Consider the following 72089-nt stretch of genomic DNA (forward strand, 5'->3'; position numbering starts at 1 on the left):
GATTTTCTTCTACTTAGTTGTAAGTTCGAGTTTTTTCTTTTCAGATACTTACAAATTATTTTAATTTATTTTATTTAAAGTAGGTCGTTAAGTTCTTTTAAATCTATAAATTTTTGGAAAATTTTAATGTTCTGCTTAGAAATTATTTCGTTCGGTAAAACTCATTAATAAAAGTACATGTGTGTTTCTTTTATAAATAAAATATTTTCAAAATTTTAAAATTGTGTAGTAGAAAATCGTATATTTTTTAAAACACTTGTTTTAAAATAATTTTCTTTTAATTCAACACTTGTTTATCATTAATCCTCTTCTGATTTATGAATTTTTAAAGTCCTTAATATATTGCAATTTTTCTCCTTTTGTTTTGTGAAAATATCGGACACCATGTTAGGGTGCAAACCAAGTCCCACACAAGTCCCACGTTGGAAGTTCCACATTGAAAGTGGTGAAGAAAATTACACACTTTATAAGTCCCAAATAAACTCCACTAGTATGAAGCCTTTTGCAGGATATCAAAAAACAAATCCGTGCGGACTCAGCCCTGATAAGTAAGATGTCCAAATAATATGTTATTTATGTAACTATAATACAAGTATATTGTAAGAACTAAGAACACTTAATATACTACATGCTCTTATTTTAGAACATATGCTATTTGAAATATTGATAGTTGCTTTTGAAGTATTGACCGTAACCGCCGCCAAGGGCGGAGGTAGACCCGGTCCGTCACCCCTCCAACAAAAAATATATGATTTTTCTTCCCTAAAATTATATCCCAGCGATAGTTTGCTTCGTCCTCCAATACTTCCTTCTTGGCATTTCTATTTTTATTTTCTTTTCTTGGCCATTTGGATTGGAAAATCGGCGTGAAGAAAATAACTGAAGTTTAAAGGCTTTACATTTGTATTTGTATCAGAATAGTTTTTTTTATTTAGGTAAAAAAATTTAATTTAATTTTTTTTATTTTAACCTAAATACACTATTTTATTTTTTAACTCTAACTTTTAGTTTTGCGGTTTGTCTTGTGCTACAATCTCTAGCTTTTGTCTCAGCAACCGGCGGAATTAGATAAAGAGAATGATATTATTGATGATTCTGGTATTCGAAAACCAATTGAAAGTTATCATGATGAAATCAAAGATGAATTGAGGCGATGATCTTTGGCCAATGGACCTTGTCATCCATTAAGACATGATTTTCCGCTAAGTCAATATAGTGATGGTTAAAGAAAGTTTCAAGATGCATGGTTCAAGAGTTTGTCTGGTTAGAATATAGTGTGTCTAAAATGCCGTCTTTTGTCTTTGGTACTATTTGTTTGGTGAAGGCCACAAACACAGAGATGATGAATTTACTAAAATTGGATTTATAAATTGGTAAAGGCTATTCTAAAATTCAAGGAGCACGAGGGTAATGGAAATAGTTCACATAATTATGCTAGAGCTAAATGTTTTGGATATAAAGATCAAAAGTATAATGTGGATTATGTATTTGCGCAAAAAAGTAGTGAAATGGAGATTGTTTATCGCACCCGACTGACTGCTATTGATGATATAATTAGATATCTTCTGGGACAAAGCTTAGCTTTTCATGGACATGACGAGTCATCACAATTCGTGCATTAAGGTACTTTTTTAAACTTATCAGTTGGTATTGTGAGCGAAATTAAGAAGTAAATAGTATTATAAATTCAAATGCTCCTACCAACAATCAACTTGACTTCTCGGGATATGCAAGAGCAAATTATCAATGCATGCGCTATATAGGTGAGAAATGTAATTTTGAATAAAATTGGAGATAAATATTTATCTCTTTTAATTGCTAAACCACGAGATAGTTCAATAAATGAGCAAATGTCGATAATTTTGATATTTGTGAATGATGATGGAGAAGTGATTGAATGATTTCTTGGTGTGGTACATGTTAGTGATACTTGTTTGCAATTTTTGAAAAATGTCGTTGATGAATTTTTTGCAAAGAATGGGTTGACATTATCAAGACTAAGAGATCAAGGCTACGATGGTGCATCTAATATGCGATATGAGTTCAATGGACTTAAAACACTTATTTTAAAGAAAAATGGGGATGCACACTATATTCATTGTTTTTTTCACCAACTTCAATTAGTTGTTGTTGCTAGCGTGAGCAAAAATGAGTATGTCTTAAAAAAAATTTAGTACCTTTTTATGATTGTTAATGGTGCCAGAGCTTCATGTAAAATAAGAAATAATTTAAGACAACAACAACATGATACTCGTGTCAAACGTATAGAGGAAGTGGTGTTTTAACAAGAAAATGAATGAATCAAGAAATGGCCTCAGCTCGAGCCGGTAATACTCGTTGTGGTGAAAGAAGTGATTCAGACAGTATTTGAGGACGATGATGATTCAAATAGTCGATTTGTTGCGGTTAATTTGATTGATAAGATAAGAGTTTTGAATTTATATTCATTGGTCATTTGATGATGCGTTTATTAAAAATGAGTTTACTTGTGAGGTTTTGATTTTGGGTTTTGATTGTGAATAGTAAAATTTTGAATTGAAATAGTTGTTTGATGTGATATAAATATGTAATGATGTGATGTTTTGAATGTAAAATTAGATTTTAGTGTAATGAAATAAATAATAATTGAATGTTTGATCTGATGTTTTTAGAGGAAAAAGAAAATTTGAGTAGTAAAACCAGACTTAAAATCTTAAAAGTAAACAGACCAAAAATGTTTTGTCACAAACTTTACAACAGAAGAATCAAAACATATCTGTTATCGTGTGCTTGATACAATCATTGAAAGATGAATTGGTATATAAATATTTTTACAGGCCACATAGCTGAGTTGTACTAAGATAACTTTACCGGAGAGAATCTAGATCATACTTTCATTATGTGCGAAGAGAATCGGATTTCTCAAATCTTTCTGATATTGAAGATCTTTCCAAAGAAGATGGTTGAGTTCAAAGCTAATACTGCTTTTCATTTGATATATCGACTTATAGTATTAACATTTGTCTTGTCCGTCACAACTGCAACAGTCAATAAATCTTTTTTTCTCTTGATCCGTATAACACAATAAGAGATAATTTTCTTGCTAATTGTCTAATATGTTATATTGAAAAAAATATTTTTGTAAAATGTAAAATCGAAAAGATTTTACAGAGATACTATAATATGGCAACCCGACGATTATAGTTGTCGCATCGAATGTAAAAATTATTTCCAATATTTTCAATATTTTACTTTTTATTACTAAGAGAAGCCCTCCGACTTCAATGCTCTGGCTCCGCCACTGACCGCCAAAAAAATATATTTTGATTAACCAAAATGACAAAATGACAAAATGTAATCTTTTTGTAGACAGAAGAGATTTTATTCTCTTAGACAGAAGAGATTTTATTTTCTCTAAACAAAATAATTTCTTTTTTATAAATAACTATCACCATAAAACAACTTTTAATTTTTTATTATTATTATACAAATGTCACTTATTATTATTATTTTTTTTTAAGAAATACACTCATAATCTTTTACTACCTATTTTATACTCACTTCTTTAAATTCCGTATCGAGCCCAAATCAGACTATTGTTCTGAGACGAAAGAAATATTATTTTAAAATTAATATATAAACCAAAATCAAAATGGAAAAAGAAAAAAAAAACAAAATAATAATAGTAAATCACCAACTAATCAATTAATTAGTAAGCAAACCCCAATAAAGGCAAGTAAACATGAATAGTTTATACATAAACAAATTATAGTCACGATCATGACTAGATTTCACTGAAATTAAAATGTTACCTTCCCATAACATATTGATTTCAAATCAGAAATCATTTAGAAGATTGAGTGAGTGAGTGAGTTGCAGGTTGCTGTTGAGTGATGCAGTGTATGTTTCCTCCTCCAAGTGCAATCTCTCGAGCACCTTCAATCCCAACAATCTAACCAAACACACCATCATATAAATTTAGCTTCGTATGCTAAAGTAAATATTCCATCGATATATTTCACAAAAACATACACACAAGACTACGTTTAGATAGAAGTTTTTAAAATTGCGGGGTTTTGAAAAATTTTTAACAATAGCAGAAAGTTTGAGCAGTTGATGTGATGTTTTACTATAAATGCAAAAATGGTAATTGATACTATGGTTTTTGTAAAATATTACTGCCGATAAATAAAACTCCCTTCATCACTCTCTAGAAGTCACATTTACCTTTTGCGTCATTGTACTTCACATTAAAAATATCGTTATATTTGTATAATTTTTGGTACAAATGTCTTTCTATTTATAAGATAAGTATTTGTGCAATTTTTTCTTAATTTATACTACGTTTTGATACCACCTCCGTCCAGTTCTAAGGGTCTCATTTATTTTTTACATGTTTGATATTTGAATATTAATTATTATATCAAAACGTAGTACAAATTAAGAAAAAATTATAAAAATACTTACATTAATGTAATATAATACTAATAAAAGAATATTTGTACAAAAAAAATATACAAATATAAAGATATTTTTAATGTTAAGTATAATGATGATAAATGTGACCCTTAGAGGCTTACGGATGAAGTATAATAATTAATATTCGAAGATCAATACGCAAAAAATAAATGGGACCCTTAGAGCCGAACGGAGGTAATATTAAAAATTTCTAAAATATATACGTTTAGCAAAGCCATTGTTTCGCTCACCTGGTATCCTGGGAATGCCAAAGAAAGAGTGTGAAGAGCTTCTTCATCCCATTTCTTGTCGCCGAATTGGGGAGCAATTATAGCTCCATTGGCGATGTAGAAGTTTACGTATGAAGCAGCAATCCGACCACCGGGAATCCTCACTTTAGCTTCGCCGACCTGTTCATTCACCAAGGAGATGAGATGAGCTTTCTAATAAAACATTATCGCAGTAGATTATCGAAAACATGGATGCTACGTTAGGATTGATGTAACTCATATCTCCAAGAAAAAAATAAAAATAGAAGTAATTCAAAAGATCATCATTTACTTGTGCTTTTGATACTTTTTCACACTATAGAGCCTACGGCAACAATAGATTTTACCGCAAAAACATTGTGTTTGTTCAGTGTTAACACCCTAAACAATTGCCCAAAAATATTACCCCAAAAAATATAATATATAATACATACATATAACAACAAAAGTCAACAAAGATATACAAAAATAGACCAAAACACACAAATCATTCACTTCAAAAAATTCAAATGCAAAACAATGTCTATACGTTTATGTAACTTCTTAAATCTGCGAAGCATAACTTCCAGTATTACCGCAAATATAAGAAATTCTACCGTTCAATAATTATTGATTTGTTACTGCACACCTTCAAACTTAATTTAATTTAAAACAAAGTTCTGGGAATAGTAAATCCAAACGGCACCATTTACTTCAAAGCAGCTTATTGATTTAACAAATGAAAGAGTATATAGCTATCAGATAATCAGGTGGTGTTTACCGGAAAGTTTTCGTCAATTTTCACTGATGGTTTGCAACCAAAATGTTAGTTTTGAAATTATGATATGGTAAGAATAAGGTGTTCACCTGTTTCAATCCATCGGCCTCCTTGTCCGTCAGATGAAGTGGCCCGGGAACATGTAGTTTGATAATTTCGAGCTTTCTACCTTTGGCATCTACAGTGTTTTTAAGAACTGAAAGGGCTTCCATGTATCGTTCATAATGAGGATCAGATTCATCATCTGTACATGACAGCAGAACAACACCCGGCCTTGCGAAACAGCACATATTGTCAATATGACCATCAGTGTCGTCATCACCTGGAAAGGAAAGAACCACAAAAATTGAGAGAGAGAGAGAGGTGTTCAACAACATGGATAGAAAAATTTATGATGTTTATGCATTTCTTTTGAGTCTCCGCACAGTCTTTTACTATTTAAACTTCACATTCCGAGAAAAAAAAATTATCACGAACTATCATATCAAATATTATTTAAATAAAATATTCAAACATCCAATTTCAATCTTGACTGCAGAAACGCATTGAAGACAAAACATGAGCCTGGCTTGTTATTTAAGATGATCAAGTTTCATGCATTTGCAGAGAAGATTTTCATCATTGAAAATGAAACAGAAGAATACCAAACAATCCGCGAGGTAGCCAGATGACCTTCTCGACACCGAGATATGCTTTGAGCTCATCTTCAATCTGAAGTTTCGTTAAACCAGGGTTCCGGTTTTTGTTCAGGAGGCACTCTTCCGTGGTAAGGCAAGTCCCTGAAAGACAATACGAATTCCAAATATTATGCGGCTATAGATTACGTAAAATTGCAGCATCGTATGGCACGGAAATAGCTTTCAGATAATATCTTTTATGATCGTACTTAAAAGATAGAATTGTGCTAACCTTCACCATCAACGTGAATGCTTCCACCTTCAAGAACCATCGAATGGGGAAACCTCGGAATCTTTTCTATTTCCAAAATCTACAAGTAGAAATTGTTTAGAAACATATTGAAAAGGTTGCGATCATACGCTTACAAGAACACAAAACTTCCTTTCCAATCTAAGACAGAACTCATCCAACCTTTTTAGCAATAAGCATGTCGTCGCTCCAATCGTTATAACAACCTCCATCTATGCCTGCGAAAGTTACACATACTCCTGTTAAAGTTCCCTTTTTTTGTGCACCATGTTAAGCGCCAGAAACAAAGAAAAACACAAAGGATAGAGCACAAGGAAATCAAAATTCTACTAGACTTAAGAGAAGATGTAACTATACATATGAAAATCAACTCAACCACTGGTTTGCTCGTGGCTTCTGAAATTCATTATAAGTGATAAGTGAAACGCACTTCAGGAAGGCCCTAATAGCTGTGGCCGTCCCGAAAAAGGGGCATCAATGTTCTAACAAATGAAAGACGAACTAATAAATTTCATGATGAAACAAGGTGTTTTCCCATACGACTGCAGTCCCAAGTCCCAATACACCAGGTTTTAGAATGACTTTTCTATGGCCTACCATTCTAGTATCCAGGTGTGTATTGCAACCATGAATAATTCATATCCGACCACCAGCCAAGTCTTGAATTAAACTAAACAATAAAAGTCGGTGAGACTTTATGTGGCAGTGACTTCTCCTTACATTAGCAGTTCACACTTCACAAATCATATTTTGAAATGGTAAAAATATTGGCCAAGGATGCAGTGAGCAGCCTTACCGCCATAGCTGTTGAAGGTCCAATCTATCCCGGCAATCTCGCTCCCCAAATTATCCTTGTTCGATGAACTACTCCTGATGACAAACTGCCACAAACAGTTGTGTTAGAATTATAACTTTTGATGGCACCGGATAATGATATTGTTTACATGAGAAAAACTCACTGTCGGAGCAGTGTCCCGGAACCAAGAATCGTTCATGTTCATCTTGATGACCCTAATATGCTCTGGCAGCTGACTGCGGGCATTGTTCCACTGGTGCAGGAAACCTTATGCTTCAGAAGAGATATAGTTTTCAGAAATAATGGCAGCAAATAGTTAGGGCTTCGTCAGTTCAACCTGTGCAGCAGAAGCACAGACAGTGACAGGTTCGAATTTAGAAATTGCAGAGGCAACTCTCGCAAATGCACGCTGACCAGGCACTGCATGGTCTCGCCAATTGTCGGGCCTCTCCTGCAACACACATCGCTTGAAAATCAATCAAACTAGATGGTGCACAAAATCTATGGCTTGTTCTCTTTGCCTTTTTTTTTTTTTTTCTTCATTTTTTTGGCATCACTTAATTTCTTTTCAAAACCATCACGTCAAATGCTTAACAGCTATTTCACCTCAAAGTTACTAAAAGAAAAAGCCCTCTAGAATGGCATATAATCACAGAGAACAAAAACTGTTAACGACGTTCGATGTTATGAATCATTGAAAGGTTGCAAGAATTCCCAAACATTAGGAATGAATTTACGCAGATCTATTTCCAGTCAGATCTTGATTTGTCACAACTCTAAAGCTCTGTTTGTTCGTGGGTTTCTTACCCTGACCATTACCATATATATATATATATATATATGCTTTTATATATTTTTATAGTACATAAAATATCAATTTTGTGTTCTAAACATCCACACTAATTTATATAATATCCAACAACTATTCTAATTCAAAAGATCTTTTGAATTAAGCCTGATCTTAAACCAAGAGTTAAGGAAGAACATTCTATCATTTGGCTGTATACCATCAAATGCAAATACACACGAATTTGTTCTCAATTTCATCTAAGGAAAATAAAACAGAGCAAATTCCTCACAAATCATCAAACTCAACCACACTTGAATGTTTTCTCAATTTGGTTACATCATACCAATACAATAAAATCTAAAATGCCCTAATTTTCAAAATTCTTCAGCAAAGATGTCGTTATCAGATGCTCCACAGATTTAAACCATCAAAATCAATCTCAGATTCCAAAATCAACCAAAAAACCTCTTCTATAGCTCCAATCCGCGAATTCGAAACAGGTTTCCAAGTGAACTTAAAAACAAATCAAAGCAATAATCAAAACTGAAATCACTCAAAGTGTCGAAAACCTCACCGGCCATCCAATCCAGCACTGGGCGTGGGGTTCCCACTCGGCAGGCATGTAGAAGCCGCAGTCGATAGGCTTCCCCTGCAGCTCCATGCTCACCGTGCGCCTTGGAATCAATCGATTCTGCGGGTTTAAATCGAAGCCGAGATAGGAGGAGGAACACGGATGGCACACAAGATTCCGAATCCACGGAGAAGATTCATTGTCAGTTTCAAAGAAGGCTGCCGAATCCCGCAGCGAATCGGTGCTCGAAAACTATGAATCCAGCCAAAAAAAGTAGCGATCATCGCGATCGCGTGCTACCCACGCCCGGTGCGGGGAGAATCTTGGGAGGTTCGTGGTCCCCGGCACCACATGGTCATTGCCATTATTCATTGCCATTTTGCCCGTGGTCGCACCATATTTGTTAAAAATAGTAGTAGTCTGCTGGGAATGTTTTTGTTTTTTTTTTTTTTTAATAATAATAATAAAAAAAATACAAAATATTTTATTGACTAAAGAATGAAAGAAAATATTAAAAAAATAATTTTATTTAAAAAAATTATAAATTATAAATTTTAAAATATAATTAACATATTTTAAAAGAAAATTGATAAAATTATATTGAATAGAATGAAATAAAAAAAAAATAAACATTTTGTTTGAGGGTTTGGATTTTGAGTTTTTTGAATTTGAATAATATAAATAGGTGTTGAAGTAATGTTTTGAATGTAAAATTAATTTTCAGTATAATATAAAAAATAAAAAATATGTGTTTGATTTGAGGTTTTTAAGAGTAAAAAAAATGGATGAATAGTGTATTTAGGAGAAAATCCCCAAACAAACACACCCTAAGGATAATTTTATAAATAAAATTCTACAGAACACTTCCTTTGTTTTATATATTGCTTGAACTGTTAAATTCAAATTTGCACAAAATATTATTTTTGTCAAAATTGATATTTGGTTGTAAATGCGAATTAAATTATGTAAGTTTTATAGTTTTTGTAAAAAATTAGATTACAGTTAGTCTCTAGAAAAATTATAAATTATTTATTTATTATATTAAAGAAAATATTTAATATATTCATCTTTTTTATTTCTATATGAAGAAGGTGCTTTTTGTAACTTTAGTTTAACAATTTTACGCAATAAATAAAATAATATATATATATATATATTTTTTGTACATTTTAATTAAAACCACAAATGAATGTTATATAGTTTACCTTGAATTAAAATAGATATTTGAATTGATATTTTATCAAAAAAATAAAATGGAATAATAAAACTCAATCGAGAACTCCACAAACAATTTTTTTTTTCAAAAATATTATATTTAATATATTTTTCTCACAAAATATTATACTCTCCCGTCACTGTAAATATATATTATTTGGCTCGGCTTGTTTACGTTTGTAAATAATTTTTTAAAACAAGTCTAATCGAGTCAAGTTCACTAATGACTTAATTCGTTTAACAACTATGGATATCATATGCCAAAGAAAAAAATTATTGGAAAATAGTCTCTCCGTACCACTTAATTTGTCTATTCTTTCTATTTTTGTCGGTCCCACATAATTTGTCATTTTTTTTAAAAATATAATTACACATTTTAATCATATTTTAAAATTCATATACTCTCTCTGTCGTACTGAAAATGTGACGTTTACTTTTTGCACGTAAATTTTTTAATATTAATATTAATATTGGATTGTAGTAAAAATGACAAAAATACCCCTATTATTATGGTCTAATATAAAAGTAATGATATTTGTGTAATATATTGTAAGTTGGAAGAGTATTTATTATGTTAGGTAGGTAGTACAATTACTAAATTAGAAATTGTAACCTTGTTTAAGGACGAACGAAAATAGAAAACGACAACTTTTCAATGAGACGGAGGGAGTATAATTTTTTTTATTTTAATTAAATTATTTAGTCATCTAAATCTTAATTTATAATTATTTTCACTAATACATTTTTTAATTACTTACTAATTACATAAGACCTAAAATTTCGTAACAATATGATAACAAAGCTAGACAATATGGTCAAGTTTGTATAATCGGGTTTGGCTTGTTGTAAAATTTGTAGAACAATTTTTATAACATTTAGATATTACTCCCTCCGTCCAATTTCTATTGTCCTAAAGTATATTTGCATGGTTTTTTTAGGTAATTGTCTTTTTGTTATGAATTGACAAATTTGCCATTAATTGTATGGTAGAAATTAAAAGTAATAAATGAATAAAGGGTAAAAATGTAAAATTTGTGTTTAAAAAAGGAAATAGGACAATAGTTGTTGGACATCCCAAATAGAAAAGTAGGACATTAGTTTGTGGACGGAGGGAGTATATTGTATTTTATGTTGGATCTAAATATATTTAGAAAATAAGTTTAAAATAGAATTTTTCTTGATATTGATTAATGATCAAATACACTAAATATGTGCATAAGACTAGATTTATTTATTTATTTTTAACACATTCCTAAATTTGAATTCGGAATATAAGCCTTCCAAAAAAGAATGCTACCGATTGACTATAATCAAGTTGGCGAGTTCAGTTACCTTATCTCTAATGTATTGTGTCCCTCCTATATCGACCAATCACCATCTGTCATGTGTATTTTTAAAAAAATAAAATAAAAATAAATAAATTTAAATACACATGACGGCCGATGATTAGTCGGTATAGAAGGGGTACAATACATTGGGGGTTAAATGAATTGAGAATATCTTTTCCATTCTAGATAAATATATTTCTCTTATTCCATATGTACAAATTCTTTTGGAGAATCGTTCACTCATTCCATATACAGAGTTTTTCACGTTTTTCTCTCGTCACGATGCTTTTATAACTCACTTTCTTCATGTCTGAGTGCCGTTTAGGATCTTAAGATTGTGTTTGTTTGTGAATTTTAGTTTTTTTTGTTTGGATTTTTGAATGGTAAAAAGTTGAATTTGAATAGTTGTTTGATTCGATATAAATAGAAGTTGATGTGATTTTTGGAATGTAAAATAATTTGTAGTATAATATAAAAAAAAAATAATTATTTGATTTGATATTTTTGGAAGGAAAAAAACAATATGAATAGTAAAACCCACAAAAAAAAACACAACGTAAATGATTTTTTTATCTTATTTTGTCTCGTTGGTATTTTGATAGTTGTCTTTGTTTTACTTGTCTAGGTGGTAAAAACTTCTTCGAGTATTTAGGTTGTTGGCTCTTACATGATTTTAACTTCTTATTTTATTTTTAAAATTTTAATTTTTTAGTTGCGTATTTAGATCGCTAGCTTTTGATTGTAATTCTCTTTTATGATATATATATATATATATATATATAATTACTTGAAAATCTCTTGTTGCAAAAATAATAATAAAAACAATAATAATAATAAATAAACAAGTAAATAAAATCATGAAAATTGATAGAGAGCAACATACAAAGTAATGTTTGTTTGGGAGATTCGATTGAATTTATACTATTCATTCAATTTTTTTCCCCAAAAATATCAAATCAAACATCTATTATTCATTTTTTATATTATACTAAAAATTAATTTTAAATTCAAAACATCACATGAACACCTATTTATATCACGTCATATAATTATTCAAATTCAAAATTTTTACTATTCAAATCCAAACCCCCAAACAAACACACCCTAAGAGAACTTAATGTCAACTATTTATAGTTGTATTTACACATATTTTTTAGTTTCTTTATGCTATCCATCAATAGTAATTTTTTTATATTAAAAAAAAAAAAAACATTTCATTATATAATACTTTTACGTTTAAAAATATTATATCAAATGCTAATATTTTAGTATTTTTTTATAATTTTAAAATCCTTTATCTAAACAAAGCTTACATCTACATTACTCAGAAATTTATTAATTCTAAACTCTACAATAAAATTTTTATAGCATATATATATAGAGAGAAAGAAAAAAATATAAAATTATACGTTACTTTTATATCAAAAAAAGGCCATTGTTTATTAGGTTGCGTTTGTTTGAAGAATTTCGATAAATTTTTACTATTCATACAAAAGATTCCCTCTAAAAGTATCGTATTAATTCTTATTTATATCACATCGTATATAATCTATTTTTATTTTCTATTTTCGTAATTAAACTATTTAATTATCTTAATTTATAATTATTTTTTCAATATATTTTTTAATTACTTACTAATTATATTTTACTTCAATTCTCGTATCTATAGTAATACGCCCGAATTATCTAGAATAGAAGGAGTATTAATTTTTTTTTTTTTTTTTGTTATTTTTAGAACTTCAATTTTTATTATTATTATTTTAATCTAAACAACCATAGTTCTTGATTTGGGTCCCATAGAATATTGTTGACCACTTTTGACAAGAACTTGTCCTAACCATTGTTGCATTGGCCACCACACATAAGTGATGGATGAGGGTTAGCAACATTTCTTTATCACTACATTATTTGCCAAGACATCGTTTATATGTTGTAATATTTATACTTGCAATTATTGTTACAATGAACAATCGAATTCAATTATTATAAAATAAAACTACCTCACGTACGACTTCCAGGATCTCATTTACTTTTTGTGCATTGATATTTGAACATTAATTATTATATGAAAACATAATACAAATTAAGAAAAAAATGGCAAAAAATACTTCTATTAATATCTTATAATACTAGTACAATGACATTTATGTAAAAAATTATACAAATATAATGATCTTTTTAATATTAAGTACAATTACGCAAAAAGTAGATAAGACACTTAGAGCTGGACGGAGAGAGTATATAAATTCCACATTCCGGCGCCATCTCTTACTCAACATCAAATTTATTAGTATTGTTTAGTAACACAATGGATTTAAATCTTCGAATTTATTGTGGATTGCAAATCCTATCAATTTCAACACTTTTTGTATTGTGTTATTTCAAATTCCTTGTACAACCGTCGATGAACTTTAGTATCGAATCATTTTAAATTTGAATAACTCAAATTTATTTATTTAAAATTCACCTCAAAACCAATACTTCCAAGTGTGTTTACTTGTTAGGTTTTACACCTGATTTTACTATTCCAACTTTTTTTCTCTTAAAAAACATCAAATCAAACACTCATTTTTTTTTACTACACTAAAATTTAATTTTACATTCAAAACATTACATCAACACATATTTATATCATATCAAACAACTATTTCAATTCAAAATTTTACTATTCAAAAATCAAAACCCAAAACTAAAACCTCACAAGTAAACAGATTTATTTGCCCATGATTTTCTCTTTCACACAATTTTTAATATATATTTTTTTATTTTTTCACAAAAACCAATATGCAACATAAAATAATATTTTTTTTATATTATCAACATCGTTTTCTATACCTAACATATAAAAATTCTTCAAATCAAAATACTAAATTCATACAAAAATATAGTAGCACATATGCTCTATCAACTCACTCGAAAATAAATAAATAGTAATAAAAAAATAAAATTCAACAATGCAATAAAAAATTATTTTTTTATATTACATACTTACACAATTTGTTATAGCTAATATAAAAATACAAAACAAACACACATTGTATTGTATTAGTGTTCTTTTGTTGTTGTGTGTTTTTTGGATGTTCTTTTATGTTTGTAAAATAAACTAATTGTTAAATATAATACTGTCTCCGTCCATCGCCAATCTATCTATTTACTTTTTGCATGTTAATCTTTGAATATTAATTATTATATCAAAACATAGTACAAATTAAGGAAAAACGACAAAAATACTTTTATTGGTGTCTTATAATACTAATGTAATGATTTTTGTACAAAAAATTATACAAATATAAAGATATTTTTAATGTTAAAAATAATGACGTCAAATACAAATGGATAGATTGCCTGTGGACGGAGGTAGTATTATGTTTGCAAAAAATAGTTTTGGATGCAATTTTGTAGAGAAAATTTTTATAGCATTTTCTTTTTTTTCTTTCTAAAGAGAACAAATTCTAGAGATTTTATGTGCATGCATATAGATAATATTCTCTCCGTCACAACTAACTACTATACTCTTTAAAAAATATTTATTTTCTAGTAAAAATAATGATAAACTAATACTAAAATACTTTTAATTTTTATGTGCAATTATACATACATATAACAAGAATATCAAAATCATCTTATACATTTTCATTAATTGATGAATAATACTCCTCCCGTCCCATAAGAAAGATACTATTTGTTTGTCTCAAAATAATGATATCATTTTCTAATTTAGTAATTTACTATCTACCTAACATAATTAATACCCTTACAATTTCCAAAATATTACACAAATGTCATTACTTTTTTATCACACAATCTAATAGGGGCATTTTTATCCTTTATACTTTAAACCAATATAATACTAATATTAAAATATATACGTGTAAAAAACAAATGTTACTCTTTTTTGCGGGACGGAGATAATATTATTTTTTAATTAATTACAAAAACTCAAAGGGTACATTGATGGAAAAAAATATCTAATAGAATAAATTATGCAATAGAGTTTGAAGCAACGTAACTTAATAAATTAAAAATATTTGTATTAGAAACGTAACTTATTTCTAATTCCGTAGCTGAATTGCCCACTTTTAACATTTAATAAATTAAATGTGATACTTTAAAATTTAATGCTAGCATTAGAATCTGATAGTTAACATGTTAATATATTTTGAAGCAATAAAAAGTAATTTATTTAAAAATGCGATTACATAATTAACTTCGGTGTAAGAATATATATATATATATATATAACAAATTTTATATAAAATAAGTTTCAACTTAAATAACTTTCAACCGGGGTTTACACATAGCGCTATCCGAATGACTGCATTTTCACGTTATAAAAAAATATAAATAAAAAAAAATTTAGTTCCAACTAAAATGACTAATAAAATGTAGATTAGTTGAATATATGGCCATGACTTATGTTATTTTGAAATTTGTTTTGGTTTTACTTATTCATTTCAATAATGATTTAGATATAATATTTTGTTTACTAAAATATTTTTCTTTAATAAAAAAAATCAAATTATTCCAAGGTAAAAAAAAAATAAAAATTGAAAATAAACCCCAAAAGAATAGTATTCCATCCCGCCGGGACCTTTTTCATTTTTTTGTCAGTCCCATAAATAGGACTCAATTCTAAATTTAATAAATTTATTAATTTTAAACATATTTAATAAATATAAATTATTTAATCAAATTTTTAATATTTTACACGTAAAACACACTCAAAACCTCTTTATTTATATATCTTTGATAAACAAATATTTTTATCGATATTCAAAATTTTTCATTTGTTTGTATTAAATTAGGTTTAAATTAATTACATATATATTTATTTGTAGTATATAAAATTTTATTATCTACAAAATAATATCAATATTGTATATATTTTATTGAGACATAATAGTAAAAATATTTAAAATATATACAACATTACTCGTATAAAAAATAATAAAATAATATTATAATTTATTATTAATAACTTACTAATATACACTTATTAAAATATCGTATCTCTAACAAAAGGGTCGGAGGGATTTTAACATTACAATGCATTACTTAATTTGGATAGAATCCTTGTTCGACTTGACTTGATCGGTTTGTGGGTTTGTTTATTTTCATAAATACTAAACACCATTCTCAATAAAAATAAATTATTATTATTTTTTATTTTTTTCTAAAATAATAAAAATAAATATTCAAATAATAGTTCACAAATTTAAATATTTATTTGCGTGTTTAAAATTTTTATTTAAATTTTAATATCAATAATATTTTAATAAAATATAATATATTTTTATTAATACTTTTGCAAGTTTATTATAAAAAAGACTTGTCTAAATTACAAACCAAACGAACATTTTTTTTGGGTTCTGGTATGGGTCTTACTATTGTGTACAATGTTGGACCAGAACTTAATAAAAATCCATAAAAATATCCACTTAAATTTAAAAAAAAAAAGAATTATGTACACAAATTTATAATCTTAAGTCTAATTAACCAATATTTCTATGATTTATGTATATACATATATTTAAATTTAAGGTAACATTGTTCATAACTATCATGTGGTTTCAAAATTCGGCGTAAAATATTCCTATAATTTAAAAATTGTATGACACCCCCTGTACTTTATAAAACGTTGCATGAAACCTCGTAAATATGAAAACTTCCTTGTATGAGGAGAAAAAGATTTCCTATGTATGTTTTGCATAGCGAGGGGATTTCATACAATATTTTTGAAAGTATAAGAGGACATCATGCAATTTTTTAAAGTAAAATGGAGATTTATGTTGAGTTTTAAAACCACACGTTCATGCAATATTTTTTAAAGTATAAGAGGGCGCTATGCAATTTTTAAAGTAAAGAGGAGATTTAAGCCGAGTTTCGAAACCACAAGGGAGTTATGGACAATTTTGCCTTAAATTTATTTATTTATGTTTCAACAAGTAAATGCAGGGTTTAAGTCTATAACCGAGTCTGCGGGGCCCAATTAGAGGGTTTTGGATGGATTTCCTTATATATTTCTCATTGTGTTTTAGTAAAAATGCACAAAATACCCTATGTTTAATTTATTGCGTGAAACCCCTTTGTGTTAATGTAAAATTTGCACGAAACATTCTTCTTGTTCAAAACTGATATTTGATTCTAAATAAAAATCTAAATTACACAAATTTTATATAAATAAAAAATGCAAAATATCTTAAATAAATTTTTTGAATGAAATAAATAAATAAATATTTGATTAATCATTCGTTTCATAGTTTTTAGAGACAAATTGTTATCTGATTTTTTATAAAAATTATAAAAATAAATGTTTGATCAATTATTTATTTATTTATTTATTCTATTTAAAAAAATTATTTAAAATATTTTACGTTTTTTATTTGTATAAAACTTACGCAATTTAGGTCTTTATTTATAATCAAACATCAGTTTTGGACAAGAAGGTGTTACATGCGAACTTTACATTAACAAATGGAATTTCACGCAATAAATAAAACACATGTATGTTGTTCATTTATACTAAAATACAATGGGATGTTTATAAATATAATTCCGTAATCGATGGATACCATAAAAAATAGTAAATATAACTGTACATTTGAAATAGTAGAATCTATATAATATTAAAGTTTAAAATACTCAGTACAAAAATCAAGAAAGATTGGTGCACCAAAATCACCACTCGGGTGGAGACGGTCCGGTAGAGCATTCATCCTTTCGAGCTGCTGCATAATCGTCAGAGCATAACTCTAGATGATAAACAACCAAATGTTCCCATTTGGTCGAAGAGATGTAGTTCAAGCGGACATTTTTTAACATCCTTAAGGTTAAAATTTTAATTCCGTCGGAGTAACTGAGGATTTCCGTGTGTGGGTAAAAGAAAAAAAATTGTTCTCTTAAAGTAACCGGCAGCGGTGACATACTCCTTTGGCATTGAAGGTACGGTCATTTGAACTTTGATGGTTTAACCATGTTATCAAAAAGGAACAAGAGGACATGGGAAATGAGACCCTTGAGATTAATGTCTCTCACATGGACGATGAGCTCTTTCCATGGGAGGTGATCGATGATTTAATGTCACTATAAAGGGAAGAAGATGTGTATAAAGATTCGCAGGTAAGTACTCCCTCCGTCCCAAACATCGTGCAACATTTGTGTTTGGCACGGGAGTTTAGGTGGAGAGTATTAACTATGGTAATTTGAGATAATTTGGATATTAAGTGATGTGATTGGAGAGAGAAATGATTATTTTTTTTTTATTTGAGTGAAGTGATGGGATAAAATGAAGTGTATATTAATATATGTATAAAACTATTATTAATTATTTCTAAATTTGGAAATGTTGCAGTGAGTTTGGACAAACAAAAAAAGAAATATTGCACAGTGTTTGGGACGGAGGGAGTACTTTATAGGAACTGTTCTCAATTTTTATATGATGATGATATTCTAAGTTTAAATATTTTATTTTTTATAACAATGATTTTAGTATTTTTAATTGTTTTAGAAGTAGTGACTATTTTTTGCATAATATTGGTTTTGAATATCATGGTTTAATTAAGTGTAAAACATTGGATGTGTTCTTTTTCGGGGTTTATCTTTTTAGTAATGTTTTTGAAGTGAATACTTGTAATTAATGGATATGGTGTTTTATACCAAAACTAAGGGGGTGTATTCAAGATAGAGTTTATTGAATTTCATTTGAATCTTAAAATCTGTGTTTATTCAATTCAGATTTTTGAAAATTTTATAAAATTTGGTGCATTCAATTCAAATTTTTAAGAAATCTTTAAAATTTTTAGTGTATTCAAACAATCTATGGACTTTAAAAATCCATAAATTTTGTTGGATTCTTTAATAAATTTGTTAACAAATTCTTTATAAACTCTAATGAAATCCAGGTAAAACAATAAATAATCCAATCAAATTTATCAAAACTCATATGAATCAATAAGGAAAATCAATTAAATCCTGCATAGATTTTATAGAATTTTTAAATCCACTTAAGTCTATAAACTTTTTAAAATTCAAACAAATCCATTATAATTCTAATTGAATATGTGATGTTTTGTCGGTTGGGATCTTAGTTGAAAGTTTAGTTACGATGTAATATATATTACATATAAATAAAAAATATATTTATAGTTAATTAGTATCAATCATTTTTTATATAAATAGAAAGTTTTAAATATATACATACATATATATATATATAAGAGAATGATAAAAATAAAATATTATAGGCAGGTTCTAATTGAAGATTTTCGAGGTGAAAAAAAAAAAAAAAATAAAGTCATACCTATTTATAAGTCTCTATCTTTATTATAAATACAATATTATGTTTTAGTGGTCTACAAAATATCTTCTCACATCAATGTCACTCCTAGTTCAGGAATAGTTGATATATCTAAAAGAGTTCCAAAGCATTTGAGGCTAGAGCACGATACTCAACTTCAGTCGAAGAACATGGGATGATTAGAACCAATGAGAATTATATCATCCAGCCTGGGATTGACAAAACCCAAAGCTAATGAGAACCAAACTAAGGTATCATGCCAAGCTCGGGGCCCTGTCGTAATCCATATAATAATTTTTTAGGTAACACAAATTATGGGGATAGTATGAATGAACCAGTCTATGTTCCATGCAAGAAGACATTATTGACATCCAATTGGCAAACACTACAAAAAAAAATAGTATATTTGTAATGGAATTCCGTCACTAAAGATCACGTAGCTAACGTAATTCCATCATTAATTCCGTCTATAATATCATTAGTAACGGAAAAAGTGAATTTAAAGACGGAAAAATCTCGTTACAAAAATGATATTTTCTTGTAGTGAAATATCCCACTCGCAAAAGTAGAGCCAATGAACCTACTCGCAAAAGTAGAGCCAATGAAAACTCCGCAAGGCATGGCTTGTATTTGTCTATCAAACCATCTAAGTTTTTGTTTTATTGTAAAAACCCACACCCATCCCACAATATTACAGTCTCAAGAAGGTGTGAGAAGATCCCATCTGCCATGGGAAGAGAGTGGTAGAGACGAGGGCAATAGCTGCAGATGTGATGAAGGGTGGTAATTTGAAGGCGTTTGATACAGATAATAGAATTGCAGAAAGAAATAATAATTCAGTAGAGAATAAAAATAGATTTTCTTATTTGATAAAACAGACAATTAAGTTGATAAATGTAAAAACAATGCTGCTATTTTAATGAATCGATCAAGAATAAATAATTAATTAGACAAAAATTTTTTTTTTCACGAATGAAAATTCATGAAAAAATATTTTTAGTTATTTTTTGTTTAAATAAAAAATTAAATACGATATTTTGCAAAATCAAATTTTAGTATAATTTTTTTTAAAATAAAGGAAAATAAAAATTTGAATAATAAATAAAATGTGATGTTTTATAAAATTGAAATAATATAATTTTTAAAATATAAAAATTAAATAATAAAAATAAATAAATATTCCATACAATCACTGTATTTCTCTATATGTGATAGAGAATGAGAAATAGTTTATTTTTATTACTCAATTTTCTCGCTGAACCAAACTAGAGAAATGAGATAATTTCTCTGACCCTATTTCTCTATACCAAACACACCCTTAGTTCAAAATTCCAGCAGCTGACATGAAAACATCCGAGGACGAGTAGAGCAGCGTGGGGGTGGAATATTGTCCAGGACACCAGATTATGGATCATCCATGAACGTTAATTGTGTTTTTTAATGGATTAGGGTTCGGGATTTTTATAAGGCCTCAATGAAGTCATTCGCCAAAATTTAACAACTCTCCACCTAATTTTGGGTCGTAGTTCCATGGCGTGATTTTGGGTCATTATTGCCAAAATATAGCTACAAAAATAAAAACAATTAGAAAGCTCAATGATTTGACAGTATCATAAATGTTGTCATTTTTTTACACAAGAAGTCTTTTGTTTCGACTCTGTAATAGAATTTGACCGCTATGAAAAATTGAGTAACAAAAAATCTTTGTAACGGCACATTTCGTAACAAAAATTTGATGGTTAACGCCTCTAAAATGCACGTGAAAAATTTAATTGTAACAGTTCAAATCATTTTGTAACAAAAATATCCGTTATAAAAGAACTAGTATAATTGTCATTTGTAATAATAACTTTTTTTTACGAATTTTTTTTGTAACAAAAGGGACATTATAAATACTTCAAACTCGTTAAAGAAAATACTCCCTCTATTATCCAGATCTATGCTTACTTTTTATTTTTGTATTGTCATAACAAAATATTTTTGTTTCCTTCTTTTAGCCAAAAAATATACTTGTTTGTACTTTCTTAATATAAAATATTTTTCACTCTTATTAAAAAACATGTCCAAATATTTGAGCACAAATTTTTATGACAGATGGGAGTAAATTTTTTTAACATATTTCGTTACAAAAACAACTTAGTGTTCCAGATCTATTATTACGGATCAGATTTCCGCTATAAATAGCTCATTTTCTAGTAGTGTGATGATGATTGAACCAAGAAATATTGTGAATTTTGGTATCATGGACAATGTCCTGTTGTTTGATTGATTAGAAACTCCCCTATGTTGTACACCCTTCAAGTCAAAATAATTAAGGAAATATTTTTGTTTTAGCGCCAAAACATCATTTATTGAATGTATATAGGACTTTAGCTTTTGATTGTCAATTTGGAGTACCAATTTATAATTCGTCCACTATCACTTTTTATTACATTTTCGTTGTATTTTTCAGACAAATATATAAAAAATTACGAGCACATAATCCAAATTATAAGCCCTGTGACTAACTTGTCGCCAATATTTGAGTATCAGCCAAACCCGGCTAAAATCACTCAGGACGCATCACCTTAGACGCTTTGTGATGTTGATTTTGTTAATATCTTCAAGAAAAACAAGAACAATACTGAAGAAAAACTTGTTCATGGAGATATTTGGGAGACTTTACAAAGTTGAGTCAATGGAAGGATTTTGATATGTCCGAACCCTCGTTGATGATTTCTCACGTGATGTGTGGGTTTTCATGCTAGTTAATAAATCAAAGGTCTTTCAGTGCATAGAAAAGTTCACTGCTTTGAATAAAAAAAAAGAAAAAAACAGTTTGGAAGTGTATTAACATAATTCATAGGGTTTATTCTTTTACTCTTTCAAATCAAAATCATGATTATTCATTTTGTACAATTTTTAATAAAAATATATTACATCATAATACTAGTCAAATAAAAAAATTCAAATCAAGGCCTTATCTCAAATCAATTTCAAATCACAAGCAGACAGATCCTATAGTCCTCTCTTAAAGTGTTAAGAAGGGATCCGAGCATCCAACGTAAAATCAATTGGTGATAGGTGGAGTAACACTTCACCCTTATATACTAGGGGAGATCCCACACATTTAGCAATGTGGGACAATATTCAACACTCCCCGCTCGAGATAATAATCTCAAAAATCCATACAGGATCCAAACCCAATACGGGCACCACGGCTCTGATACTATGTCGGATGCTGAATGACCGTTTCATCTAAAAACTCGAACTATTAGAAAAACTTAAGTCATTATTCATATATCCGCAAACGGGAGTCCCAACATAAAGGCAAGAATCCCTTTGAACTTGTGCATAGGTCTAAACAAGAGTTCCAACGACTTACAGTCTTTGGATGTATGTGTTTTGCCTCTTGTTACCAACTGATCTGGTAAGTTTCATCCCCACGCCATTAAGTGTTGTTTCTTCGGTTACACTATAGAAAAAAACGCCTATAAAGTTTTTGATCTCACAACTGAAAAGAGTTATTCTGTTGTGATGTAAAAATTTATGAAACTGTATTCCCCTTTAAGGATGATTTCAACTGACCTCCTGTGGAAACTTCTAATCAAAGGGATCAAACCTCAATATATGCCTGTCATAATATTTTCCATGGCTGTAAATATAGGATCGATATCAAGGAACCCCAAGCAGACTTTCATTTTCAGATTTCCAAGAGCGGCAAACCATAAAATGAATGAGTGCATCCAGAGAGTCGGGGAGTCCCAAATAGGTTTCAAGAAGATCCATTTGCTGCCCCGGTAGCTGAACATAAGCAGTGAGGATGGCATTTTTGCCATGTCCGATGCAAGATCAGCAGGCCCAAATATCAAAATAAGCTTGTCTCGGATAGAAATCAGAGTTTTCAAGGAGTCTTGGGGCAATGACACGTTGCCAAATATTGTAAGACTTAAAATAGAGATGGTGCATCCATTTAACCAAATGGATTTGTCCAATTGGAGAGTCCAAAGGAATTTGACAAGAAGCGCAAAATTCCATTCCGGGAGAGAGCGGAATCCCAAACCCCCTTCATCTTTGGGCTTGCAAAGCAATTACAAAGCAACCGGGGCAAATTTATTTTGCCAAAGGAAAGTTCGGCAAAGTTTTGAGACGTGGTAGATTACCCTGGGAGGCATAGAGAAAATAGAGAGCTAAAAACAATTACCTTGGGTGACCGAGCAAATCAACTTTAAGTGTCCCGTACAGGAGAGATTACACTACAAGAAAATAGGATTTTTGTAATAGAATTGTTTCATCCTCAAAGTCAATTTTTCTGTTTCTACTGATATTATGGATAGAATTAGGGATAGAATTTATTAAATTTCATCTCTAAAGTACACGTAGCTAACGCCATCCGTCTTGATTTTTGTTAGAAATATGTTATTTATTATTATTATTAGTTTTGTAGTGTTACATCCACTCCATCTCCGAATGTGCTCCGAGATCGAAATAATTAAGCCATCATATTGAGAGACTTTTCATAGGCACGGCACCACAGATGAAATCCCGTAAGCGAGATAATAGCTTCTGAATCTTCAGCTGCTGCACCAGCGGCAAAGACACTGGATTTGGGTACATTTAGCTTCAGCCCCAAGACATTGCCAAAGTGATTAATACGAAGCAAAAGAATGCCAACCGAGTGCGAGTCCCCGCAAGAGAGGTGTATAACATCATACGCGGAAGTTAGATGGGTGATTTTGAATTCCAAGCAGCCCGGATTATAATTTAGCTCCCAATCATGGCTTCTTTTCTTCAAGAGCCGAGAGAAATACTCCATACAAATGATAAAGAGATGTTGATACAGGGGATCACCATGCCGTAGACCATTCTTTCCATTGACTTGCTGAAGACGCATAGGTAGTTTTTTGGGAAGATCTATATCATGTGCTTATTTGATGTGTGTTAGGCTGACTGTATTGAATTAATGAGTAGATCTTTAAAGGATTGCATTATCACTGCAAGAAATTATTATTTTTATAACGAAATTTTTTCTGTTACTAATAACATTAGGGATCGAATTAAGATTAAATTTTGTTCTTATAGTTCACGCTAGCTAAAGTTATCCATCCCTAATTTCCGTTACCTTTTTTTTGTAGTGTATAATTTGTAGTATTATTTCAATAGATTATATAACATTATATTAATTAATATGATGTTGATTTTATTTGATTAAATATAAGATAATATAAACTTTACTATAAATATTATTTGATAAATTAATTATACTCAGCTGGATATGATTAGCATATTCGTGTAGCTAGTTTTAATCATTTCGGAGTTTTAATTCATTACAGTAAATATGTGATTAGATTGTATAAAATAATATTATCGAGTCTAACGATAAAGATAACACACCTCTAGTGTACAAATATGCTTATTCATGTTTTTGTAAATAATTACAGTCATTGCATTGTTTATAGTCTTATTTGGTGTGCTCTTCCTATATATTTTTAAATTTCAATAAAAATTGATTAACGACCATGGTCATCATATCGAATATCTTGGAAAAAACAAAACATAAAAAAAAATAAAAGAAAAAGAATTAGCATAAGACTCTGATGTCAATTGAAATAGCCGAACAAAGAGTATTTGTAAAAGAAAATTAAAAATAATTTATTAATAAAAACAAAAATGGAATATAGGTTTAGAAATCCTAGAGACAACAAAAAGAAATCCAAAATAAAAACATAATAATTTGAAAAAAGACATAAAGAAGAAAAACATGGTTTTAAAACCCTAAAAAATCTTGAATGGCTCAAAAGGTTGGACTGTTTCAGATATTAGGATGTGTAAATTTCGTTCGATTTTGAATAAGAAAACAGAAAGACAAAAATTTAGACAAATTAAATGAAGAATATTTTGAAATTGAAACTTAATATGGTATTAATTAGTCCTAAATATATTATGATCTTTGATTGTCCTGTCCTAGTGAGGAATGTGTCACGGGTGATGCACAATCCACAGAATAATACAAAATGTTGTAGAATTGATTACTTTATTAACACTTGCTTGGTTGGGTGAATACAATAAGAGTACATACATTTATCTGTGATTATTTTAATGTCCAACATTATAATAATGCCTTCGTGACCTAAATTAATATTATTTCAGGCACAAGAAAGTTTGTTGGTAAAATATGATGAATTTAAATTCATCAAACAATTTGAGACTTCAAAATCAAGAAAGAAAAAAATTATACAGGTAAATGTATATATAAAGATTTTGCTAAAAAATCTATTCCTACAAAAATTGGAGACTAAAGATTTTGCTAAAAAATCTATGCCTACAAAAATTGGAGACTAAGATGAATTGAGATATTTTAGATAATTTAGTATATCTAGATTTCATCTTAAATTACTTAGATTTGAGTTCGAGTCTGTGTTGTATTTTTTTATATACTCCTTATTTTGATGATTAAATAAGACAATTTTATTATTTTTCTCCAAAATTTCTAACAAAATAAGTGGAGCTGAATTTAATGAATTTCAGTAAGAATTCTCAATTTTATCTAATCAGAAATCTTAATTTTAAAATTATTAGTACAAGATTAGTAGTGAAAATTTAATCAAGCAATTACTGAGTTAAATTACAAGTCAGCACATGATCCGCACTCCACAGGCATCACAAAAATAGAGAACAATTAGGAACCTCTTTTCCCATAAACACAAATGCAGTTGGATGTGTTTGGATGTGAAAAGTAAATTTTTTAAGTAATATTTGAATAATAATAAAAAAATACTATGTCCTTCTCGCAACAAACCACAATTTTTTTTTTAGGTAGATTTTTTAATATTAATATTATATTGATTTGTAAATAAAAATAAAAATATCGTATTAGTATGATATAATATAAAAACAGTACAATTATTAAATTATAAAAACTTTTGAAACGAACAAAAATAGAAAATGGTGTCCTTCTTCTTACGTTGGAGGGAGAGTATATATGTTTTACTTGATTACTTTGAAAGAAAATGATAGAAACAACCACTTGTAAATGTGAGGACTTATTATAATCGAATACCATAAGATGCTGAGTCACTCACAGCAATTTCTCTTATTTTCTTAATGCATTGACACTTCATCCGACCAGATTCTAAATTCCTTCATCAGTTTTCAAATTTCTGGACGTTTGGGAGATGGCTGTTGCTGCTTATGCATCTTTGGTTTCTCTAACTCATGTCCTTGACGACGTTCGTTACCGTGCTGAGCTTCGCCGCCTTCATGTGGACATTAAAATAATTGAAACTTACCAGGGAAGTATCGATTTCTTGCTGGAATTTGTTGATGTTCATTCAAGAAAAGAAAGTCAAAGAATCGATGGTTTGTGGAGGCAAATATCTAAAGTTGCATTCGAAGCCGAAGAAATATTTGATTTACATGTTGTGAATCAAATTCAGCTCCGATCCGAGGGAGTAAAAGCTGATCTGGGATTTTCAGCTTTGAACAAAGACATCGAAAGAGTGATCCAAAAGATTAACTCCATTAAAGAAGAGCTGTTGGTGGAGGAAGCCTTATTGCAGGTTGTCGAATCTGGGAAAAAACCAAAAGCTTTTTACCATGGTGGTACTTCATTAGCTACTCCATCTGTCGGGAAGAATAAAATTGTGGGATTAGATGAACATGTCGAAGCGATAGTGGATTTGCTGACACGAGATGAACCTGCGCTCCAAATCATCCCTATTGTAGGGATGGGCGGTATTGGTAAAACTACTCTGGCTAAAGCTGTTTTCGATAATCAATATATTGTCAATCACTTTGACAGGCGTATTTGGCTTACAATATCACAAGATTATATCGTGGAGAACATTCTAGAAGGTCTTTTAAATGATGGGAAAGTAAGAACACCTGATGGAGCTGGAGATGGTTTAAGGGAGGCTTTGTACAAAGAATTATTCGACAGACGTTATTTGATTGTTTTGGATGATGTGTGGAGCGAGCAGACTTGGAATGATTTTAGAATGTGCTTTCCAAGGAACAATAATAGAAGCCGGGTTGTGATCACTACTCGGCTTGAAAATGTGGCTGGCTGTTTGAGCCCTCACAGCTCTTACTCGATGACTTTTTTAGATGAGAATAAAAGTTGGAGTTTATTTTGTCAGATAATATTTGCCAAAGAAGATTTCCCAAACCCCGAATTAGAAGAATTTGCAAGAAAGATTGTCAAAAGTTGTAAGGGACTTCCTTTAGAAATTATTGTTATTGGAGGACTACTTGCAAAGTCCGACATGTCTAGAGAATATTGGAAGTCTGTCGCGGACAATGTCAGCTCCTACGCCAATTTTGAAGATGACGAACATTGCTTGAAGATATTGTCTTTAAGCTATAACAACTTGCCAATCCACCTCAAGCCATGTTTCCTCTTTATGAGCTCTTATCCCGAAGATTGTAAAATTGATGTCAACGAACTAATTTGGAAGTGGATCGCAAGCGGATTCATAAGAGTTGTGAAAGAGAAAAGTTTGGAAGACATTGCGATGGACAACATAAAAAATCTCAGTTCTAGAAACCTTATTTTCGTCTACTCACTCCGGAATAGCGGCGAGATAGAAAGGTGCAGTATTCATGATTTGGTACGAGATATGTGCCGAAAAGAATTCGACAAGGAGCAGTTTATTACATCCCCAAAAATGCAAGAAGTGAAATATTCAAGAGGTTTTAGACGACAAGGTGAGGCAGCATGCTTTATTTGTGGTTGTTACACAATGTACAATCAAGATTCGACATATTTTTCAGAATCTGTTCTTTGTAGCAGTTGTCGAGCGATGTATTCACATGTTAGAAGAGCAAGATTGGTGGGGATAATGAGTGATAGCTATGATCGATTTGAATTTGTTCATCCTGCTCGACTGCGACATACTTTTGTTTCAACTCAAGTCCGGTATGCTCTTGTTTCGAATTCTGAGCAGGATATCGATGTTATAGCCAATGCACGGTGGAAACCTGTATTGTCGGAATTACACTTACTTTGGAATCTTCAGATCTTAAAACTACACTTATATTCCTTACAAAGTCGAGTTATTTTCCCGGATGAAATCTGGGAGATGACGCAACTCAGGCATATTGAGGTCTACGGCAATGGAGCTATTTTGCCGGATCCTCATGTTTGCGACGAAGGCTTCATAATTCTCAAAACGCTCCAATGCCTTTACGAAATATGGAATTTTAAGTGCACAAAGAACGTCTTGGAAAGAATTCCGGATTTAAAGACACTGAAAATCAGTTATGATTCTGACTACGAACCAAGTGTGGGATCCTCAGACGACCATTCTCTTTGTAATCTTATCCGACACCATAATCTCAGCTCATTGAAAATATATGGCCTTCCGGAAAACATTGCCTTTCCGAGCTCTCTAAAAGAGCTGTATCTTTACGGAAGCATTTGCAAAATTCCTTGGAGTGGTATGTCGATCATTGGCTTATTACCAAAACTCGAGAAACTTGACTTGGTTAATGCCACGGAAGGGTCGGAATGGAATCCGGGCGAGGGTGAATTTCTTCGATTGAAAATCCTGTACATTGTGTGCAATAATTTAGTGCAATGGGAAGCTGATATGGGCAACTTCCCCGTTCTTGAGCGGCTTAAACTTTTTCATGTTTCTTCATTGAAAGAAATCCCTTCGGGCATTGGAGATATTCCGACATTACGTAGAATTGAATTGATAGGATGCAATATAGCTGCGATGAATTCGGCATACGAAATATGGAAGGAACAACAGGACGTGGAAAATGAGATTCTTGAGATTTTAGTCTGTCATGCATCGGAGTGGATCTCAATCAATGATTTCATAACGAGAAGAAGATGAATGTAAGGATTTACAGGTAAGTTGTAATATAGAGGAACCATTCTCAATTTTTAAATGATGATATTCTTTTTGTTTTTCTTCAGAGAGATTGAATTTCATGTTCTAAATCATAAAATATTTGATGTGTTTTTTGTTGGTATTATATATATATATATTTCTGAAGTAAATACATGTTAGATTTTGTTAAAATATATTTAGCAGCAATATATTATATTTATGGTAGTTATCTTATTTAAGAAATTAGTAGGATTCTTTCTGTATAAATATGTACGTATTCTTATAATTGAAATAGATAATTTCAGTTTCATATTCTAACGTGGTATCAGAGCAAAATTCTCTCCGGATACATCCAGGACCGTTATATCCCATATATATTTTTATATTTTATTGATGTATCTGCTGCTATTCACAATAATATTGTTATTTTCATGTCATCTCTATCTCTACTACTCCACTGACAAAATTTACTTTCGACTCTAACGCTGTTGAGAGTCATGTTTTCGATTCTAACTCTATTGAGAGCGAGAGTCATGTTTCTGACTCTAGCTATGTTGTGAGCGAGCGAGTCCTGTTTCTGACTCTAGCTCTGCAGAGTGAGCGAGTCCTATTTTTTACTCTAGTTACGTTGTGAGGAGCAAGTCTTGTTTCTAACTCTAACGATGTTGAGAGTTTTGCTTCTGATTCTGATCCAGTTGACAACTGAATCACTTTCAGTCAATCTTGGTGAATTCAAATCGGTACGTAGAAGTTCTGACAAACTCAAATTTGTTCGATCATATTTTGAGTTTGAGGAGGGGTGTTAAAATATATTTAGAGCAATATATTATATTTATGGTAGTTATCTTATTTAAGAAATTCGTATGATTCTTTCCTTATTTAGATGATTTGTATATCGTAAATATGTACGTATTCTTATAATTGAAATAGATAATTTCAGTTTTATATTCTAACAGATTTAATACTTCATAAGGAAAAATAGATGTTAGATGCAGTGTTATTTCTTTGGGCTGCAATAAGAAAGTTGATAACATACCAAATTTCTTGAAATGTAGATTTGATGTTTTTCATTCATTCCGTAAGAAATAATTCTCAAATCAAATATGTTATAGGTTGATGCATTGCATTCATAGATAACATACCAAATTTCATACCATATTCATTCATTCTGTCATGGAAGATGTTAATGTTATCTACGAATGCAATGCATCAACCTACCAAGCTTGTTCTGTAAGAAATAATTCTCAAATCAAATATGTTAGCGGAAGCGAACAACGTAGTTTAAACAAACCTTTGGCCATTGCTAAAATTGAATATGTGCCTCAGATCTTCTTCTTAAAATAATTAGTAGGTCTGAATTCTGGGAAGATAGTTGTCAAGCCTGAAACTCTAGGAAGATGCTGCCAAACTTTTGCTCTCAAATAGCGATAGTGTATTCTAATTTTCTGAGAGTATGTTTAGTAACTCATATGTGGAGTATTCACATTTGATAATGTGAAGAAACCTAAAAACTCTAAAAGCCGTCTATGTGAAGCTAGATTACAGAATAAGTATAAAAAATATGATAACAAGATCATCGACACTACTTGCGAATGCGCAGTAATATGTTGAGAGTACCGGCATTTCTCGTCGACATCTAGAATAAGCTTTCCGGTGCATCCACAGGGTTTTGAGAGATCAAACGATTCATTTTATTTGTATTTGGAAAAAATATCAAAAAAAATTATACACACTTCCTCCAACTACTTATTATTTATTAATGATCTAGTATTAAAAAGAAAACAGAAAAATGACTAAGTTGAGACCGGTAATAATAATTTTACTATTTGTTATGAAATAACAGGTGTGATAAATGTATTTAGGACGATGTTTAATCATATAGCTAGTTGTATTAGTTACAAATAAATTTCTGTAATAAATAAAATACAAAGTTTGACCCAACGAATTTGTCACAAAAAATTTTGTAACTAAGAACACATTTGTTACGAATTTATTGTCGTGGTCGCCAATTTTGTGACAAAAGCCCCATTATTTGATAGTAAATATCAAATTTTCAATTCACTTTTACAAATTTTTACACTTCTTCATCTAACTATGAAATCTGATTTTAAAATTGTTTGATGAATTCAAATCCGACAAAAATTCTAATGCCCGAAATAATATTAATTCAGCACTGCATTATTATATGATCGTCCCGTAAAAAATGGTCTGATGGTATAGAGATGAACTCGTGATTGTGAGGTTATAGGTTTAGGAATTCAGTCCAAGACGTTCTTTGTGCACTTAAAATTCCATATTTCAGAAATAATCTATAGCCTTTTAAGAAACACGAAGCCTTTCCCCTAAACATGAAGATGTAGCAAAATAGCCCCATTGTTATAGAACTCAATATGCCTGAGTTGTGTCATCTACCAAATGTTTAAATGGGATAAAGAATATGACAAGAGAGCCTATTTCTAAAATTTAGACATTAGGGGTGATGAATTCATACTACATTTGAGTGGTCTTATGTTTTTTTTAGTATGAATTTGATTTTTTTTAGGTCATTTTTAATTATTTATTGCAATAGCAAAATATGAGGGTTGAGCCAAATATGTAATTTAATTATTTTGGGCTATTTATTTGCATTGGCAAGTTTCATTAATCTCAATTTCTTTATGTAATCTTTATTTTTCTAATTTTCAAAATTTTGACTTGTATACTATACCTACTTAGGCCCACTTCTTAATGGATTAAAAGTTATAACCCTTGTCCCGTAAGTAAGGGATGGTCTGGTGGTGGTGTAGGGGTTGAATTTATGACCCCCGACGCATCTATTCTATTCTTCTTCCACATTTTCTTTAGAGCCTATTTGACTGATTGAATTCCAATTTGAAAACTAAGTTTTATATAAATAAATTTGAATTACCCCAAATTTAAATTATTTTATAATTTAAATCAATTGTTTGGGTTCAGAAAGTATTGCAAATGTGATGATAATACAAGATTATTTAAAATGATTATAAAGATGATGTATTTTGAAATTTATAACTGATTTTGTTTATTTCAAATTCATTGCATTAGCAAAAAAATAAATTTAATTTAATAAAGTCATTTGAAAATTCTTTAACTAAAATTTTATGTAACCATACTGATTTTTGTGAATTGATAGTAGAGTCAATGTTGAAGTACATTTCATGTAGGACACAATGTTGGTATATCACCTATACTCGAAGGGATCACGAATGAACTAATTTAGATGATTCAAGCCACTCGAGTTTTGGAATATATCAAGATTGAACGAATTAATTCGAATTGAATCGAATTTTGAATACCTTATCGTATTATCGCTAATCTAGGAAATATAACATTATATGCTTCAATGATAACAAATTAAAAGTCACTTATATTCTGAATTGTAATGCACTTGATATGCTTTCTATTTGTCGTCGCTCCAAACATTTTAAACACCAACCATAATAAAAACATCTCTAAAATAGCAAAATAATTCACCATATAATTGTTTTTTCCAACGATGTTAAATTTAATACTCCATCCGTCCCATAACAAAGTATCTATTTTTCCATTTTAGTCCGTCTCATAATAAAGTATTCATTTTTCCATTTTAATCCGTCTCATAACAAAATATCCATTTCCTTTTTTAGTAACTGTACTATCTACTTAACATTACAAATACCCTTACAACTTACAATATATTACACAAATGTCATTACATTTATATCACACATACTAGTAAGGTTATTTTAGTCATTTCTACTTTATTCCTACTATATCTCAATATAATACTAATATTTCTAAAACTACGTTAAAAAAACAAATGAATACTTACTTATGGGACAGAGGGAGTATATAGTTTCTAAAGATCTTTAAACCTTTATCTTTAACCTTCATTACAAAAAAATAATATATTTGTAACTAAAATTTTGTTCCTAAAATTCACATAGGTAACGCAATTCATCTCTAATTCCATCCATAATGACATTAATAACGGAAAAATATAAATTTAAGAACAAAAAAAGAAATGAACATATTACAATCACATAAACATGTTACAATAAAAAAGAAACTATCTGGAAAAGAAAAACAAATAACCACTTTACGAGAACATAGTTATAATCACATAAACATGTTAGAATATGTAAACTAAATACATATAATCAACTCCCGGTTTCGTTATGTTTTCAACTTTATCATCGTATCATTTTATAGAACTTTTCTCTAAAAATACTATTAAAACTAAAATTAATATTTCATTTAAAATATTAAATAAAAAATTATATATTTGAAACATCACATCCAGCAGCTATATATATCACGTCAAATACTTCTTTTCATCCAACATCGTACAATCTAAAACATTACATAATCAAAATGATTTTTTTATCCCAACACCTTGTTATTATTCCCGAACAATTCTATCCACATTATACTCAAATTAGTAGCTACATTTTTATAACGAAAGCCGGAATAACCAAAATAGATTCCGCTAGACATTTCATCAAACACCTTCCAACCATTACAACATTCACCAATTGCAAATAAGCTTATGTTGAAATGAACATCCCATTTCCAAAGATCTACAACTCCTCGTTCCATAATTGAAGTGTCTACCTGAAATTTGTACAAGAACGAGCTTGGCCAGGTAGATACATTGCTTACACACATAGCATTAATATGAAAAGTATGTTTATAATTCCAACAACTATTCATCAAAATACTTTGTGACAGGAAAAAGTAATTTTCTTGTTTCAAAAACTCTATATACGTCGTTCGTATAGTATACAATGTCACAGTTATTATGGACACGATAATTTAGAAAGAGTGTGATTAGTAAATAGTGAAAAATGAATTAGTAAAAATAATTATAATATAATATAAATAATTATAAATTAAAATTAAGATAATTAATTAGTATAATTAAAATTAAAAAAAATTAAAAATTAAAATGTGAATCTTAAAAAGAAAAGAAAAAAGTGACCTAAGATAAGATGTGTGACGCATCAAAAAAAAAAACTGTGAAGTGATATGATACGTGAGATTGAGGAAGTAGTAAAATTTTAAAAATAAATCCGGGCATCATATTCAATCCGTATATTCTCTTCAAATATTTATTACTTCTATAACAATCTAAAATACCGAAACAATATGAAAAAAAAAAAAAAAAAGTCACATGTAAATTGTGCGTTTGAGATTATACCCAAAATCTACTATTCATTCAATTTTTTTCCTTAAAAAATATCAAATCAAATACCTATATATTATACTAAAAATCAATTTTACATTCAAAACATCAAATCAATACGTATCGCTTCATACAACTATTTCAATTCAAAATCCAAACCCCCAAACAAACACACCCTTAAGGGTTCCTCTAAACTACTTACCTGTAAATCATTGCCCTCATCTTCTTCCCTCAGTCGGGACATTAAATCACTGATTGAGATGAACTCAGAGCCAACATCGACAACAATCTCAAGGATCTCATTTTCCATGTCCTGTTGTTCCTTCCATATTTCGAATGCCGAATCAACAGCTGATTTACTACATCCATCCAATTCAATTCTACGTAATGTCGGAATATCTCCAATGCCCGAAGGGATTTCTTCTAACGAACGGAGACACACAAGTTGAAGCAGCTCAAGAACAGGGAAGTTGTCATTATCAGCTCGCCATTGAGCTAAATGCCCACATAAAATATACAAAATTTTCAGTCGAAGAAATTCACCCTTGCATGGAATCCATTCGGACCCTTCAGTGGCACGATCCAATTTAAGTATCTCGAGATTGGGTAATGAGCCAATGATCGACATACCACTCCAAGGAATTTTGCATCTGCTTCTGTTCAGATACAACTCTTTTAAAGAACTTGGAAAGGAAATGTTCTCCGGAAGCTGATATATTTCCAATTTCCGAAGATTTTGGAGTCGGATAAGATTACAAAGAGATTTCCCCGAACATCCAATACTTGCTTCATACTTAAACTTATAATTGATCTTCAGTATCTTTAAATCCGGAATTCTGTCGTAGACATTCTTTGTACACTGAAAATTCCATATGTCAGAAAGGCTTTGGAGCCTTTTGAGAATAGTGAATCCTTGAGGATCTGGCAAAATTGCCCCTTCTCTATTGACTTCGATATGCCTGAGTTGTGTCATCTCCCATATTTCATTCGGAAAAACGACTGGACTATACATGGAATATAGGTGTAGTTTTAAGATCTGAAGATTCCAAAGAAAGTGTAATTCGGACAACATAGGTTGCCAATGTGCATTGGACGAGATATCCCACCTTGGACTCAAAACAGAAGCATATCGGGCTTGAGTTGAAACAAAAACATGCGGCAGGCGAGTAGGATGCAAGAAATTTTTAGAGGTTTCACTCATTATCGCCACCAATCTTGCTCTAGTAACATATGAATACATCACTCGACAACTGTCACAAAGAATAGATTTTGAAAAATCTATCAAATATTCGTTGCATGTTCTATAACGACAACCACAAATAATGCAAGCCGGCTTGTCGAGTATATCTAAAAAACTAGATAACCCCATTGTTTGCACCTTTGGGGATGGTATAAACTGCTCCTTGTCAAACTCTTTCCGGCACATGTCTCGTAACAAATCATGAATCCCACACTTTAATTTTATCATACCGAACTTCTGGATTGAGTGGACAACAATTAGATTCCTAGAACTGAGATCATTGATGTAATCCATAGCAATGTCCTCCAAACTTTTCTCATTCACGGCTCTTATGTATCCGCTAGCAATCCATTTCAAAATTAGTTCGTTGACATGAATCACAGAGTCTTCGCGATAAGAGCTCATAAAGAGGAAACACGGCTTGAGGTGGATCGGCAAGTTGTTATAACTTAAAGACAATATCTTGAAGCAATGTTCACCATCTTCAAAATTAGCGTAGGAGCTCACATTACGCGCAACAGACATCCAATATTCTCTCGACATGTCGGACTTTGCAAGTAGCCCTCCAATTACAATAATTTCTAAAGGAAGTCCCTTACAACTTTTGACAATCTTTCTTGCAAATTCTTCTAATTCTTGGTTTGGGAAATCTTCTTTCCCAAAGATTGTCCGACAAAATAAATTCCAGCTTTCATTCTCATCTAAAAAAGTCATCGAATAAAAGTTGTGATGGCTCAAACAGCCAGCCACATTTTGAAGCCGAGTAGTCATCATAACCCGGCTTCTATTATTGTTATTCGGAAAGCACATTCTTAAATCATTCCAAGCCTGATCACTCCACACGTCATCCAAAACAATCAGATAACGTCTATCAAATAATTCTTTGTACAAAGCCTCCCTTAACCCATCACGAGATGCGTAACGTTTTTTAATTTTCCCATCATTTAAAAGACCTTCTAGAATGTTCTCCACGGTATACTCTTGTGATATCGTAAGCCAAATACATCTATCAAAGTGATCGACAGTACATTGGCTATCAAAAACAGCTTTAGCTAGAGTAGTTTTACCAATACCACCCATCCCTACAATAGGGATGATTTGGAGTGCAGGTTCATCTCTTGTCAGCAAATCCACAATCGCTTCGACATGTTTATCTAATCCCACAATTGTATTCTTGCTGAGGGCTGGAGTAGCTAACGAAGCTTCCCTGCTTAATGAATTGATGGGCTGTCTTCCAGTGAGCATATCTTCTGAGGTAGCCATCGAAGTACCACCATGCTCAGAAACTTTTGGTTGTTTCCCAGATTGGACTTCCTGCATTAAGGGTTCCTCCACCAACAGCTCTTCTTTGATGGAGACAATCTTTTGGATCAATCGCTCGATATCTTCATTGAAAGCTGAAGATCCCAGATCAGATTTTACTCCTTCAGATCGGAGCTGAATTTGATTCACTACATGTAAATCAAATATTTCTTCTGCTTCAAAGGCAACCATAGATATTTGCTTCCACAAACCATCGATCCTTTTACTTTCTTTTCTTGAATGAACTTCTACAAATTCCAGCAAGAAATTGACACTTCCCTGGAAACTTTCAATTATATTTATGTTGACATGAAGGTGACGAAGCTCAGCACGGTAATGAACGTTGTCAAGGACATGCGTAAGAGAAACCAGCGAAGCATAAGCAGCAACAGCCATCCCCCAAACTTTCAGAAATCTGAAACTGATGCACGAAATTAAAATGGAATTTGGCCAGATCAAGAACCAGGAGAAGTATGATTAAAGAGTAAATGACTAGCCTTAATCGTCACAATAATTGACATGTAACAAAAAGTGAATGTCATACAGTGCAGTGTGTATGCATCATAATAATTCCAAGACTAAGAAAAAGTGAACATCGTAAAGTCTGAATGTACTAACAAAAGAAGAGAAAAGTTTGCAATGTGTGTGGCTCAAAGATGGAATCCAATGTATTAAAGACCCCACAAATTGGAATTGTTGCTACTTCTATTTATTTCACTTAATTCCAAACAGATATCTAAAATATATCTATGTAATATACATATATATTATTCTATATTCTAGTGTGGAAGTGATCTTGTACTTAATACATAAGCAGGTATGGGTAAGTAGTTTGGTTATAACCATCAACTAAAGTAAGAAAGTAATATTCTCCCAAATGTGATGCAGTGTAATATAAATCTCAAATATCACAATGTAATAAATCAAATATGACCCTTTTTCCATTTTCAATGAACACAATCTAAATTGTTCAACTACCTAGAAACTATGATATTCTTCAATATAAAGTAACCTTGAAGTATCATTAGCATTAGGCGATCGAAGATATTCAGCTGAAAAAATCTCAACGATGGCATGACAAAATCTCTTAATACGTTTGATTCGCGTTGATTCACCAATTTTAATGTACTAATTAATTATGCCATATGTTAACACCCGGAATAGTTATCTTTGTAAGGTTAACAGCCCAAGTCTACCAAGACTATCTCTTCATTGTTGAAAATGCATGATCTTTAACTACATCAACAATAAGAAGAAACAGACTTTGAGACATTCGAAATAGTCAACAAACTATTTGCTAATTATATAGATGATTATTTAAAAAATAATCATTATATAAATTTCGATCTAAACTTTCATGATTACAATTAATTACTAAATCACATGGGATAGAGCTTCAATGGGTTGATTGAGAGATGTTGAGTAGATGTTCGAGATAAGAATTATTTTGCATCCGTATGAATATTACTACTTCGTCTTATTAAATGAATTGCATGAAAATTATTATGAAGAGTAACTCATACCGAAGAAATTATTTGTTTTCATAGGTGAAATATGTGTTTGATGAATAATCTTTGGCCAAATGAACACTAATTTATAGAATGAAAAGCTTAAATGAAATTTCAATCTACGGTAATCATTTGGATAATATAGATACATATTATGTGTGGATGAAATAAGGATGAAATTCAAACCATCGGCTTGCTCAAATGTGGATAACCAACTTTTATAAAATATAATAATTGTTTGGATAATAGAGATATGCCTCCAACGTATGAAATGAAGATGGAATCCAAACCAACCGTTCAAATTATTCAAAGTTGGATGATTACATTTATGATAAATATGATTGATGAAATTTTTTTAATATTTACATAGTCAAATATAAAATAAGTGGTTGACATTGGTCAAAAACTGTTGATAATGTTTGATTTTTATCGGCAGCTAGGGATTGTGAAATCTATACATACGAACTATTTGGATTAATCCTTTCCATAGATAAGATTTGATATTCATTAATATTTTTGGTCTATAAATATAACTTCTCATTTTTATTTAATTACACCACAACATCTTACTTCTCATTCTAATATCATAAAAGAATATTAAAAACTTTTCTCGAAATGTTAATCCGAGGCTGTGGTATAGCCGTGATGAAGATGTATTATTATGCCAACAATATTTGGATATATCAAAATATACAATTACTGGCAGGCAACAACAAGGGATCAATTTTGGAATGAAGTCACGGATGCATCTAACCAAAATAAAAATACCGATTGTGAGATGCATAACGTTAGATCTGTACAAAATCGGTTCTAGGCCATAGAGAAAACTGTTCAAAAATTACTTACTTGCATTAGAAATGGACATTGTAAGTTTATCCCTAAAATTTGTTGTTGACTATTTTTTATGTAAGAAAATTATGTTATAACTTCAAAATCTTATTTACCTTTAAATCAAACAAATGAGATACTAATGAAAAGATATGCAAGCTTCAAAAAAAAGTTTTAAATTTGAGCACATTTTGAACTTCTTAAAAGAGTTTGAAAAATGTAATGATCACAATAAAGCTAGAAATTCATATGAAATATCTCCAAAAAATTATTCCACTCATATATCATAATCGGATAATATTATTTTTTAATCTCTTAAAAATTCATCATTTGTATTAACTAGGACTTCTGGATCTTTATATGAACGACATATGGAGGGTGAAAAAAATATTTTAAATATTTTCTTTTGAAAAAAAATAGATAAATAAATAGTTGATCAATAATTTATTTTATAGTTTTTATAAAAATCAGATAATAATTTGTCTCCAAACACTATAAAATGAAGGAGTAAATAATTATTGATTTACTTATTTTATTCAAAAAAATTTATTTAAGATATTTTGCGTTTTTCTCTTTATAAAACTTGCCCTAATTTAGATCTTTATTTAGAACCAAATATTGGACAAGGAGGGTGTTTCGCGGGTGTTTTGTGCATTTTGATTAAAACACAGGAGAGTGTTATATAATTTATCCTAAAAATAAAATCTACATTCTTCTTCAAATGTAGTTTTTAAATATTTTATTGATATTGGTGAGGTGCAAATTATGATATTAAGCCTTATTAAATTAGAGTATTTTAATGTTTTATGTAATTTTTATTTGATCTATACATAATTTATATTTCAAGTAATAAATATTTCAGTATTTTAATTTATTAGTTACATAATTTTATAGAATATAGTAATGCATTTTGTTGCCAATTTTTTATAAATTCAAATTTAGATACAAAAAGTAAATATGTAAAATAAATATGTTTTTAATAACTATTGAACATATATACCTAAATTATATATATATATATATAAATCTTAATGAAAAAATACAAAATAATTATTTTCAAAGCAACAAAATTACAAAATCATTTTTCAAAAAATAAAATTACACATCACATCCCAAAAATTAATAAAATTGCACATCACATCACATAATTATTTTATTAGTGTCTTTCATTTGTTGTCGAATAGCTTCTGCTGCTGTCAAATGGCTCCTGAACTACAATTCACACTTTACCGTTGATGCTCACAAACTAGAGCTGAGCAATAGGTTGATTCGTATCGGATTGAATACTTTAAACAGGTTAAATTATTCAATCATAACCCAATTCGTTTATTATCATATCGGGTTCGTGTTGACCCATTTATTATCGTGTCGGGTTCGGGTTAACTCGTGCTGACCCGTCTATATATTCTTGATTCAAATTAAATAATTTTTAGTTGTGTTGTCGTGTTATGTTAGTTTTTATTGGTTCGAGCGTAAATTAAATTAAGTTGAATTATTTAAAATTGAACTTAGTTTAAATTAATTTATGAGAAAATTAATAAATTATTATTATTTTACGTATATAATAAATATATTAATCAATATTAATATATTATAATCGGGTTGTCTTGTCGGGTTCGAGTTTAGAGTCTCAACCCTAACCCGACCTGTTTATTATTGTGTCGGGTTCGTGTCAATCCGTATACATAATCGGGTTGAATATTTGACCCAAACCCAATTATTTTGTGTCGGGTCGTGTTGGGTCAGTTTCTGTCAGCTCTATCTCAAACACATGCCTACTCTTCCAATTTTGTGTTAATTTTGTGTTAATTTTTTTTTTTTTTAAATCTCGACTCTTGGACCTTAAAAAGATCAGCTGCGGTCGAAATTGTTAGGCTCTAATCATATTTTCATTAATTATTCGGGTTTTCCATCAATGTTTTCAAAAAAAAAAAATCTTAACTTGAAAATATGTCAAATATGCATAAATTCAATAGAATTTATACCAAGTCAGTTCAAATACTTCTAAGAATATCAACAAATAAGATGCATAAAATGCAAGGTGTCAAGTGACTTAGGGGTGGAAATAGGCCAGACTTTTGGCTAAACATAGACCAGATGTATTTTAAAAAACTAAGGATTGAGTCTGGCCTAATAAAAAAATTATACTGTCTGAGCCTAGCTATTTTTAAGTCTAGGAGCCTATTTAAAAGTCTATATAATAATTAATTTTTTATTTTTTAAAATTTAATATTAGTAAAAAAATATAAATGCAATTATTATTTTATGTATATATAATTATAGTTACAACTAATCAATTTTATATTTGATTATTATCACTAAATTAATTTTTTTAATTTAAATATATAATAATTTTATATATTAAATTAAAATTATATATATAAATAAACCGGCCTAATAAACCTAAGAAACTTTATGTAAAGCGTCTATTCTAATTAATTAAATAGGCTTTAAAATAAGTTTATATCAAATTATTTGAATAAATAGACCAGGCTGAGCAAGGCCAGGCTCCTGGTAGGCAGAGTGGCCTATTTCCACCTTAGTGTCAAGCAACATAACCTTAGGGATCTCTAATGGGCCCATCTAATATGAGGTTCTTGTCACTCTACTAGTCTTTCCGTTGTCTTTATGTCCGGCTTCATGCATACGATAAAATTGAGCAACACGCTTGTAGGCCTACTACAATAAATTGATATCCAACACAAGTAATGTTTTTTGAATCCTATGCCGCAACATGTCCACATAATGGTCAATTCGGCCTCTCTCACATTACGGGTGTGTTTGTTTTGGGATTTGGATTTTGAGTTAGAATTTGAACAGTAAAAATTTTGAATTTGAATAGTTGTTGATATAAATAGGTGTTGACGTGATATTTTCAATGTAAAATTAATTTTTTTGTACAATATAAAAAATGAAAAATAAATGTTTGATTTTATATTTTTTGGGGGAAAAAATAGGATGAATAGTATATTTAAAATCCAACCCACAGACAAACACACCCGAAAAGTAGTTATAATATACGCCTAAAGCTCATTGAACTTCACAAAAAACACACCATAAAACAAAAAACACACAAAATATTTTATATTTAAAACATGATATGCAATACTGATATTCTACTCCAATATTTAGTATATGTTTCTTTTGATATAGTTCGGAAAATTTGAGTTTGAATTTGGTATTAAAATAATATATGATGGGATGTTTTGTGAGAGAAAAAAAAAATATTTTTAAATAGTAAAAACCCGGGATTTGAGGTTAAAGAAACAAACCTTAAAGTTCTTCTAAAACAATCCAAAATACTGAGATGATTTATATTTTTTCTGAAACACTTGGAATATCATCATATATAAGAATTAAGCAATGGTTCCTCTAAAGCACTACCTTATTACCTGTCTCATCACACATACTGAAGTTTAAGCCACTTAGAGTACCCTGCATGTAAATCACTGACTAGGAGGTGATCGACAAAAATCTCAAGGGTCTCATTTCCCATGTCCTGTTGTTCCTTCCAAATTTCGAATGCCGAATTATTAGCAGATTTACTGCATTCTCTCAATTCAACACTACGTAATGTCGAAATATCTCCAATGCATAAAGGGATTTCTTTCAATGAAGGAACAAAGTGAAGTTTAAGCAACTCAAGAGCAGGGAAGTTGTCCTCAGCAGCTTGCCATTGCACTAAATTCTTGCATCGAATGTACAAGTTTTTCAATCGAAGAAATTCACCCTCTCCTGGATGCCATTCGGACCCTTCTGTGGCATAAACCAATTTAAGTTTCTCAAGATTGGGTAATGAGCCAATGATCGACATACCACTCCAAGGAATATTGCATATGCTTTCTGTCAGATGCAACACTTTAAGAGAGCTTGGAAAGGCAATGTTCTCCGGAAGACGATCTATTTTCAATGACCGAAGATTCTGGAGTTGGATAAGATTACAAAGAGAATGGTTGTCTGAGCTTCCAATACTTGCTTCATAGTCAGAATCATAACTGATTTTCAGTGACTTTAAATCCGGAATTCTGTCCAAGACATTCTTTGTGCACTTAAAATTCCATATTCCGGAAAGGCTCTGGAGCCTTTTGAGAATAATGAAGCCTTCTCCCTCAACATGAGGATCGGGGAGAATAGCTCGATTGTAATAGACCTCAATATGTCTGAGTTGTGTCATCTCCCAGATTTCATCGGGGAAAACTACTCGACTTTGCAAGGGATATGAGTGTAGTTTTAACATCTGAAGATGCCAAAGTAAGTGTAATTCAGACAATACAGGTTTCGACCATGAATTGGTCCAAACACCCCACTCTCGACTCGAACCAATTGCATACCTGACTTGAGTGGAAACAAAAACATTCACCAAATGTAATTGATCATAGCCACTACTCAATATACTCACCAGTCTTGCCCTTGAGACGTGCATATACAACATTCGACAATCACCACAGAGAGCAACATTTGAAAAATCTATCATATGTTCGTCGCAGGTTGTATAATGACAACCACAAATAAAGCACGTCGGTCCCTCGCCTTGTCTTTCAAAATAATTAGAATATTTCACTTCTTGCACCTTTGGAGATGAAATAAACTTCTCCTTGTCGAATTCTTTCCGGCATAGGTCTCGTACCAAATCATGAATACTGCAACTTTTTATCTCACCACTCCACAGGACTGAGCAGACAAGAATTAGGTTCCTAGAACGGAGTTCTTTGATATTATCCATAGCAATGTCATCCAAGCTTTTCTCATTCACAGCTCTTATGAATCCACTAGCAATCCACTTCCCAATGAGTTCGTCGACATCAATTTCACAATCTTCAGGATAAGAGCTCATAAAGAGGAAACACGGCTTGAGCTGGATTGACAAATTGTTGTAACTTAAAGCCAACACATTCAAGCAATGTTCCCCATCTTCTAAATTAGCGTGGGAGCTGACATTGTCCGCGACAGACTTCCAATATTCTCTAGACATGTCGGACTTTGCAAGAAGTCCTCCAATAACAATAATTTCTAAAGGAAGTCCCTTACAACTTTTGACAATCTTTCTTGCAATTTCCTCTAATTCTGGGTTTGGGAAATCTTCTTTCCCAAAGATTGTCCTACAAAATAAATTCCAGCTTTTATTCTCATCTAAGAATGTCATCGAATAAGAGTAGTGAGGGCTCAAACAGCCAGCCAAATTCTCGAGCCTTGTAGTCATCAAAACCCGGCTTCTATTATTGTTATTAGGAAAGCACATTCTGAAATCATTCCAAGTCTGCTCACTCCACACATCATCCAAAACAATCAAATACCGTCTGTCAAATAATTCTTTGTACAAATCCTCCCTTAACTCATCACAGGCTCCTTGACGTGTTCTAGCTTTCCCATCATTTAAGAGACCTTCTAGAATATTCTCGACAGTATACTCTTGCGATATTGTAAGCCAAACAAGTCTATCAAAGTGATCGACAATACATTGGCTATCAAAAACAGCTTTAGCTAGAGTAGTTTTACCAATACCACCCATCCCTACAATAGGGATGATTTGGAGTGCAGGTTCATCTCTTGTCAGCAAATCCACAATCACTTCGACATGTTTATCTAATCCCACAATTGTATTCTTGCTGATGGCTGGAGTAGCAAACGAAGCTCCCCTGCTTAAAGAATTGATGGGCTGTCTTCCAGTGAGCATATCTTCTGAGGTAGCCATCGAAGTACCACCATGCTCAGAAACTTTTGGTTGTTTCCCAGATTGGACGTCCTGCATTAAGGATTCCTCTACCAACAGCTCTTCTTTGATGGAGAAAATCTTTTGGATCAATCGCTCGATATCTTCGTTGAAAGCTGAAGATCCCAGATCAGATTTTACTCCCTCGGATCGGAGCTGAATTTGATTCACTACATGTAAATCAAATATTTCTTCTGCTTCGAAGGCAACCTTAGATATTTGCCTCCACAGACCATCGATCTTTTGGCCTTCTACTCTTGAATGAACTTCAACAAATTCCAGCAAGAAATTTACACTTTGCTGAAAAGTTTCGATATGGTTTATGCTGACATGAAGGCGACAAAGCTCAGCACGGTAATGAATGTCGTCAAGGACATGAGTAAGAGAAACAAGGGAAGCATAAGCAGCAACAGCCATCTCTCGAACTTACATAAATCTGAAAACTGATGAAAGGAAATAGAATTTGGTCGGATGAGGAACAAAGAGAAATATAATCGAAGAGCAAATGATTAACTAAACTCGAATCGTTATTAAAATGTAAAAAAATTAAAAGCGAAAGTTATAAATGTGTATGCACAAGAAAAAGAAGGAATAAGTTCTCTATGAGTGACTGATCAGCATCTTATGGAATTCAATTATAATAATCTTCACATTTATGAGTGCTTGGAGAAAGTTGAGTTCGGCTTATTTAAGGTCCTCAATATGTCGGTCTCTCATTATCTATTATTTTTTTACCTAAAAGTTCTTACATAAATTACCTATTTCTTTTATTAAATGTATAATTTTAAAATTTTATTTTTTATTCAAAATATTATTTCAAACATCTACCCTTATGTGCAATTGGAGGTATGCGAAATTTACACATGCACATGTAGGATGTAGAAAAGCTCGAACTGTTAGGAAAATACAGCCATTACAAGAGTTGTGAGGGCTCAAACAGTCAGCCACATTTGCAATCCGAGTAGTCATCATAACCCGGCTTCTATTATTGTTATTTGGAAAGCACATTCTTAAATCATTCCAAGCCTGCTCACTCCACACGTCATCCAAAACAATCAAATAACGTCTGTCGAATAATTCTTTGTACAAAGCTTCCCTTAAACCATCACAAGCTCCATCAGGTGTTGTCACTTTCCCATCATTTAAAAGACCTGCTAGAATGTTCTCGACAGTATACTCTTGAGATATTGTAAGCCAAATACGCCTGTCAAAGTGATCGACAATACATTGGCTATGAAAACAGCTTTAGCTAGAGTAGTTTTACCAATACCACCCATCCCTACAATAGGGATGATTTGGAGCGCAGGTTATCTCTTGTCAGAAAATCTACCATGGCGTCGACATGTTCATCTAATCCCACAATTGTATTCTTGCCAAGGGATGGTGTAGCCAAGAGAGTTCCCCCACGCATAGAAACTTTTGGATAATTCGCTCGATAAATGCAAGACTTGACGAAGTCTATTATGCATAATCAAAATAACAAACAAAATATGAGCCCTAATGTATTTGCATGAACTTGCATGATTGTAAATGTTTGGAAGATAAGTTTGAAATGCATTATGAATATATGCATTAATATGCACGTGTGTATGATTAATTATATTGTATACATGATAGGATAATGCATTTTTGAAATGCATATTTGAGTGCATGTATACGTGAGTGAATGCATTTAATGTGCAAATTCATTACATGCCATTCAAATTCATTTGAAATTCAAACATGAGTTTTAATGATATGGCTGGTTACATTCGATTTTAAAAAATGTAATTGTCACATTAAATCATCCGTTTCGGATGAGATTGATGGACCCCTCATGAGCATGTCTATAAAAAGGCTTTCGATTCATTCTTTTTAAACAACAACAACAACAAAGCTTATTCCTCTCATCTCATATATATCCTTTCTTTTCCAACCTTCTGGCGACAGTCCGAATTTCCGATGATTTCCGGTTATATTTTCCGATAGCTCTCCTTGTATATAATCCTCTCGAAATAGTATTAGTTCGCATCATTTTAGTTCGTCGGAGCTCCGAAATATTGAGGTGCCACCTAATTCGGAGACGAACGTCGTTTTATCTTTGGGAACGTTGTGCTACGAACCGAAGGCACTACCTGGGCGTATTCGTTTTTTCGGAAAGAGGTTCTACCTCGACTCGACGTGATTATCGAATTATTTCGATAAATTGATTATTGAAATTTATTTCAATAAATTATTGTGATTATCGGATTTATTTCGGTAAAAAAAATATTATTGTGATATCCAATTTATTTCAATAACTGTATTCTTGCAATATAATAATATTATTATATTTCTAACAATATTTTCAACACGTGATCCATGGGCATGTAAACCAACAATGAGTTTGTGGGTTCAAACGTTTGATAGATATGGATCGCCTATTGTGACTTGTTTTATCGGATTTAGTTCGCAGGGAATTAGGTTCAATCGGGGGCTTATCCAGAGTCGCACTCGACGAGTAACGGCTACGGATTCTCATGTTAAAAATATATATATATATATCGAGTTAAAAACTAAATAAGAAAAATTTACTAATATCAGTATGCAATCAATCTTGGCCGTAAAATTAAAAATTAACGTAACAGCTATAATCGGAATTTGAACTGCCCCCTTATCTCTAGTAAGCCGCTTCGAGCGTACTAAAATGATTTACCATTGTTTACGTTAAAATCCCGAGCTATAAAGATTTATATTTAATCCATACCAACCTTACGAGGTCTTAGTTGTTGAAGCACGTCCATGAGTCATCGTATGTTAAAATTCGTCTCCAAAAAAACTATTAAATGAATCGTTTGATAAATTATTTAAGCTATTTATTTTATTTAAAAAAAAAATACTATTTAAAATATTTTACTATTTTCATTTATATAGAATTTGCATAGTTAAGTGTACGCGTACAACTTAACATCAGGATAAAAATATGTTTTATACATACTTTAATTTAACACAACGAATTTGACGTAATAAATAAAACACGAAATATTTTGTATAATTTTACTAAAATACAAAGGTCCTGTATAATGTACCAAAGAAAAAAAAAAAGATGGTATTTAGTATAACAAGTCTTTCTTACTTAATTAAGGCGGCGATCTTGCGCAATCGAGGCCATGCCACTTGTAACGGCTAGTCGATCATCGCCAAAGCTCTCCCGCTCCTCTAATATTTTTTGAGTCGAAAGGACAGCAGACTTGGAGCAATACTCCAACTGAATCAACCTTAGTGTTGCAATCTCACCTTTATCCAAAGGTATATTTCATTCAACATCATTAATCAGTGAAGAACAAGTTGTTCAACTCGTGGAAAATGGGAACTATCGGCATTCCAGGCTAAGAAATTCCCCCTCGACTGGATTCCATTCGCCGTCATACAAGTAACAGTTCTTGAACTTAAGCACTTCAAGATTGGGATACCTTCTTAAGAGATCGAAGAAAGGGTAGATTCGGATGGATTTTCTCGGCAACTTTATTTTATAAGAGATGAATATATGGAAGACCCACGATAAGTTTAATTGGAGGCCTCAAAATCAATGGTCAATGGATAGTGTCTAAGCTCCACTCTTGTTATTAGCCGACAGAAAATAGACCGATCTAAAAATTCAATCCAAATTTGGAACAAAAGAAAATCCATACTTGAACTTCTAAAAATAAACTAGAAATTTTTCGGACTGTGCTTGGCTTGTCACGCTAATGAACCGGGTCATGCTTGGGTCTATGCAAATTGAATTGTACCTAACCCAGCCCGATTTATTAAAATTAATATTTACAATTTAATATCTTTATATGTATAATAACTAATAAAATAATAAGAAAAAAAGGAAATATGACTTGATCGGTTGTGCTCGGGCCAAAATTTTCAGCCCGATTCAAACTGTGCCTATATGGCGCAAAAAAAAAAAATCAGGTTGGCCCGAATTGCCATCCCTACTCAACCAATGCCTACACAAAGCCATCTCCTTCTCCATTTTACTCCCCACCAGCGGCCAGAAACCCTCTTTACAAACCAAAACAAAAAGTAAATTTATTTTTTAAAAAGAAAAAAGAAGGCACAATAATATAATACGTGATCAATATTTCGCATTTAAATCAAGTGATTTGCATAGCTCCATGATTAGGAGCCATTTCTCAAAAGAAACACTACACAGAACTGGAGTTTCCAAGCAAACGAAGATGCCGCTGCTCGACTGTAACACATAACTCAGTACTGAACAAAATAACAAAAAGACAAGAGGGGTGTCACAGAAAATCCATAAGTAAAGAATCCATAAACGCCTGCTGCAAATGTAGCAGTAGACAACATTAAACAAATAGTCTTGTACATCAGATCAAATCCCAATCCTCCTTCTACATCGACAAGATAATTTTTGAAACATAGCAATGGAAACATGGCAGCAACCCTAATGACCGGCTGAATCGAATTTCAGTATAGAATTTGATATAGGAGGACATTTGTGCAGTAAAATTTTGTAATCTATACGATTTATCGAGGGTGATTTCTTCCACTCTAGAATTTTATCGACATTACTGAATGCTTTGCCCTTGACCAACAGAATCTGCACCCTTTTTCACGGTGGATGTACGCTATAACCAAGAAATGTAGATTATTAAAGCCTGAAAATGGCAAAAAATATTACCAACTTGGAATTTAACAAGATATCCTGAGACTAACCAACAGATATAATCTGATTTTCATGTAAATATATGTGGATGAGCATAATCATCATCTAGTAAGAAAGTAACCGGCTCCAAATAAGAAGTTATTTGTTAAGAAACATAAAACAAAAATCTAGTAATTACCATTCTACAGAAATGCACTTGAAGAGAAATTGCTCATTATACTATAATAAAGCAAGGACTCACATGATACACTTCGACAGAACATTCAAGTCCAACAATGATGGTCTTAAATAATTATAGTGCGTTGCAACTTTAAGTGTGTGTTTGTTTATAATTTCAAATTTATTTTAACCTTATTCATCTCTTACGATTTTCAATAAAAATACACTATTTTCTTCTCGCTAAACATAACATCAAACTACTATAAAAACCCAAACTAACATCAAAACTCCAATTTCAAACACATTTCAACAAAGTTCAAATTTATGTCCTCCCTATGTCACTTAAATCTACGCTCACATTTTTGGATGTTGTCATGAAAAAAGAAATTCCCGATTTTCCTTTTAGTAAAAAATCATACCACTTTTAAAATTTCTTTTACTATAAAAAGGAAAAAAAAAGTAACAAAAGTACAATATTAAAACATATGCCCAAAAGTTTGAGCACACGTTTGGATGATGGAGAAAGTATATAATTCTAATAGGCTTATGATGTATTTGCTAACTGAGAAGCTTGAGCATAATTCTAATATTACATGAATCTAATCCATACTTGTTTCATAGCAAGCTCCACATTTGAACTCCTAGATTTTGTCATATCTCATTGGCAGGTTCGGTATGTACATGGCTACACAAAGTTGTATATAACAGTAAATAAATGAAATTACAGGAATAGGTAAACTCAGTTACCGTGCTATATCTTGTCAAAATCATCATCATCAAAGCCATTATCACCATCATCTGAGAAACCAAAGACAGAAAACACCACTAATGATTACAACTTAGAAAATGAATTTCATTATTAAACATCATAAGCGCATGCTACATTCTATCTTCATGTCATAGGTAGGGCCGGGTACACAAAATAAGGTAAACTTAACGGGTCAATAATTAAATTTATAATAGAAACAAACAATCTTTAAGAGTGGCAAACCTTGAAGTTTGAACTTTGTTTATCGCTACAAATTCACACGTGTTAAGTAATGACACAAATTAATTTAAATGTGTAAAGTGTTAACTGCATTATCATATAAAGCATGAAAAGAAGTGTATCCAACTCCAACTTAGCGTCAAACTCAATCAACTATGAAACTAATCGACATAAGTTCTCAAAAATGAAGAAACAAGAGAAGCTAACTTGATTCTTTGATAATCATTTCAGATGGATAAGCAGTCTAACTAACTCTATTAAATTTTCAAATATGAAAGTTAATTGAGAAATAAATGAAGTTTCATAACAAATTAAACCTCTCCATGGAAATGACTTCCTGTTGTTTCAAGAAAAATATTAAAGCATTTCCACCAGATACAAAATTAAAGAATGTGCAAAAGTGATAAGGGAGAAAACAAGAACCTTGAAAAGATACGAGAAAAATCATCTTACAAAAAGATAAACCGAACAATGGCTATAAGCAGATTTATTTAGCAATATCATACCTGGACCATCATCGCCATCGTCAAGGTCTCCCAGAAGAAATACATCCAAATCCTGCTCCGAAGCTGACGACTTTGTATTACTGCTTTTCAGTTTCGAACTCTCATCAGTAGCTCTGGATGGTGTTTCTGCAGATGGCACATTCTTCACTTCGGCCTTTTTAGCCTCTTCAGTAGCTTTGTCCTTTACCTCTTCCATGTAGCGCTGCTCATATCTGTAGGTGTTTCAACAAAAAACATCAGCCGCATATAAATACACATACTACAGAGTCTAAGTGAGAAGCTAAATAACAATACGGAATTTTTCTAGCATAACATCTAAATATCTAAAATATTACAAATTTAAAATGTGATTAACAAGGCCTGTTAATCTAGCTCTGCATAGGTAGAATAAACACTGCTAATATGTAACAAGATAACTTGAATTAACTGTAGTTTATGATATTATGATGGAAAATAACTTAAAAACAAAATGCAATTTAGTATATTATGCATAAAAAAATTTTAAAATCAACTTGAAAAAAAATAAAGGGCAAGGCTTCAGTATGAAGAACTCGCCATCCAAAGGCTTTTCTGTTCCATGAAGCTCAAGTTTTCATCCAGAACTGTATAATCCTTCCACCATATCAAGAGTTTTCACATAATAAAATAAAAACAAGAATTATATAATCAGAATTGTAGCTGTGATTGGGGATTGAGATCTGTCATTACATGTAGAGCTGATGTTATCAGATGCTGATAATAATAGAAAACGACTCAATACTAGTCCTAGGCCATTCAAAGCTAATAGACCAATGATAATGAATATATTTTAAGTTTATTAAGGAACGCTCAATAACTCTTTTAAAACCAAATTATTGAGTGAAAATAACAAACAATTGGCTTAAGAACATGATTTAGATACATTCACACAGCAAAATGATAAACATATACAATTACTGAGAGTAATCCGAAGTGTAGGAATAGTCCAGGGAATCTAGGGTTTGTTTCTTTTACCCCAAAACCCCAAGTTTTTACTATTTGGACTCCGTATTTCCCGAAAAAAATAAAAATACATTTTTTTCTCTCACAAAACATCCCATCATACACTATTTTAATAGTTCTCCACTTCTTGTTGCATCGTCAAATATTGATTGAGCTAACAAAAAGTGCACCACTAAGCAAACTTTAACAGGTAGTGAGTAGCAGGATTCAGTGGTACCTAAATTCATCATAGGTTGAATTATAACGAATATCTACCCTATGCAAGATGCATCAATAGAAATATCCATGTAATCAAATTATCAATTCAACATTTTACCAACAAGTTACATGACAATAATTTCACCTGAAAAAGTCAAAACACAGCCTTTCTCATAGGGAAATTTACTTACGGTGAAACATGGCTGTTAACTAGAATAAAGTAGATTCTCCAAAATTTCCTCTCCTTCATCACTCGGGGGCATAACTGATACCTTAGCTTTGAAATTTCCTGCGAGAGAGAAAATTATCAAGGTTGTAATTTGTAATTTTCGGGTTGCACTGAATCCCGAAACTGATAAAGATGGCAGTTTACCCAATGCATAAATTTTCCAACTACTAAAATCTTCAGGAAGGTTTTCCTTCTTGTGTTATGTGCTGGGAAACTAATTTTAAAATTATTTCAAAGAATCAGAATCCCCTAAGGATGGAAATAATCAAGAAATGCTTAGTTATAAGTTGGATCATATGGATATAAAAATAAACAAGTTTATCGTAATGCTTAATCAAGTTCTTTCTACTTCAACAGGACTATTATTACATTCTTTTTAGTAGATAAAGTCCCTGGTTTTTTACGAGATAACAACCACACCATTTCTTGTATTTTCTAATCAAATAGTTTAAAAGGGAGTGGCATCTTCCAAGTGCCGATGGAAGGCTAATCAAATTTCCCAGATCAGTTTTCCACCTTCACCCTGAAGAAAAATAAGTGTTACTCCAATTGCAAGAAAGATCTAACCTTCACATTTAAGAGAACAAGCTTTGCATGCTTCTCTTGCCATTCATTTAGATCCTGTCGAACATTTGAAACCGTAGGAATGTCAGACATCTCTGAGTCATCTGCACAAAAGAAAAACTGTCTAGCATAAGTTTCTCCAAGTTTTTCCCTCAGACCTCAGAAATTGTAACTAATCAACAAAAACTCGACGACAATCTAGTCTAGTAGCCACTTTCAAGCTAAAAAGTAACAACCAATTCTAACAATGACAGATCGTGGACTAATAACAGAATCTAATGCATAAATTGAACAACAACAAATAACCATGAGATTATCTCCCCTTGTGCATCATGATAAGAAGACTAAATACATTAGAATGTTATGCAATGGGTGTCGTCGGGGTTGTCTGGATACTATATTACTCTAACTTAGAATTTGTAATTGTACATTTTCTCACTCCTTAACATACAAAAGTATTACAAATCCTCCTTCAACAAAACCTAAATATGAAATCTTTATGCCCTATCTACCAAATTCAATGCTAAATTTCTTAAAATTGAGAGGTTTAACTCAAAGGTACACAGATCAAACAACATCACTACAACCCACCAGAATAAATTTCTAAATGAATCAAATCAGGAAGCAGGGAATAGAGCACAACAGCACCTTCAAGCGGGAAATCTTCGAAGGTATTTTTGGTAATTCCTTTGACAAACTCTCTCAGATCGTCCGTAACACCAAATTTTTCGAGATCAGCAGGTCCGACGGCGCCTTGTTGGGCGGTGGAGTCGACCAGAGTAGTGAGCACGGCGGAGGGGGGCGGAATCTGAGCGGAGATCTGATCGGCTCGCTTGAGAGCCTCGGCGGCGAGTTCCTTAGACTTCTTGGAGGCTTCGGCGGCCAACTCCTTGGAGCGCTTGGAGGCCTCCGAAACGACGTCGGAGAAGTTTGCGGCGGCGATGCCCTGGGTGAGCTCGTGCGATTTCTTGGCGGCCTCTTCGGCGAAGGTGCGAGCCCTTTGCCAGAAATCCATTGAATTTGGGGGCAGAAGCAATCAATGGATCAATTGATTGATTGCGGGAATGGGCATTGGGATCTGGGATTGAGTGAGTCGAGGTGTTGGTGTGGTTCTTGAAATGAATCTTGATTGTGTTTCACGTTCGGCGACTCGTCGTCGCTGTGGAATGGATGACCTTATTGGTACGATCGATCGTATCTGAGGAATTAATGTGATTTTAATGGGTAATTAAGCCAATTGTGGAAAGGACGGCTTTCTTTCTATTTATTATTATTATTATTATTATTTAATCTATACCAGTATCTAATTATTGTATTTTTAAATTTTTGATATTTTTTTATTTTACAATTTTTGTTACTATGTTTATACGATAGCGAGTTATTTAAAGTTTTTTAAAATTTACATATATTATTTATAATTTTTTTATAGTGTTAAGTTGATATATACAATTTTTCAATTTATCAAAATTTATTTTTAATTTATTTTATATTTGGTTTGAAATTTATAGTCTCATTTTTTTTTTATATAACTTTCAACGAATTTTACTTTTATATTTATTTTGATTTAAGAAGAAGAAAAAGATAAAAATGCAGAAAGAGTGTAAGTTTATGATTTTGATTTTTTCATTTTCAAGTTTAAAAAATAATTTTTAACATGGTATCTTAGTTATGATATCCGTATTAGGTATTGATCCGGTATTGAATATTATTCTATATGCATAGCTACTTGAAAAATGTCATGAAGCTCCGTAGCCACTCTTAAAGAATCGGGAGGTATTGCAGCTCGTTAGATGTCTTCATTAATTCCCCGTACTAAAAAACATTGTTTACATGTAAGCTCCATTGGAAAAAGGCACGTGCGACAACAAGTTGTACATAGAATTGCTTTGCAATTGGAGCAAATGACTCTTGATAATCCTCTCCAAATATTTGATTGTACCCGTTTGCCACATGATGTATGAGGCACACTCGAGGAACAGAGGGAAGAGTGGCAGGATAAGAGATATTTGAGTGGGAAGTTTAAAAAGGTAGAATGGAGTCATATAACACTGTATTAAGAACCGTATAACCTTTATGTGTAATAAGACATCCTTCAACCCTCTTGGGTCAAGTTTTCCTACCTGAGAGGTTTGGGAACTCGCATAAAACAGAGGCATCCAAAAACATGAAGCCATTGGAGATCAGGTGGAGAATTGTATAAGATCTCATAAGGAGTTTTCCAATCAAACATAGGGGATGGCAGCCATTCCAGTAATATTTGGATAAGCACAAGTCTTTATTCGAGTGAGCAAGCAGACATCTAACAATTTGAGCAATGTGTTTATGTTTTTTCTTAACCTTTCCATTTTGTTGAGGAGTATAAACACAAGTCTTTTGATGAATAACCCCCGAATTGACAAATAACTCTTAACAAGCTATATTGCATAATTCAGATCCATTGTAACTGTGAACCACTTTTACCGATTTTGAAAACTGAGTTTTAACCAACGATAAGAATATAGACAGAAAATTCACAACCTCATATTTGTGTTGCAACAAATAAATTCAAGTGGCTTGAGAGCAATTATCAACTATTGTTAGCATATACTTTCTATTAGTAGTGCAAGGATGTAAGAAAAGACCCCAAAAATCAATGTGAATAAGATCAAACACATTAGAAGCATGAGAGATACTATTATTAAAGGAAGGTTTGTGAAACTTGGAAGTACTACAAACCTCACAAGGAGTAGAAGGAAATTTAGCAAAATGTATAGGTATATGTTGCATAACATTCCAAGATGAATGACCTAATTTTTCATGCTATAACAAAATATGATGTAAAGAATCAAGGTAAACGGAAGAGCACAAAACCTGAGGTGATAACTTGGAGTCAAAGATGTAGAGATTATGATGAAGCTTTGCATGCAAAAGAGTGGAGTTAGTCTTTTGGTCCTGCAATTCGCAACATAAGACATCAAATTTAGCTATGCAGCTTAGATCAGCAACTAATTTGCTTATAGACACAATATTGAGAACAAAGCCAGGAATGTAGAGCACATTGTGGAGAGTAGTGTAGGAAAACAACAGTTCCAAAATGGGTAGGAGATTTAAAAGTCCCATCCGGAAAATGGACACTGAAGGCAAAAAATAGAGGTTTAGGATCCACCAACAAGGATAACGAAAAACTTAAATGAAATGAGGCAGATGTCAGTGACGGAACCAACTTCCGAACTCTGAGGGGTCGGAATCGACAAGTTGGTTCTAATTTTTTTTTTTTTTTATGGTTTCAACATATTTCAAATAAAATAATTTTAAATAAAAAAATTAAATGCTATCAAGGCAACTATGATATAGCAATTAAACAAAGATAATATAATATTATTAGTTCGTAACGATTTATCTAGAAAACATGCACTACATTCATAGTTCAATAACTTGTTTCGAATTACTATATTATTCTCATATATGCTCTATTAAATCATTACGGAGTGCGAATGAGCATCTTTGTTTCGAATTTATCTATGTCGGACAGGAAATTGTTGAAGTTGGATGGTTTCATTGGTTTTCATTTCAATTGATGGAGGTGGTGCTTAAAAAATTTATCTGATAGGTGCACTCAAATTCCGTTCATCTTTTGATTGATTAGAATTTTTTATATTACATGTATAAATATATGTATATATATATTTATAGTCAAATATAAAATAAATAATTGATATTAGTCGAAAAAGTGTTCGATCCAATAGCTACAGTATTGTAAAATCTAAATCAATATTTGAGATTAAACTTTTCAATTGATAAAATTTGATATCTATCCAAATTTTTTGTTATAAATATGACTTTCCATCTTTTGAGTAATTGAACCACAACATCTCACTTCTCATTCTAATACTCCCTCCGTCTATATATAAAGTATACAATTATTTTTAGTGCGATATTTAAGAAATAATAGTATTTTGATTATAGTGGGTAGCTAAAAATACTGTAATGATATTTTTGCCCTTGTTTTTTTGGTGTAAAAGTAATGATGTGATGTAAAGTAGACATATTTGTGGAAAAAAAAATGAGGTATTTAATAAAATATTTACTTTGTAATTGGACGTCCCAAAATAGAAATATGTATATTTTCTAACTGGACGGAGAGAGTATATTAAAAGTTTATTAATATATTTTTTCAAGATATCCATCCGAGGTGGTGGTTATAATTGTGATGAAGATGTGTTACTATACTAACATTATTTGGATATCTCACAAGATCCAATTACCGGAAGACAACAATCAAATGATCAATTTTAAAATCGAATCACTGATGCATATAATCAAACTAAAAATTATGATTGGAAAATTCGTAGTACAATATCTGTACACAATCGGATCCAATCCATGAAGAAAGTTATTCGAAAGTTACTTACTTGCATAAAGAAAATGGAAACCTTAAAACCTAGTAGAGCTTCAGAAATAGATATTGTAAGAGTGTGTTCTTATATCAAACTTCACAAATTTTCTACTATTCATCAATCTTTTTTCCTCCAAAAATATCAAATCAAATACCTATTTTTTTTATTGATATTAAAAGTTAATTTTATATTCAAAACATCGTATTAATACTTATTTATATTTCATTATACAACTATTCAAATACAAAAATTTTACTTTTCAAATATCAAATCAAAGTTCAAACCCCCAAACAAACACACCCTTAGTTTTTTCTTAAATTTATTGTTAATATATATATATATATATATATATATATAAAGTTCTATGTTTAACATCAAAGTATTGCTTGCAGTTCAATCAAATAAATGAGATACTAATAATGTAATATGCAAGTTTAAAAAAATTAAATTAAATTTAATCATGTTTGGAACTTGTTAAAAAATTTTGAAAAATTTAGTGATCTCAAGGAAGTTAAAAATTATATAAAATATCTCGAAAAAATAATTGTACTCATGTATCATCATCGTCCAATAATACTGTTTTTGAATCTCCTGAAAATTTATCAATTTTTGTTAACTTAGACGATGATAAGAGTTGATTTAATTTAAATTATAATATTAGTAGATCTTCATATGAACGTCCCATGAGAATAAAAAAGCATAGCGGAAGAAGAAAAAATAAGTTGGTCATGTTAGTCAAGTTAAAGAGTAAAATTCAATGTTTCTGAAAATGTTATAAGATTAATATTTGCACAGAGAAGAATTTTTGCAACTGAAATAAAAAAAATTAACATTTAACAAAATGACATGAATTTTTTTTGCAATTGAAATAAAAAAAATTAACATTTAACAAAATGACATGTTAGAAAAAATTATAAATATGGACTTAAATGCTATTTTGATTTTGCTTGCTCCATAAAGATAATTTTACATTTATAAAACAATGACATTTCAAGAATTAAATTCACGGTTTCTTCAAATATGTTTTCTCAATATTTCAGTGATATTGATAAATCAGAAATCACTATTGAAAAATAATGTTGGGAGAACAAGCGTATATTTTTTATTAAATTAAATTATAAATACGACAATAATAACAATATAAGTAATGTAAACAGAAAAAAAATATATTTTGTTATTAAACATTTTCAATTATTTGTAAGAAATTAATATTTTAATATAAAATACTTCATCCGTTCAATTCTAAAAGAATTGTAATAAATTAAGAAATAATAATATTTTATTTATTTATTTATTTATTTTTAAAAATAATAATAATATTTTATTGGTTAATAGAAATGTGTAAGAAGTTTTGATATTTTTATCCTTATGTATAAAATAATTGTATTTGTAATATTATATTTGTAATATAGGTAAAAGTTAAAAATATTTAAAAAAAAATACTTTGAAGTGAAATAGACAAAAATAATAAAAAGAGTAATTTAAATTAGAAACAAACGAAGCATTATTTTTTTTCATATTAGTTTTTGATACATTATATAAAAAAATATTTCAAAAGACACCAAGGGTGTGTTTGTTTGGGGATTGGATTTTAAATTCACTATTTATCCCATTTTTCATCCAAAAATATCAAATCAAACACTTATTTTTTATTTTTTATATTTTATATTATATTAAAAATTAATTTTATATTTAAAACATTACATAATATATATTTATATCACATCATATAATTATTTAAATTCAAAATTTTTAATATTTAAATTCTAAGTCAAAATCCAAAATTATAAAAAATTTTAAGTTATATAAAAATAATAAGTTTATAATATATTAATTTTTTTAACAAAATATACGAAAAATTTTGGGTAAAATTTGGAACGACGAAGGCCGGCAACCGGTCGTTTATGCGAACCCTTAACACAATCAACGGTTTAGATTAATCTGATTTAGTGATATATGAACGGCGTAGATTAACCCGCGTTTAAGTCTTCGTCAACACCCGCCCAGGTACTGCACATTTTCAATTATTGAAAGCACTACCTTCAGATTCCAATCGGCCATTTCCACTGTGTGTGTGTGTGTGAGAGAGAGGGAGAGGGAGAGGGAGAGGGAGGGAGGGAGGCGTCTCCAATGGCGGACGCCGCAGTGGAATTCCTGCTGGAAAACCTCAAGCAGCTGCTGCTCTACCACGTCGATTTAATCAAAGGAACCAAGGATCAAGTCGAGAAGCTGGAGAGGGAGCTGCGCTTCTTCAGAGCCTTCCTCAGAGACACCTCCAGGAAGAGTCGCAAGCACGGAGGCTTTCAAGAGCTCGTCCGCGAAATACGCGACGTCGTCTACGAGGCGGAGGATATCATCGACCGATTTGTCACCGATGCCGCCGTGCTCAAGTCTCAAAATAGGTTCAGAAGAGTACTCAACAATCCGGTGAGTCTCCTCGACACCGCTAGAAAAGTGGAGCATATAAGCGTCAGAGTGAGAGAAATTTACGGAGACAAGAACAAACTCGATTTGGCCACCGTTGATGCAGGAGACAGAGATAATGACAAGCCTGAGGTAGTTAATTTTGCGCATAACCATTTGGTTTTTTTCCCTATTTTGGTTCAGAAATTCCTATCCAGTTTTGTTCATTCCTGATTATTAATGATCCGTTAGCTTTATATTGAAATTGATGATCATTGACCTAGGGACTAGGGTTGACTTGGTAGATTAGATTTCTGCCATATTTGCTACCTTTGTTCTTAGATCTTACCTTTTGGGATCACATAAGCTTTATGGGGAGATTTCAAAGTTCTAGGTGAAACATTTATTTGTCAATTTGGTAAAACCTCAAACAAAGCATTTTTGTTTACTAACTTACAGTAAACAATAATTGAGGAAAAGGCCAATTATATATTTTTATTTCTACACTTTTAAAAGCTAAAAATGAATGTCACACCTTTTGGATTTTAGCAGTCGGCTTGGGTTTAGGAAATATGCGATAGAAGGGTTTAGATATTGGTTGAGTAAAGTGGCTTTACAAGATTCAATCTTGCGGCTTAAACAATTTAGGAAGAGAAAGATAGATAATATTAAAGGCATTCTGCGAAGAGCATTTATTTATAATTAACAATATTTTTAGGAAGATATTTGCTACAACTGATTATATTGTAGACACTGATAATTTTCTTATAATTTTCTACTTAATACATATATACTTTTCATTCAAAGTATTAATGTATTCTGCATATTGTCTAATTTATCTTACCGAGATTTGCCTAATACCTAATTTTTTTATTTAATTTCTTGTATTTTAGCATGATCCTGTATGTATTATTCAAATTATGTTAATAACATTATGTTGTATTGGTTAATAAGTATTGCTTTTGTGTACATTGAACAATATAAATACATTTTATAAACTAAATCACTGATTTTAACCAAACAGCTGGCATCTTATTTTCGAAATAAGAGGATTCACGTTGTAGCATTTAAAGATTTTAGAAGTGTCAATGTTAATGGAATCCTTTGTTCTTACCACCTGCAGATCTCTAACTAGTGTCAATCTTGACAATTTTCCTGACAGGCTCCAGTGATTAGAGAAGATAATGTGGTGGGTTTCGAAGATGAGGCTTCAACGTTAATTGGGTATCTCCATGAAAAGACAGATGAGCTTGATGTCATCTCTGTCGTTGGTATGCCTGGCCTTGGAAAGACGACGCTTGCCATGAAGATTTTCCGTGACAAAGCAATCCAATATGAGTTCCCCACTCGCATATGGGTTTATGTATCTCAGGAGTTCACCAAGAAGGATATCTATCTTACCATTCTAAAAAAGGTAATCAATGCTACCACTGAAGACATGCACCGGAAAAACGATGATGAGCTGGCTCAAATGGTCTGCGAACATCTGGAGAAAGGAAAATTCTTGATTGTGATGGATGACGTGTGGACCACTCAGGATTGGGATAAAATCCAAGTAGCTTTACCTAAGAGCAATGGTGCTGGTAAAGTCTTGATCACTAGTCGTCACAGGGAAGTTGCTCAACATGCTAATCTACAAAGAACACCCCACGACTTGCGGTTCTTGAATCAAGAAGAGAGTTGGTTGCTTCTCCAGTATGAGGTTTTCGGAAAGCCTGACTGCCCAAATGAATTAGCTGTTCTTGGAAAGGATATTGCTGAGCAGTGCGGTGGGCTGCCCCTGGCTCTAGTTGTCATAGGAGGCATTCTTGTTAAAAAAATCTGTACAACAGATGATATGAGGGCAAAGAGAGACGCATGGCAAAAAGTGTCGAATAGTGTGAGGGCATACCTAGAGGAAGACCAGGAGGGACGTATGGAAAAGATTATTGGATTGAGTTACGACAAATTGCCTTATGACATGAAAGCCTGCTTTCTGTATCTGGGAATGTTCCCTGAAGACTTTGAGATCCCAGTTTGGGCATTAATTCGTATGTGGATTGCAGAAGGATTCATTCGACGGAAGGAAGGACTCAGCCTGGAGGAAACTGCAGAAAACTATTTGGATGAACTTATTAATAGGAACTTGGTGAGAGCAGACAAGAGGAGGCCTGATGGCAGAGTTAAAACGTGTCGAATCCATGACATGTTGCATGATTTCTGCAAACGTGAAGCTGGAAGTGAAACAGAAAACTTCCTTCAAGAAATAAAAGTAACTTCAGAAGGGATTGATCCTCCAGTTACAAGAGTTCCAAATCTTCGTCGAATTTGTGCGCACTCCAATCCTGTGAAATTTCTTTCTGAAACACCTACTGGTCCTCGTGTTCGCTCCTTCGTGTCCTTCACCAGAGAGGAGACCAGCTTGCCACTAGAAAACTCTTCGGCCATTCCTGTAGCTTATAAGCTGCTTAGAGTTTTAGATGTCCAGCCTATCAAATTCGAAAAAATCCCTCGCGACATGTTCCAGTTGGTGCATTTGAGATATGTTGCCCTTTCCTTCAATTCATCAATTCTACCTGCACACTTTGCCAAGCTTTGGAACATTGAAACTCTTATTGTCAATACGTCGTCTTCTACACTTGATATCAGAGCAGAAATATGGAAGATGAGTCAGTTGAGGCATCTAAAGACAAATGCATCGGCTAATTTACTAAAGGTGGAAGAGAGTGGTAAAGAAGGCGAAAAGCTTCAAACACTGGGTACAATTTCGCCTGAAAGTTGCACGGAAAAAGTTTTCGAAAGGGCTCGCAACTTGAAGAAATTGGGCATTCGTGGGCACCTAGCTTTACTCCTCGGCAGCAAGCCAGTCTCTTTTAATAATCTAGTGAGATTGAGCAGTCTTGAAAAGCTGAAGCTTCTGAATGACGTCTCTGGCAGTCCTGGTTTGGAGTCTAGACTGCATAGCCTACCTTCTCCATACCAATTCCCTCCGAATTTGAAGAGCCTGACTTTATCGAAAACTTTCCTTGATTGGGGTCAAATGTATATACTCGGATTGCTGGAGAACCTACGGGTGCTGAAGCTGAAAGAGAAAGCGTTCATGGGGAGGGTCTGGGAGGCAAAAGATGGAGGTTTCCGTAGTTTGGAAGTCTTGCACATTGGACGTACGAATTTAGCTATTTGGGAGGCTTCAGACCATCATTATCCCAGTCTTCGACGCCTTGAGCTGCATAACTGTGAGGAACTTAAGGAAATTCCACTCGGGCTGGCTAATATTCGAAACTTCCAAATGTTGGACTTGTTCCGGAGTAATCATGATGCAGTTGCCTGCGCCTATAAGATTCATGATGCCAAGGAGCTGAACAACAAACAGCAAGACATCAAAGATTGCAACTTCAACCTGTCGATTTTCCCTCCTCCTCTTCGGATTTAACTGGTAAGCTATACTTTTGGATAATAAGCCATTTCTATTTGCCTTTGATATTGATTTCCTGATTTTAGTTTATTGCAAGCCCTCCTATGAAGCTTTTTAATCCTCCATTTTTCTTAAAAACATTATATTCCCTCGTTTCCAATCCAAAAGGCCCTTTGCGATTTTGTAGTAGATGAAAAAATAGTACTCTCTCCGTTCCACATACTATATCCACATTGTCGTTTCTGTCCATCCCACGTCTAATGCCATTTCTTTTTTTGGAAAATGATTACACGCCTTAATTTCATTTTAAATTTTCTAATTTAATTACTTATTTTAATTTTAATATATAATTATTTATATTATGCGATAATTATTTTTACTAATACATTATTAATCATCTACTAATTATACTTATTTTAAATTTTTACGTCTACAATAACGCGGACATGCAACGTGGGATAGATGGAGTAGTATTTTATTGATTGGTGCAAGTGTATAAGAAAAATTTGATATTTTTGACATTTTTGTTTTTTAACTTTATGTATATAGTAATTGTATGTCTAATGGTATGCTTATAATTTAACTAAAAGTTAAATGGTAATTTAGTATTAATATATGATTATTTTTTCTTAAAATAGAAAAGTTATACGAATATAAGTAAAATAACTTTGAGTTGGAGGGAGTATCCAACATCCATTTTTTATTCAAAGGATCGTAATCCAACATCTGTTTCACCTTTAATATAAAATTTTTTTAAAAGAAAACAAGTAAACAAGCCCAACATATATGGGTTTGTTTAGTGTTGTTTGGAAATATTTTGGTGCTTAGATTGTTTCGGAAATAATAATAATAATAATAATAATAATAATTTGAATAGGAAATAGGGGTATATTCTTATGTTTGTGTGTTGTTTTTACAGGTGAAAAGTAATTGTTGTATGTTTTATACTGAAAATGGGTGAAAACAGAAATAAACAGAAGCATAAATTATTGTTTGTCTGCATGTGTGTGTTACTGTGAATGCTTAGCTGTTAGTTTGCATAGAACAATCTTAATAGAAATTTGATGCTATTCGATAATCACTATTTATTCTGAACTACCAAACAGATTTTGGGATTATACAACACATCTGTAACAATATACAATGAACTCTAGTTCAAAGGTTGCATGGTTAGGTAGAAACTAATGACTATCTGATTCTGATGCACGCAGGCTCGTTTTTGCTGGTCGCGATCGAGCTTAGAAAAATGTCTGATCGATCGATGGGAATCTCTTTGTTGGCCCGACTGGTGAACTCGAATCCTTTTCTTTTCTTTTTAATCAAGATCTTTGAAGTGATGCATTTTTATCCCTCCAGTTTCTATTCCAAATCTCCTGAAATGTTGCAATGTTGTTTGTAATGCTATTTGACTCAGGTAATTTTATATGCATTTCGAGTGATTTTCTACCGTTGTTGCAGTTGTTTGTAATGACATTTCATTGAAGTTCAATGCATGTTTGGCTATCTATGGTTGTCTATGTTTTTATCTTTGTTATATGTATTTAGAATATATATACTCTTTTCGTCCACACGTAAAGTAAACATTTACTTTTGACGCGATGTTTAAAAAATAATAGTATGTAATGATTTTTTTGCCTTTACAATAATGTGATGTATTTAATAAGGGTATTTGTGAAAAAAAAATGAGGTATTTAATGAAATATTTACTTTGTAATTGGGTGTACCAAAATAGATATATGTATACTTTCTATCTAGAGTGATGGAATATTATATTTAAGATAGTTGTTTTATTTAACTGATTTATAGAATTTTTGGACTTTGTGATTAAAATAGATAATTTCAATTTTATGTTCTAATAATCTTTATTTGTTTTGGCCAACAAGGTTGTATTTGGTGACGTGAGAAGAAAATTGAGCATAAACCAAAATCAACTGTAAGTACGTTCATTTTTAGATGAATTGATTTTTAGTACGTGGTACGGGAAATTCTGTTGAAAATATAAAATATATTCTCCCTCATTCCGTTTATATTTATTTTTTTATATTTGATCTTTGAATATTAACTGCTATATCAAAATATGATCAAATGATAAAAATAATATACAAATATATAAGATTTTTTTTTTTTTTATTTTTTTTATATGTTAAGTACAGATTGTAATTAAAAAATAGTATTATATCACTTTCTCCATATCTTGACAAATAAAGGATGCATTATCCTTATTCATAATTTATTTCATGTCTTAGAGATGCACGGGTTCCCATACCCATGTTATAAAATAAAATAAAATCAATAATATTCATCTCGTACTCATATTGATTTTAATAAAAAAAATTACTTTTTTATTCTCATAAAATATTATATTAAAATATTATTTAAATAAAAATACAAATTAATATTTTATTTCAAATCAATTTCAAGTAAAATTATACAAATCCCATATTTGGTTTCTTTGTTTTTTGTTCCAAACCAAAGACTACTATTCATTCAGTAAAATTCTCAACAAAACTATATTATTTATTTTGATCAAACATCATATTAAAATATTATTTAAATTAAAATTTTGATTACAAACTCAAATTCAAATCAAAACCAAACATCAATTAGTTGCTTAACTTTAACATATTATAAGAAAAAATAAATAAATAAAACACATTAACATAATGGATAGAAATTAAGTGAAAAAATAACATTTTATTTGATGTAATAAAATAAGGTGTAAGCAAATACCTGTAAATTCTAATTTAATTTACTGACTCCTCGTAGTTCTGCCTAGAAACGTAAAGATAATGATCAGAAAAAAGAAGAAAAGGTTGTATTCCTGTGGAACGACTAGTTCATATTGTCCAATCAATCGATTTTTTTATAGTTTTATTTTAGTTTTAAAAAAAAAATGAAAAATTATAGGAACATGAAATAAAATATTCTATCCGTCCCACTTAACATATCCACAATTCCATTTTCGTCAGTCAATATTTTGTAGTTTTCTTTTTTTAAAAGAATTCTACATTTTAATTTTATTTTAAATTTTCAAATTTATAAATTTTTTTAAAAAAAATAATTAGAATAATTAATTATGTTAATTTTAATCTATAAATATTTTTATTATACCATAATTATTTTCGGTAATACATTCTTAATTATTTACTAATTATATATCTCTTATAAGTTATCTTATCTACAATAAATGAGACACGATAGCCGGGACGAAAGGAGTAAAAATTTATATGTAACATAAAAAAATCGCTTGAAATTTAAGAAAAAAAAAATCTATTTTAAATTACTCCCTCCGTCCCACATACTATGTCCACGTTGCCGTTTCTGTCCGTCCACATTCCATGTCACTTTCCTTTTTTGGAAAATGATTATACATTTTAATCTATTTTAAACTTTTTAATTTTATTTTTATTTTTTAATTTTTATTAAACTAATTAGTTATCTTAATCTTAATTTATAATTATTTATATTATAGGATAATTATTTTCACTAATACATTCTTAATTATCTGCTAATTACACCCTTCCTAAAATACCGTGTCTACAGTGTAGCAGCCACGGTATGTGGAACGGAGGGAGTATATAATAGTCCATGAAAAGGAGCTCACAACCACACTGGCATTACCATCCAATAACCTTCGAAAGCCAATTTGGCATACTATCATTATTTTGCGCAATAAAATCTATTGTTTGGACTCGCTATATGTCACAAGCTGAAAGTTGTACGGGGATGGACAAATCTTAGGCAGAATGGTAGAGTATGTTCATTTGCCTAATGATGCATCTGAAAGTGAGACTCAAGTCAAGACGGAGATTTTTGTTGATATGTCTTGAAGCTAGTTTGTCAGTTGTTCATCTGATATTGTAATGATGTATTTGAAAATGAGATTCAAGTCAAGATGGAGATTCGTTGATATGCTTTGAATCTAGGGATATGATTTGGAGATTAAATATTATATCATAGATTTAGATATATGATTTGAATATTATTAACATAGGATTATGCTATAAATATGCATGTATTCCCATTCTAATAGGTGGCCAAGCGGCTCAAATATGTAACCTGTGACCTAGATGCCCTCAATAAAATTTGTTCTTCGTTTCTCCACGTAGAGGTAGCCAACATGTTGTTGGTAAACCACGTAAATCTGTGTCTTCCTTACATTTTTTATTTGTTATTCGATCATTAACCTTAATCCGTCACAACACTACCAATATGTAAAGCCTATATAGATAGAGATCACCTAAAGATACCAAAAATTATTACGCAATTTGGAAGATCAAGAAAACAAAAATATGCATAATTGTTACTACTTAAAATTAATCGCTCGGGCCTATTTACCATAAAAAAAAATCAATAGATATGGCAAAGCGTGTCGAAAAAGGAAATTTGAATTGCCTCTAAAAGTTTGTTGATTCACAAATTTACGGAAGCATCCGCAAATTTATGGAAGGATCCACAAATTTACGGCAAAATCCACAAATTTATGGGAACTTACGAATAGTAATGAGGCTCCGCTCGCATTACGGCCTTTTAAGTTTACGGGTCCAAACATCTCAAGTTCAACTACAGATGATATGGTTGAATCTTGATTTTAGATTTAAAATCTTGATTATTAGATAATAAATTTTGAGTTTTGATCGACAAAGATAGTAAATTTTGTTACAAAAAATATATATTTAAAGTTAGAAAATAAATAGATTAATTGATTTTAATTCTTGTACATAATTATTTTTGTACTGAAGGATTACATTCCTTCATGTTGTTAGTACATTAGAAATATTGTATTTGTTCACATACACGATTCTAGACATTATAATCATTATAAAAACTCAAATTTCAATATCTCTATCAAAGTTATTATTATTTTTTTATTCTGGCAATTTATTAATTTTTTGCACTTTTTTTTCTTCCCTAATTTCTTACTATCAAACATTTAGGCACTGAATTTAGTACGAATTAAAGATTTTATTACTCTAAATCCTCCATAAAGAAGCCATTGATTATCATCCGGTTGGAAAATTTCAACCCACCGTAACAATAATAAACGGTAATTTGTTTACGCGGTTCGATCGGAATGATCTATGTTTAGATAACGAGAATAAGTATTTTCATTAGTATTTTCAGTGTATTTTGAGAAATGGTACATCTAGATGCCAGGTCTAGAAATATTTTTCATTGATACCATAATATAATAAAAAAAATTAAAGTTAAAAATAAATTAAAAGACTCAGATTTTATTAACAAACATATAAACAAATTATTTTCTATAATTGTTCTACTTTATTGTTAACATTAACATTAACTAGGTAGTGGTGGCATTTAATATTTAAATGAGACACTATTTTTCTAATTAATTGGACAACTGTCTTTTCATTTATCATTTTTTTAATTAATGGAACAAATTTTCATAAATGTTACTAAAAAATACAAATATACAAAACCATTCAATAGTACCACATAAAAAAATAAATTTATTTAAAAAATGCTGAGTGAACAAAATGTCACTTCAAATTTTAAATGTGACACTAAAAACTTTTAACAATAACACAGTTATTAAATAATAAAAACTTTCTTTTATGGTTCGCCTAGTGTGACTTTTCCGTCCGGCTTGGTTTGCAGGGTATTAGATTCGACCGGGTGTTTACACAGTGCGCACTTTCGGGTAGCGGCTGCGGGTTCCCACGTCATCCAAAAAAAAAAAAAACTTTCTTTTGGTGGAGCAAAATTAACTGTGGTCGATACATATTTTAGTTAGAGTTGTTGATAAGCTCCATGAGCTTGGAAAAGAAATGGATGATTATGCCGAGAAGAAAACAGATGAAGGGCAGCTGCTGAAGTTTGTGCAAAGTTCGACTTGACTGTCTTTTGCGACTCAAGCATCTTCTCAAAACACTCGATATTACAACAGATACCGAACCTTAATTTCCAAATTCAGAATTTTTGTCTAGATAATACATGTTTAATATTCTGCACTGTTTCAAGCTCGGGGACACTACACACCAAAGGAATGAATCAGCCGCTCCAGCTGGTAATAATCGATGAAGCTGCGCAGCTTCAAGAGTGAATAGTGTATTCCGTTGCAGCTTCCCGGGCTTCGCCAAGCTATAGTTGTCGGAGATGAGAAGCAACTCCCTGCAATGGTTGCGAGCAAGGTTCAAATTTGATACTTTTTTATTTGTCATGGAAAATATATTTTGCTTCCTCTTTTTGTAACTCTTCGAATTTTGTTCGACAGATTTTTAAAGAAGGGGCCGGGAGTGAATATCAAGTTGGTCGATGGTTTTCAAGGGGCCGAAGAGGATAAAATAATTGTTGTGTAACTTCCCATGTCCCACATCGGAAGTGTGATAAAAAACAGGGGTATTGACTCCTATGAATTGACCCATTTGGGTTCTATTTTAAAATAGGATAATAACCTTTTTTTTTTTTTTTCTTTAATAACTAGAGAGAGTGAAATTGAGATTTGGTAAATTGTTGGGAGTAGGGGTGAGAGCAAAATATCCGAAATCTGAGAATCCGATCCGAATCAAACCAAAATTTAAAATTTCGTTTGGAATTTTCGGATTTTCGGATTCTCGGACTGGTTCGGATTGAATATTTGACAAATTTTGAATTTTCGGATCAGATCGGTATACTTAAAATCCGAACCAATTCGAAATCCGAAATATAACATTTTCATATATTTTTTACTATAGATATTTAATATTTTATTAGAAAATATTATTTTTTAATATAAAAAAACTAAAAATTATTAATTATATTTTTAATATATTTAATTTTTATATATTATATATATTTAATATAATAAAATATAACAGAAATTTAAAAATTAAAAAAAATAAAAATATTTAGAATTTCGAAATTTTCGGTTTGGTTCGGATTACGGATTTTTGGACCAAATCCGAACCGAAAATCCGAATGCCCACCCCTAGTTGCGAGGAGGGTTTTACAATTTTGTCCATGAAAAATTTATAATACGAATCACGTTAAATTCTATTGTTTTGTTATTTTATTTTTCTCTTCCCTCGTGTGTGTTCACAACAATAATCATATCCACAGTTCGGAGCAACGGGAATGGCTCTGTCGGATTCTGTGTTTCCGGCAATGAACAAATGTAGCTTTTACTTGTTGGATTTGACCCAGGAACGAATCAAAATAAATCGGATTATTCACTACCCAAACCAGCACAACACTTTTGTTGTGTGTTCAATGCCTAAAATATGAGAAATAGAAAGAAAAAGTAAAGAGGAATAGCGACTTGGAGAAGAAAATGAACGGAAAAAGAGTACTTTTACGTTTTGAAGAAACCACGGATTGAGAATAAAATTGAAGAGGTATTTATAGACCGCACGAGCTAGCTACTACTGGATAAATAATAAAATTAATCGAAAATTCTAATAATAGCTACCTATACTCTCTTAAACTTTGGGACCAAGAAATATGCTAAATAATGAAATATACTCTAAAGTACTTAGTCAAACCGTAGCTTGATTTTACGTCAGGATTATTTCCAACATTACTCCGGCGAGCTGCTTGTTTGTCGTCATCAATGTTGTCTCAAATTGTCCAATCGATCACAGGCCTAATGTTTGTTTCTGCAGATAGTGTCTAGATTCTGGACAATGAGGCAACTCGACGAAACAGCTGTTCGATTTGGGGAAAACTGGCGGCGGATACTAAAAATCGACGATGTTATCACAATGTGTACGTGAGAAGATAAAAACTTATTAAGTACCTTTAGTACATAGTAATATCTTTTCTGCATTCCCAAAAAACACATCAAGCAAATGAAAGTCAATAAAGCCTTCCACTATTAAATTATATCTTTAATTTTGTTTTACTATTTTTATTTCTGTTTGTTGCACGAAATATAATTATATACTTTAATCACATTTTAAAATTCATAATATATAATTTTTTATTTTAATTAAATTATTTAATTATTTTAATCTTAATTTATAATTATTTTTTTAGTATTATATTTTTTTAATCACTTACTAATTATAAAATCCCTCGTAAATGAAAATATGTTATAGATCGCCCAGAGGGAATAATATCTCCAGCTCCAACTGTAATATCGAATTTAATTAGTAAAGTGAACAAGAATCTTATTCAAAATTCTTATTTGATAAAGCTGATCATAATGAGTGAGTGGAGTTGGAAGAGTCGCTCCTTAATCTCTTTCTCATTCTCACTCTCTACATTAACATTATTCTTACTGCGACTCCATCCATCTCATCCATGGCATCGTCTTACGCGGCTGTCCTTTCCCTTCTCCAACTTCTTCACGACATCCAGCGTCCCTCTGGCCGTTGGAATAATTGTCTGGACGACCTGCAGATTCAGTTGCTTCGCGATCGCCTCTCTTACTTTATGGCTTTTCTCGAAGACTTTCACGGCAAATCAGAAGCTGCAGACGCATTGGCGACACAAATCATGGACGCCTCTCGTGCTGCTGAGGATATCATCAAATACTTTGTGTCGGTCCAGGTTCTTCGCCCATACATTAATTTAGGTGAATTACATCTGCCGTCCTATGCCAGAGACATTCAAGCAATCATACGAAAAACGGATGTGCTGCTAGAAAGGGCGTTGGAAGTAAGAGATGAAATTGTGGCTGTGGATCACAAATCCATCAATCCTCCAATTGTTGCTGCTGCTCATTCAAGACAAGCAGCTCC

General features: G+C 31.3%; 7 protein-coding genes across 9 annotated transcripts in view; 3 read left to right on the forward strand and 4 right to left on the reverse strand.

The window, feature by feature from the left end:
- Positions 1 to 3659: 3659 nt before the first annotated feature.
- LOC127241072 (agmatine deiminase-like) lies at positions 3660 to 8827 on the reverse strand. The gene is made up of 10 exons (XM_051259961.1): positions 8551 to 8827; positions 7524 to 7637; positions 7350 to 7439; positions 7187 to 7271; positions 6553 to 6608; positions 6373 to 6451; positions 6108 to 6242; positions 5553 to 5785; positions 4689 to 4847; positions 3660 to 3931 (listed from the first exon to the last, which is right to left on the reverse strand). Exons 1-10 carry the CDS (start codon positions 8635 to 8637, stop codon positions 3824 to 3826), a joined length of 1146 nt encoding a protein of 381 aa, XP_051115918.1. The 5' UTR covers positions 8638 to 8827; the 3' UTR covers positions 3660 to 3823.
- A 17652-nt stretch (positions 8828 to 26479) lies between these two features.
- LOC127241100 (late blight resistance protein R1-A-like) lies at positions 26480 to 29324 on the forward strand. The gene has a single exon (XM_051259997.1). It carries the CDS (start codon positions 26541 to 26543, stop codon positions 29205 to 29207), a length of 2667 nt encoding a protein of 888 aa, XP_051115954.1. The 5' UTR covers positions 26480 to 26540; the 3' UTR covers positions 29208 to 29324.
- Positions 29325 to 33547: 4223 nt separating this feature from the next.
- Positions 33548 to 37560, reverse strand: LOC127241098 (late blight resistance protein R1-A-like). The gene is made up of 2 exons (XM_051259995.1): positions 34589 to 37560; positions 33548 to 33815 (listed from the first exon to the last, which is right to left on the reverse strand). Exons 1-2 carry the CDS (start codon positions 37322 to 37324, stop codon positions 33585 to 33587), a joined length of 2967 nt encoding a protein of 988 aa, XP_051115952.1. The 5' UTR covers positions 37325 to 37560; the 3' UTR covers positions 33548 to 33584.
- Positions 37561 to 42664: 5104 nt separating this feature from the next.
- On the reverse strand, positions 42665 to 45391 carry LOC127240995 (putative late blight resistance protein homolog R1A-10). The gene has a single exon (XM_051259871.1). It carries the CDS (start codon positions 45389 to 45391, stop codon positions 42665 to 42667), a length of 2727 nt encoding a protein of 908 aa, XP_051115828.1.
- Positions 45392 to 49225: 3834 nt separating this feature from the next.
- On the reverse strand, positions 49226 to 54444 carry LOC127241102 (uncharacterized). Of its 2 annotated transcripts, none has more exons than XM_051259999.1 (6): positions 53884 to 54444; positions 53239 to 53339; positions 52634 to 52731; positions 51264 to 51475; positions 50517 to 50567; positions 49226 to 49602 (listed from the first exon to the last, which is right to left on the reverse strand). In XM_051259999.1, the coding sequence occupies exons 1-5, from the start codon at positions 54248 to 54250 to the stop codon at positions 50521 to 50523; spliced, it is 825 nt and encodes a 274-aa protein (XP_051115956.1). In that variant the 5' UTR covers positions 54251 to 54444; the 3' UTR covers positions 49226 to 49602; positions 50517 to 50520. The 2 variants fall into 2 exon arrangements, with proteins under 2 accessions (XP_051115956.1, XP_051115955.1); XM_051259998.1 differs by having other exon boundaries at positions 49226 to 49572; positions 53884 to 54443.
- A 5229-nt stretch (positions 54445 to 59673) lies between these two features.
- Positions 59674 to 69133, forward strand: LOC127241099 (putative late blight resistance protein homolog R1B-16). Of its 2 annotated transcripts, XR_007836458.1 has the most exons (5): positions 59674 to 60167; positions 61177 to 63429; positions 64620 to 64822; positions 65292 to 65341; positions 69028 to 69133. XR_007836458.1 is itself a non-coding variant. In XM_051259996.1 (3 exons), the coding sequence occupies exons 1-2, from the start codon at positions 59742 to 59744 to the stop codon at positions 63424 to 63426; spliced, it is 2676 nt and encodes an 891-aa protein (XP_051115953.1). In that variant the 5' UTR covers positions 59674 to 59741; the 3' UTR covers positions 63427 to 63429; positions 64620 to 64913. The 2 variants fall into 2 exon arrangements, 1 of the variants encoding a protein (XP_051115953.1); XM_051259996.1 differs by lacking the exons at positions 65292 to 65341; positions 69028 to 69133 and having other exon boundaries at positions 64620 to 64913.
- Positions 69134 to 71649: 2516 nt separating this feature from the next.
- Positions 71650 to 72089, forward strand: part of LOC127240996 (putative late blight resistance protein homolog R1B-16) — a 2690-nt gene continuing 2250 nt past the window's right edge. Inside the window, exon 1 of the mRNA XM_051259872.1 lies at positions 71650 to 72089. This exon is cut by the window's right edge and continues 2250 nt beyond it. Within this exon, the coding sequence (XP_051115829.1) occupies positions 71650 to 72089 (440 nt within the window).

Source organism: Andrographis paniculata, unplaced genomic scaffold (genome assembly GCF_009805555.1).
Source record: "Andrographis paniculata isolate CXL003 unplaced genomic scaffold, ASM980555v1 Contig80END, whole genome shotgun sequence".
Taxonomy (NCBI): domain Eukaryota; kingdom Viridiplantae; phylum Streptophyta; class Magnoliopsida; order Lamiales; family Acanthaceae; genus Andrographis; species Andrographis paniculata.

Coding starts and splice junctions, on each gene's coding strand:
- LOC127240995 (XM_051259871.1), bottom strand. CDS start 45,391: ATGGCTGTTGCTGCTTATGCTTCCCTTGTTTCTCTTACTCATGTCCTT.
- LOC127241099 (XM_051259996.1), top strand. CDS start 59,742: ATGGCGGACGCCGCAGTGGAATTCCTGCTGGAAAACCTCAAGCAGCTG. Junction 60,168..61,176: donor GAGATAATGACAAGCCTGAG/GTAGTTAATTTT, acceptor TTTTCCTGACAG/GCTCCAGTGATTAGAGAAGA.
- LOC127241098 (XM_051259995.1), bottom strand. CDS start 37,324: ATGGCTGTTGCTGCTTATGCTTCGCTGGTTTCTCTTACGCATGTCCTT. Junction 33,816..34,588: donor ATGAGGGCAATGATTTACAG/GTAAGTAGTTTA, acceptor TACAAATTTCAG/GTAGACACTTCAATTATGGA.
- LOC127241100 (XM_051259997.1), top strand. CDS start 26,541: ATGGCTGTTGCTGCTTATGCATCTTTGGTTTCTCTAACTCATGTCCTT.
- LOC127241102 (XM_051259999.1), bottom strand. CDS start 54,250: ATGGATTTCTGGCAAAGGGCTCGCACCTTCGCCGAAGAGGCCGCCAAG. Junction 53,340..53,883: donor CGAAGATTTCCCGCTTGAAG/GTGCTGTTGTGC, acceptor TCTTTTGTGCAG/ATGACTCAGAGATGTCTGAC. Junction 51,476..52,633: donor GTTAACAGCCATGTTTCACC/GTAAGTAAATTT, acceptor AAACACCTACAG/ATATGAGCAGCGCTACATGG.
- LOC127241072 (XM_051259961.1), bottom strand. CDS start 8,637: ATGGAGCTGCAGGGGAAGCCTATCGACTGCGGCTTCTACATGCCTGCC. Junction 7,638..8,550: donor AGTGCTGGATTGGATGGCCG/GTGAGGTTTTCG, acceptor TGTGTGTTGCAG/GAGAGGCCCGACAATTGGCG. Junction 6,243..6,372: donor CATTCACGTTGATGGTGAAG/GTTAGCACAATT, acceptor ATTGTCTTTCAG/GGACTTGCCTTACCACGGAA.